We start from the raw sequence: 72,089 nt of genomic DNA, 5'->3' as shown, positions 1-72,089 counted from the left end.
AAAAAAGAACCCCGCCCCCGCTGGAGAAGAAGAAGGGCGGATAAACCCCGTTGCTAGAGAACTGGATATATATTTCTCCATGGCCGCCGTCTCTGGAATAGACAAAGAATATAACTTGCCCTTAGGCGGAGAAGTACCTGGCAATAACTCTATCGCACAGTCATAGGGACGATGAGGAGGAAGAGAATCAGCACGAGACTTACTGAACACCTCCTTCAGGTCGTGGTACTCCGCGGGCACGTTAGCCAAATCCACTGCTTCCCCCTGAAACACAGACTCAGAAACATTAACACCAGCAGACAAAAGACAAGACAAATGACATTCCTCGCTCCAGCTAACCACAGATCCAAGGCGCCAATTGATCCTGGGGTTGTGTTTCTGAAGCCAGGTGTGACCGAGAACGATGGGGGATTGAGGTGAGTCCGTGATGTAGAATGAGATCTCCTCAGTATGGTTGCCAGATGTGATGAGAGAAACAGGTAATGTGGTCTGTGTGATGACTGGTAATCTGTGTCCGTTGAGAGCAAAGGGTGCAATGGGGTGTTTGAGGGAGGTGAGAGGAATGTTAAGCTTACAAGCGAACTTGAAGTCCATGAAACTACCCTCTGCCCCAGAATCCAACAAAGCGTGATGATCGAGTGCGTGGGTGGACCACCGTAGACTCACCGGAAGGAGTGTCGATGTAGATGAGGTCTTCCTGGCAGAGATCCCACCCGATAGTAGCCTCAGTTTTACTATCGGGCTTGGTCTTTTACCGGACAACGCTGGATATGATGTTCTTGGCTGCCGCAGTATAAACATAGTCCCAGGGATCTCCGCCTGATCCTCTCCTCCCGGGAGAGCCGAGCTCGCCCCACCTGCATGGGTTCAAGATCTCCCGGTGGGCTGACCGCAACCTCTGAGCGCTGACACTGAGCCTCCGGTCTGTTCGCGAGAACTGCTCTCCCCCTCCGTCTGGCGGCTTGATCGAGTCGGTTGTCAACTCTGATGGTGAGATCAATCAGGCTATTGAGAGAAGTGGGGAGCTCGACGGCGCGGATCTCCTGTTGGATGCGGTCAGCCAGCCCATGCAGGAAGTGATCCCACTGCGCCTCTTCGTTCCACTTACACTCCGCCGCCAGGGTGCGGAACTCAATCGAGTAATCGGATACGGACCTGTCCTCTTGACGAAGGTCCGTGAGAAGTCTAGCCGCTTCCCTCCCGGCGACGGAGCGGTCGAAGACCCGTCTCATCTCCTCCGAAAGGGCGTGGAACGAGGCACAGCAGCTGTCTTGATTCTCCCACACCGCCGTCCCCCAGAGGGCAGCCCTTCCCGTCAGTAGTGACAAGACGAATGCCACCTTCATTTCCTCGGTGTAGAACGTGCGGGGCTGCATGGCGAAGTGCAGAGAACAATGAGACAGGAATGAACGACAAAACTCTGGCTCACCCGCATATTTCTCAGGGATGGGGAGGCGTGGTTCGGGCTGGGAAATACCCCCGGAGACGATCGGCGGTGTGGGTGGCGTGGGAGGCGCAGCGGGTGACTGTTGTTGTTGGTGTTGAGTCTGGAGAGCGAGCTTGGACACCTTCGTCACCATTGCTTGGAAGGCTCGACCCATCTCATCTATCGCTTTGTCTTGGCGATCCATACGACCCACGGCTCTCTGCAGAAATTCCTCCAGATGAGATGGGGAGCGATCGCCTGCTGCTTCCATGATGGTCAGATCCTTCTGTAACGATAGGTAAATGAGGAGGAAGCAATTGCAGGCAATAAGATGATGTTTATTAGAAAGAGAGTCCAGAATGTTGGCAATGGCAAGGAAGGTCTACGGTGGCGTGAGAGGAGCTGGATGGTGAAGTCGATGGTGCAGGTGAAGGAAGTCAATGGGTGAAACCAGGAACAGACCGGAACACTGACACGAGGACGACAACACGAATCCAATCCAGCACACGAACACGGAAGACGGTAATCCAACTAGGACACGGAGACATGAGAGAGGATCTGACAACAGAGAGAGAGCGAGGTGAGTATAAGTAGCTGAGGTGTGATGAAGATCAGCTGGAGCGAGACAATCAACACCCAGGTGATGACAATCAACTAAACGAGCACATGGGGACAACGTAAGTACAAAAACAATAACAAAACATGACACGGAGGAAACACTGGATTTCCTACCGTGACAGTTATGTCCATAATTTTATTTTCAGCCGGTTAGCCAGTGAGCTTGCTATGACGCCGGTGAAATAAAAAAGCCCACCAGTCCCTGATGACAACGACGAGGAAGAAGATTTATATTCTTCTTCGTTAGTTTTTATTGGCAGTTGGTAAACAAGCTGAGTGATGCGCGATGCATTACCGTCCACCACAACGCACAGTAATATAGCTTTTGTTACATTTTTTGTCGCTCCAGTGGGATGATTATAACCACTCTAAGTTTGTCTGTCTTGGGTAAGCTAGCGTGTCTCCAGCATAGTGATAAAACTTGTTGTGTTCTCTAGTGCAGCTCAACCAAGTCTCATACTATTTGTCGATATCTGTACCTACCCAAACCAGTCTAAATAGTTAGTTAGAATATAAACATTTATTACAGGTGTACTGTAGTGATTGAAGACAAGCCAAAAACACTGTTTGCAAAATGGATTCATAGTGTACTGCCTTTTAGAAATTTTGTAAATGTTGAACGCAAAAGTTACAGACTGCAGCTTTAAATCTTACTGTGAAGTCTCTGCACAGCCAACATTTTTTTGAAGTGTCGTGACGTTCAGCCAAGTATGGTGACCCATACTCAGAATTTGTGCTCTGCATTTAACACATCCGAAGTGCACACACACAGAGCAGTGAACACACACACACAGCGTGTCAGATACTTACCACAATCAACACCGGTGGACCACAATCAAGTAATCAATACGATATTATAAATACTGCTGACTTACCTCTATCCATTAATCTATTGGTTAATCAGCATCCCTCCTCCACCCCATCTCCTCATTTCAAGTTCACTTTATAACTAGACGGTAAAGGGGGGGGGGGGGGGGTGTTGTACTATAGGTTTTGGGCCATTCCCTAGCTCGGAGCCCTTCCCCAGACAGCACGCCAAATACGCATACCATACCTCCGCTAATTATATGTAAGCATGAACTCGTGAAATGCATAAAAAAAAAAAAAAAAAAAAAAAAAAAAAAAAAAAAACAAGTCACAGGCAATGGAATCAACACTTTAAAATTTTCAATTACAATTTTTAAAATGTAAAAAAGAGGTAAGAGGTGAGCACACCATTAAAGATGCCTTTTTACAATTTATTTTTAGGTTGCAGTATAGAAGAACACAGAATAAGACTGCCTACAGTGCACATTCCATACATCCTTTTATTATATTAATGTTTGTGCTTTACAGACAACTCATAGAACAGTAGAATTGCAAAAACCTGAGATGGGTTTACATGAGAGCTATAATGACAGTCTTCATGTAACGATTAGTCCACTGAAGGGGAGCATAATGAGAACCCAAGTACAGTTTATTTACAGAAGTGAAAACCAAAATCCAAACAATAAACTAATACTTGACGAGGAACAGACTTGACGTGGGGACCTGGGCCGTGGAGCAGTGACAGTGCAGTATGGAGCCATGGCGGAGCTGGCAGAGCATGGACCCATGGCGTTGAAGGCCTAAAGGGGGGGGGGGGTGGAACAGAATCATGGACAGACCACTTGGTTGTGACAGAACAGGCAGAGAGTTCATGTACGGTCTCCTTGGCCGTGCCAGGACAGGCAGAGAGAGTTTAAAGGTGGGTGCCACCAGCTCGGGAGGTTCTGTAGTGGACACCGCCACCTTTGGAGGCACTGCAGTGGCAACCCCAAAACAGAAACAAAACCCACATTACACAGACATTATTTGTTGCATTGCTGTACATCCTGTAGGCAGTGGTTGCAGTCACTTATGTCTCCAAAGCCGCCAGCAAATGCTTTGTCCTCAGAAGTCTCTACATGTCTGAACGGCTTTTTATAAAACTACGAATATTTGAAAACATACAAAAGTGTTCAGCATTTGACTGAAACCTGTCCAATCTTTATCTCTTGCAGGGTTGACCTATAAACCATTCTAAAAAAACTGCTAAGCAAAGTTGATGGAAACCTCGGCCCAACAGCAAACCAAATCAACATATACAGAGAAAACACACTGCAGTGCAGTCTGCAAGCGGCGAAGATTTAACCCAGAAGCAGTGAAGGGGCAGTGGATGAAGGTGGCCCGTCAAGAGAATACATGCGGCTGTTGATGAGAGCCATCCATCAGTCAAATATTTTCCAGGGCCATGAGAAAGATCGGAGTTTGGCTCTTGACACTCAAAGTCAGTACGCCTGCCAAAACAAATTACTTTTGCGTCAGGTTACGATGTTAGAGAAGTTCCTAATTTTGCATCATGAAAGCACTGCAAGTAAAGTGTTTGAAAGTGCACTTTAAGGGATAGTTCTCTAAAAAAAAAAAAAAAAAAAAATACTCATTTATTTAGCAGATGCTGGAACACCCTCAGGTTGTTTAAAATCAGTTTTTATATCGAGTTTCTACTTGTAAACTTTGGCTAAATATTAAAAAAACCCGACTACGCCACCTAGGTTACTGCTCCAACTAGGAAAGTAAAAAAAAACAAAAAAAAAACAAAAGGAGAGTTTAGCCAAAAAAAATTATATTTTTATATTTTTATATTAATATATTTGATCTAATCACTGCATAATAAATTATTTTCAGTGACTGGCAACTTGCTCCCCAATCCGTACCTGATAAGCATCTTAAGACATTTATTCCTTTTTTACACTTTTCTATCATTTTCTGAATATGAACTCCAAAGTTTAATTTATAATCCATCCACATACCCAGAAATCTCACTACTTTGACTTCTTCCAGCTGATTACCATACATTTTAATATTTAACATAGGATTATTTTTCTTATTTGAAAAACAAATTACTTGTGTTTTTACCACAGAAAATCGAAAACCCCAGCTATTTGCCCATTTCTCCACCTCCTTCACTGCTTTTTGCATTTTATTCTCTACAAATAGCCTATTACGCCCCCTTTTCCACAATGCCCCGTCGTCTGCATACAATGATCTTCCTATTCCAGTCTCAATATTACTAAATATATCATTAATCATTAAGTTGAAAAGAGTAGGGCTGCTCACACTTCCCTGGGGAGTTCCATTCTCAATTGAGAGAATCCTAGAATATGCAGACCCCACTCTAACTTGAATCGTTCTTCCAAACAAAAAACTTGAAATCCAGTTATACATCTTTCCCTCAATTCCCAAACTTTCCAATTTCATTAACAGCTCTTCTTTCCACAACATATCATAAGCCTTTTCAACATCGAAAAAGACTCCCACCAACATTTCTTTATTAACTTGAGTTTTTCAAATTTCCGCCTCCAAACTCAGAATTGAATCCATTGTATTTCGCCCTTTTCTAAATCCGCTTTGACAGCTGACAGCATACTTTTACTCTCCATTTCATACGTCAACCTATTCATAACCATCCGTTCCATAAGTTTGCATAAATTGGATGTCAATGCAATTGGTCTATAACTAACTGGCTGGGAATGATCTTTTCCAGGTTTAGCGATTGGCACTAGTACTCCATGTTTCCAACTCACAGGAATATTCCCTGAATCCCAAATTTTATTAAAAAGTCTTAAAATTATATTCAATGATCCATCTGACAATTGCTTAATCATCTCATAACAGATTTCATCCTTTCCTGGGGAAGTATGTTTAACCCCTACAAGTGCTCTCTTTAACTCATATAAAGTAAATGTTGAGTCTACCCTACTGCCTGACGGAATCTTCTTTTCATATATATGCTCATTCTCTTTCACTTTCTGTTCCCTATACTTCTTCATATTATCTGTAATATTATCATTACTATGCACCTTTACAAATGCTTCCACTAACATCTCTGCTTTATCACTATCTTTTATCGCTATTTTCCCATTTCCTACTAAAACTGGAATATTAATATTTCTCTGGATCCCTCCCATCTTCCTAATCATGTTCCAAACATCAGTTATTTCAATGTCTTCCCCTATTCTATTGCAATATTCTCTCCAGAACATTCTTTTTGCTATTCTTATTTCTCTCCTAACCATAGCCTGAGCTCTCTTAAAAATAATGTAATCAGTAAACAATACAGATTTTCTGGCTTTCTTCATTGCTTTATTTCTTTCCCTCACTGCCTTACTACATTTTTCATTCCACCACGGGACTGCTTTTCTACTACTTATAGTTTTCTTTTTTCCTATTAACTCCTCTGCCATATTTCTTAACACTTTAATTACTTTCATACTTAACTCTTCTATTTCTTCAATTTCTCCCATTTCGTTCATATTGTTATTACACAGTTCTTTAAAAAGCTCCCAATTAGCTCCCTTAAATTTCCATCTTGGCATTCTCTCCACCACAGTTTGTACAATATCCACACCAATTTGACACCATATTGAAAAATGATAATTTCCCATTGAACTTTGCTTGCTTACACTCCATTCACATTTTCTAGCTAGATCTTCTGAAACTAGAGTAATATCTAATGCTGAATTACGCCCGTTACTCACATCTATTCTTGTTATATTTCCATTATTAATACATACTAACTGTCCCCAATCTAGCATTTCTTCCACTATTAACCCATTATAATCTGTTTTAACACTCCCCCATAATGTATTATGTGCGTTAAAATCACCACACCATACTACCTTCTGATTAGTATTACCTCTTATTTTTCCCATTGCATTCTTACATAGCTTTTCACATGGATTATAAAAATTTATTATTTTTATACTTTGATTCCCTTCCCATACTTCCATCATCAACACCTCTTGATCCTCACTCACTTCTACATTCCTGTATCCCACCCCTTGTTTTATAAATGTTGCTACCCCACCTCCATTACAATTTTTCCCATCTTTCCTAATTAATTGATACCCTTGCAAAACAAAATTTAACTGAGGTTTAAGCCATGTCTCCTGTATACATATAATATCTGGTCTTTTATCAAGATCAGAGATTAATTTTTTAAATTCTTGTCCATTAGCAATTAAGCTTCTCGCATTCCACTGAAATATTAAAAGCACCATTATGAACCACCACATCCTGTTTGCGTATTTGTTAACTGCATCTTTAATTTTTCACTAATCATTTCCACAGAAATTCCCTCAATCTCTAGATATTTTTCAGCTGCTTTTATTATTATTCTGATTCTTTCAGTCCGGCTTTCTGTTTGCGCAGAACAATTCACCACTTCAGCTATAAAGGTTACAAATGCCACATTATTCTTAATCCCGAAGTTCTCTTTAGTTTTTCCCTGAGCCGTTTCCATCTTTTGTTGAGGAACTCCTTTACCTTTATTCCCTGATTCCAAAGTATTTCCTACTTTTTTCACCGCCTCCGAATATGACAATCCTTCCTTTATTCTTACATTTTGCACTTGAGCTGCATTTTTCCTCACCTCACATCCTCCATATCCTGCACTATGCTCCCCTCCACAATTACAACACTTGGGATCAACTCTTTGCACGCATTTGCCATATTCATGCTCTCCACTGCATCTCGCACACCTTTGTTTACCTCTGCATACAGCCGCTACATGTCCAAATTTTTGGCATTTGTAACATCTTAGTGGAGGGGGTACGTAAAGCTTAACCGAGAAACTCATAAATCCTAAAAAGACTTTACTTGGCAGCTTATCCTCATCAAACTGAATCATCACTGATAAACTATCTCCCCTTTCATTGTTTCTATTATATTTCAGTCTTTTCACGCCAATTACTGCGCCTCCCGTAAGACCTTTCTTAATCTTTTCCTCTGTTACATCAGTAGGGATCCCTGTAATTACTCCTTTAACCCATTTCTTTTCTTCTTGAACTGAACAATTCACACCCTGTCCCATGATCGTTTTAATTTCTAGAGCCTTTTTCTGTTGTCTACTGTCCTTACAATATATAATCAATCTACCATCCCTCAACTTCTTCACACTTTCAACCAGTCCTATTTTTTCCTTAATCACATTAGATAATTTCAGTGGATTAATGACACTGAAAGAGCCAGCGTCTAATTTCAACAATACCTTAAACTCTTCTGTCCTTCCCCTTGTCACATTCTCACTTTCAGTTTCCGATTCATTTCTTCTATTTTTTTTCCTTTTCCGATTTCCTACTGTACTCCATTCACTTTCTCCACCTTCCGCGCCAAAATTTTCATCCTCCATTTCCGGATCGCTACCGGATTCTACTCCACTTCCTACTATGCACACTCCAGTCACAGATCAGCTGTCTCCTTGCCGCCAATCAAAAAACCTGCAGTCGACCTACCCCAGTACCCCACAGGTGTACTCAATGTCAAGTGTAATTACGCATATGTTTCCGGTTACATTACTCAAATTTTTACAGTTCAAGACATGTTTAATGTTTGTCCACTTGTTTTTCATTTAAACTTTGTTCAAGGTCGTTGAGTACTGAAAGTATGAAATGTTTTTCATGACAAAAGGAATTGTGCAAAGCCCAGGTTTTGTTGTTGCCTTAACTAGTTTTAATCTAGACTAGAACAGTTAAGACTGCAAAAAAAAAAAAAAAAACAGAAGAAATTAGTCATTTGCACAGACATAATTGCAAACTCATGTTTCTTTATATTAGAAGCTAACATTAAAACAGTTTAAAGTACATAACTTTAGATACACTTACAACAGAGAAGACGTTGTTGTTCCCTTTAAAAAGCACTGTTACATCAAATAGATACATGTATGAGATGTGTATCTGTTCCAAAAAAAAAAAAAAGTTCATTATACATGTGTTTTGAGGAAAAGCTGCTACATTACTCAATGTTTTTGTTTGTTTAGGTTTTATTAAATTTTTTTCCTTGTTTTTCAATTCAATTTTGTTCAATGTATGTGACTAGTAAAATCATCAACTTAACGTTCAACAGACTGTTGCCATGTTACAGTTAAAATCACATTAAAATGTTACAAAAGAAAGTGTCCAACACTAATTTTACACTAATACTAATAATAACATTAACAATTTCTGCACAACACACCTGAAACTTTTCAAAGTTTCAAAGAAAGATTCGAGGCCATGTTGAGCCAGGAAGGAGTTCATGTAAATTTTCAGGCCTATACGGATTGTCTCCAAACACGCTGTTGATGGCTGTGCTGTCAGTTCCCATCCTTGAGAGCATTCCCTCTGTCCATATTTGTGTTGCCGTTTTATTATTTTCTGTACCCAACGCATGGTGATTCCATGCCTCTTTGAAGTGCTGAAGTCTACTTTGTATATGTGGAAGAAAAACGAATTGGAGTGAAAGTTTGTGAATGTCATTGCTGGGATCCAGAAGTTCAGAATCCTCAAGATTGTAGAACATGCTAAAGATTGGTTGCAACACATGTAATAATATGCCCCTCCACAAACGCTCAATTCTTTGGTTGAGGACCGATTCACCAGTGATGTGACCCCGGCACTGGAGTCCTAGTACAAGGTTCATGAAAAAGTCCACTTGTATGTTCTCACCTCCATGATCTGACCTTAACCTAGAGGGTAGGCCATATATATCCCTGTATAAACTGAGAAAGTACAGTGCTGGCACAGTTGTCTGTGTTGCAGTTTAGGAAAGTAATCAGTCGTGAATATCCATCAATGGCACCATGAATCACAAAACCCCATCTAAAAGGGAATAAAAAGACAATGCGAGTGTAACTAAATTGTTATAAAAAAATATACATTGTGAAGAAACTAAAACCAACAGGTTCCACTTTTTTAGGTTTGCTGCTACGCTAGATGTCCCAAAAGACACTAAATGTTTTATTGGAAACAGGTCACCTTTTACATCTGGGCTCACAAATAATAAAGTACAGCTTGTCCAATTTCTTATAGAACATGAAACAATTGGTGAATAAAAGCAGGTTTTAAAGATATCAGGATGTATATATAACTGGAATCATAAGTACTATAGGAGTAATACATATACTACAGGCAACCTAGCATAATTATACTTTATAATAAACTTTGTAATTTATAATGTATTTTATATTTAATATTGCCAAATTGGAAATTGTTTTAGTACAGTGCAGTTCTCAAAGTACACACTATTTTAAAGCAGCTTTAAAAAAAGTCTTAGATCTAAAATGCCTTAATGATTTACCTTAAAACAGTTTCAGGCAGGACTATATAGTGATTTATATACTGTAGTATCATGCAATACAACATACACAATGTCAGTTTAAAAAAAAAACACTTTTTTATTCATGACTACACCATTCATTAATTTTTTTAATCCATTACTTTAGATTGTAGTACATGATTATTTGTATGCTTAGAATAAAGGTTTAGCAGTAAACTAAACCTGATAAAACACAATCAAACCTACATATTTCAAGTCCTCGTGTTTAAAATGAACATTTACCACAACACTGAATAATGTAAGAAGTCAATTTTGTTGTGCTGAGTGACAATGTGGCCCACAATTACTGCCTTCACCTACTCTTGTATTTCCAGACTGGCCTATAACTGGTAGCTAGTAACTTCCAAAGTATTTTTCTTAAGATGGAAGTCAATGGCTACCAGTTATCAAAATTTTTCTAAATCACTTTTTTAAAATGTAAAACAGAAGAAAAAACTCTTCGAAGGCAAGTTATTGGTCGCTAAGCTTTTATTTTATGCGAAATATCCTTTTAATTGCATTGTGTAGGCATACAACTTGTACAGTAATCAATATCGAATATATAGGTTTTAACCAGTATTATAAATCTACCTGCAATGCATTCATTTTCTATTTAGTTAAGCTAAGTGAATACACTGGAGATATATTGTTGTATGCCTAAGCATATGTACATTTTAATGTCATTTTTCAGTCAGGATCTATATATACAGTATTGTTCAAAATAATAGCAGTACAATGTGACTAACCAGAATAATCAAGGTTTTTCGTATATTTTTTTATTGCTACGTGGCAAACAAGTTACCAGTAGGTTCAGTAGATTCTCAGAAAACAAATGAGACCCAGCATTCATGATATGCACGCTCTTAAGGCTGTGCAATTGGGCAATTAGTTGAATTAGTTGAAAGGGGTGTGTTCAAAAAAATAGCAGTGTGGCATTCAATCACTGAGGTCATCAATTTTGTGAAGAAACAGGTGTGAATCAGGTGGCCCCTATTTAAGGATGAAGCCAACACTTGTTGAACATGCATTTGAAAGCTGAGGAAAATGGGTCGTTCAAGACATTGTTCAGAAGAACAGCGTACTTTGATTAAAAAGTTGATTAGAGAGGGGAAAACCTATAAAGAGGTGCAAAAAATGATAGGCTGTTCAGCTAAAATGATCTCCAATGCCTTAAAATGGAGAGCAAAACCAGAGAGACATGGAAGAAAACGGAAGACAACCATCAAAATGGATAGAAGAATAACCAGAATGGCAAAGGCTCAGCCAATGATCACCTCCAGGATGATCAAAGACAGTCTGGAGTTACCTGTAAGTACTGTGACAGTTAGAAGACGTCTGTGTGAAGCTAATCTATTTTCAAGAATCCCCCGCAAAGTCCCTCTGTTAAAAAAAAGGCATGTGCAGAAGAGGTTACAATTTGCCAAAGAACACATCAACTGGCCTAAAGAGAAATGGAGGAACATTTTGTGGACTGATGAGAGTAAAATTGTTCTTTTTGGGTCCAAGGGCCACAGGCAGTTTGTGAGACGACCCCCAAACTCTGAATTCAAGCCACAGTACACAGTGAAGACAGTGAAGCATGGAGGTGCAAGCATCATGATATGGGCATGTTTCTCCTACTATGGTGTTGGGCCTATTTATCGCATACCAGGGATCATGGATCAGTTTGCATATGTTAAAATACTTGAAGAGGTCATGTTGCCCTATGCTGAAGAGGACATGCCCTTGAAATGGTTGTTTCAACAAGACAATGACCCAAAACACACTAGTAAACGGGCAAAGTCTTGGTTCCAAACCAACAAAATTAATGTTATGGAGTGGCCAGCCCAATCTCCAGACCTTAATCCAATTGAGAACTTGTGGGGTGATATCAAAAATGCTGTTTCTGAAGCAAAACCAAGAAATGTGAATGAATTGTGGAATGTTGTTAAAGAATCATGGAGTGGAATAACAGCTGAGAGGTGCCACAAGTTGGTTGACTCCATGCCACACAGATGTCAAGCAGTTTTAAAAAACTGTGGTCATACAACTAAATATTAGTTTAGTGATTCACAGGATTGCTAAATCCCAGAAAAAAAAAAATGTTTGTACAAAATAGTTTTGAGTTTGTACAGTCAAAGGTAGACACTGCTATTTTTTTGAACACACCCCTTTCAACTAATTGCCCAATTGCACAGCCTTAAGAGCGTGCATATCATGAATGCTGGGTCTTGTTTGTTTTCTGACAATCGACTGAACCTACTGGTAACTTGTTTGCCACGTAGCAATAAAAAATATACTAAAAACCTTGATTATTCTGGTTAGTCACATTGTACTGCTATTATTTTGAACAATACTGTATTAATGGTGACCATAAAGCCAAAAATTAAGCATAATAACCAAGGAAGAATAAACAAATAAACTAAAACGAAAACAGGCACTTTTGTAGATGCCTCCTGTGTAAGGTTACTGCAAAAAGATTTTTAAAAGCTTGAAACTCACCTGATCTACTTCGAGGGATGGAGAAAGCACCAGTTCTCTCACTCTGTAAATGTGATGACACTATTGCTCTAATATCATCGAGACTTGTGTTAAGCTGCTGAAATGTCTCAGGAGATAGGAAATGTGTAATTCGCTGTGCATTTCTTCAGCAATTATCAATCGCACAAAGTTCTCTCACCACAACTTCCCTGACGTTAAGCTCTTTCAATTTCTTGACATTTTTTTGCGTTTTTTTTTGTCGGGAACCGCAGCCACCGTGGCATGGGCGTAATTTTAGGTCTACCTTTGGGGGGGTTAAACTTGCAGTATATTTATCAATTTAATTATTTATTGAATAATTTTCTTGTGTAAAAGGAAACATGCCAATTACCGTTCCTGTATTATAAATACATTGTGATACTTTTACTGATTTAGGCTACAGTAAATGCAGCTGTTCACTTGACTATTTAAGCCATAACGACAAAGCAGTTAAATTAAGTGTTTAAGCACTAGCCAGCAGTGGAATCTTCCACTTGATTGATTTTTTTGTGTTTTTGGGCATCACCAAAAGTCAACATCCACTAACAAAATCTAAACCATAGCATGTAAATACAAAAGAAGGCCTATCTGTAAATAACATTTTAAGGTTATGTTACAACATATTATGCTGCAACTTGACACACATACCATTCAGATAAAAGCACCAAACACCTGTTTACATCTCGGTGTAAAAGAAATGAACTGTGCACACACTGACTTCTTAGTTAAGAGGTCCAGTTCGTCCTGATGGATGTGACACACTGCAACATGGTTCAGCCTCTGCTGTGTAATAGTTTTACGTAACCAGGTCTTTAATCATCTAAGAGCACTAAAGATCCTCTCTGCCTCAGAGGACAAGACTGGTACTACAAGGAGTAATCTGATCAGAGGTTCAACTTCAGTAAATTAGCCTCGCACCTCTACTGGCAAATCTTTGAGAATGTTTGTAGCCTCTCCACAGGAACTGTACATGCAATTATGTTTGAATGTAAGTAGCTGGATTAATTTCTGGGTTGTCATAAACCAATGGATCAATCTTTCCACAAAGCAAGGTATTCTCCAGCTTTTGTAGGGTAACAAGACCACCTTGCTGGAAACGTTAAGTTAACTGTGTGTGAATGGTGTGAAGTACCTTATAAAACTTAACTCTTTTAGGACTGAAACCACTTGATTCTCCACTATAGCGCTTGGGTGGTTGTCGAACTCTTGGCATTGTTATGGTTTCTAAGTCTAAAGAATTCACAACTGTAGATGTCCTCTCAAAAACTTTTAAATAGAGAAAATTAAAGTGTATTTTATTTAGGTATTTTAATGATATAGCTAAAATACGTTGCACGTACAGCTCAACTAACGCGATTGTTATAAAGATGTTTGAACCACAAAACACATCCACTTGCACATATTTGACAATAGGGATATCAGATATATCTTGCTATAGCTAACAAGGAAATAAAAGTAGATCATCAGTCATTCAGTGCTATTGTGGCTGCGGTGTGACAAGCAATGAATGAAACTTTTCAATGGGAACCTTAAAGTGACACTAAGATCAATAACGGTCGCCTTGAAATACTTTTAAACTTACGTGTGAAAAGGTTAAGTAAGGCTTACATTTAAATCTGTCTCTGTTTTGTTTTGATTAAAATATGATCCTGTCTTTCTTGCTGGCAAATTAAATTAATAAAGAAAATTCATTCTGAATATTTCATATTTATTTTAATGAATGATGTGATGATATTGGGGGGTTATAGTTGCTGGATCTGATTTTTGAGGGGGTCATGACCCCTGTAACCCCCGTGCAAAGTACGTGCATGTTGTTCATCGTGTTGTTCCCCAGTCAAAACAGACAAATTTTAAAACAAATTTTAATTTTGCAAACTAAATATATACCATTATACCTATATACTATTACATTTCAATAATGTTTATCTTTAATCTTCAGCATTTTGACATATTTCATGTTACCAATTAATATTAATATCTAAAATATAGACTATTTTTTATATTTAAAATCTTATTTTAAAATTATATAATATTTCAAGTAATACAGCACTTAAGTATTAAAAAAAAAAAAAAAAAAAAAGAGTAAACTTATTTAAAATCCATTGAATTGAGGCAGATTTTTTGTTCTATTTTGTGGAAAAAGTAATGAAAATCACCTGTAATACCATGCTGTAGCCAATAGATGGCTGGACAGCCATATATATTTAGTGCTATCTAATCCATAGTAACTGAGCACTGTTGCCAGACAACATATTCACAGCCCCAATTTTAACATTTCCAAAAAAAAAAAAAAGTTTCAGTCTAAAATGACTGAACAACAGCAGAGGGTTAAAAGGGCGCTGCTGTCCCAAGATGGTGAGCTCATTCCAGGGTTTGTTGTCTCGGCACGAAAGAGCTCTGGATTCCTTCTCTCAGCGACAGATCCCTAACACCTTCCTTCCTTACGAGATAAGTACTTCACTCAAGAGCTCATGCTGTAGAAGTGTCTTGTTATAATTGTGCAAATTTGTGATCCTGGGATATTTTGTGTAGTGTTCATTTTGAATAAACTTTCACTTTTGTTTGCTGAGTATTATTCCAATGTTTTCGGAGCATAGGGGTGACCTGCAATTTTATTTTGTGCCCTTATTTGTGATTTGGCTTTGGTTTTTTGTAGGGAGGTAGGAATTTTTTGTGTGTGTGTGTAATTTTTTGGTTTTCTATTGGTTGGGGTATGTATATCTTTTATTTTTTAAGCTTTAGATTTTTTTATTTTGGCCTTGGGTCATCCTGAAGTTATTGCTCCTTAATATTACTTCTGTTATTTTTCCCCATTCTTAACTTTGGATTTGAAATTGACTTGAAGTTAGTGTAGTTGGTAATCAGTTGGTGGGGGTTGGATTCCCATTCATATCTTACATTGCACGCCACGCTGTCAGCTCAGAATGGGCCGTGACAAGTACCTAGAGTTAAACCCAGCATCTTGTTCGTTTGTTGAGAGGTTTTCATTTGCTGTGCTACTTCACAAAAGGAAATGTAGGTTCCACCTGATGCTCAGTTCTCAAGTTCCTTGTAGAGAATCAATCATCAGGCTCATGATGGATACCTAAAGAAAGTCTCTCCTGAAGTTCTGCCAGGTGCAAGGGATGAAGCAAACTGTTATGAGAAGTTGGTTCTTCATTGACATGGGAGTCATCCTTTGGCAAGAATCCTTTTTTTGTGTGTCTTGTAGATCAGGAATCAGCTCAGAGGGATTTGTAACATTTAAATCTAAACATTTGTTTGTTATTTGAAAGTGCTGTTCATTTCCAGCCTAACTTTTTGAAACTAGCCATCAGAAAGCCAGTTTACATTGTAAGAATAATACACAAGTTCCTAATTGTAACCATTACCAATTTGGCCCATTTGCTAAAATATAATGTTGCAGCTCTAGTGATTTGATATGTTTAGCATTTTGTTTTTTTGTTGATGACTTATTACATGACTAAATAAACTTGTAGAATATATTGGCATATGTGAATAACAAACTCTTGAGATTTGTGCAAGGAAATAAAAAATTTCATATAAAATATGGTTGATCATGCTATCTTTGACCGTAATCCAGTCATTTATATCTGAGAAACCCCCTGAATTTATTACAAAATATAAGGTTTCTTCAGAAGGACGAGCGGTGCGCTCAACCGGACATCAGCCAATCACAGCCGTGCTGTGTCAGGATGGACTAATCACAGCCGGGAAGGTGTTTGTCATTTGAACGTTTACAGGTGGTTCACAGGTAAAGTGAAATTAATGTTTGAGCTCGTCTAGTGATCGGACTCCACTCTGAACTCTGAACCAAAGCGTACAACTTCTGTCTGATTATCGGTGACAGATAATCCAGTATGTCCTTCTCATAATATGAAGCTGTCATATAACCCTTTAAAAGATCACCTACCCATTCAACATTACATATCTGAGAGCTATCAATTTAACATTTATTAGATAAAAAAAAAAAAAACTTGCTAAATTTGATGCAGATCTGACACTGCTTTAGCCTACATGTACCTCATTAAAAATAAATACTTACATGCACAGTTTTAAGGCAGCTTTAATCCCTTTTTGTGACTTCATGACTTAACTGATGACATAACTACGGCATTGCATACTCAGTTTGATTTGGGTTTGAACAATATATAGTGCTTAAATAGAGCATAATACAGTGAGCACCGGCACATGTGTGCATTTGGACAGCTGACAGAACAGGAAGATTAGTTTTTACTGACATATGACCTGACAACATCTCATCTGACCACAGTTCACTGATTTTCTACTGAAGCTCCTGGTCATGATACTATTTTTCCCGCTCGTTTGACTCGCGCCTGGAGCTTAAGTGAAGTTGCAGCATGTGTCTGAAAAGTGTCCCATTTGATGTGCTTGTAAATGGACTGGTAAATGAACTCAATTCTTTAGCAGCTGTGAGTGAGGTGGCCAAAACTTTATATATATATATATATATATATATATATATATATATATATATATATATATATATATATATATATATATATATATTAGGGGTGTAACGATACGCGTATTCGTATTGAACCGTTCGGTACGACGCTTTCGGTTCGGTACGCGGTACGCATTATGTATACCGAACGGTTCGTTGGAGTAATTAATTATATTTGAAAAAAAAAAAAAAAAAGAGAGAGAAAGAAATATAATGATATGCGTTCAACAAGGTAGCCCAATAACCCAAACAACGTAACAGGCAACGCCCCTGACACTCCCGAAGAAGAAAAAAACACCATCTTATATGTTTATGTTAGGCTACTCAGCAGGCGCTCGCTCACTCAGTACGCGCTGAAGGCTCGTTGCAAAATAGCCAATGCGTTTAACAGACTAGAAATGAGAAGATCCTCCAATAACCAACAGGTCTGGTGTTTGGGTGCACTTTGGATTCCCTTTAAGCTATAATGGTGATGGCAAGAGAGTGGTGGATAAATAAACAACGGTATGTCGCATCTGCAACATGACAGGGTACACCAGCGGGATTACAAAAAAAAAAATACAAAAAAAAAAACAGCGGGAATATCTGGGATATATGCGTCAGTACTATCTGGGAAAAGACGAAAAAAAGGAGAAACATGCACGCAGCAAACTATCCCTGCAGCATTTAGAAACTATAGCTTACAGGGAATCCAACCCAAACACCAGACCTGTTGGTTATTTTAGGATCTTATATTTCTGGTCTGTTAAATGCATTAGACATTTTGCAACGAGCCTTCAGCGCGTGCTGAGTGAGCGAGCGCCTTAGGGGCCGTTCACATATCATGCCTAAAAACGCATGGAAAACGCTAAGCGCGTCTTTCTCCTGAGGCGTCTGTCTTTGCTAAGCAACAATGACGTGCTCTCTCCATGAGACGCGGAAATTTCAGCGAAGGATAAATGGATTTGCAGCTCTAAAAATCGCTTGCAGTAGCTCTGCTACTGAATTTATTTCAAAATTGCAATCCATATACAACTATGATCAGCTGATCCTTCATCTTGGCTGAGCTCTCAACGTTGTTACGGGAAAGGATGAAGCTGATTGGTTAGTTCTTGTCACATGACCCGCGGTGCGCTTGCGGCATTCTGAAAAGTTGAGATGTTTTTACATTTTGCTGTATCTAAAACGTATCGAACCGAACCGAACCGAACCGTGACATCAGTGTATCGTATCGAACCGAACCGTGAATTTTGTGAACCGTTACACCCCTAATATATATATATTATTAGCATTATTCTATATTATTATAATATTATTTTAACGCTAAAGCCTGAGACACACTGCACAATTTTGGAGTGTCCCAGACGAAAGATTGGCATCGTGAAACAATCTTGGGGATTTTTGTGATCGTGATTCGGTGGTCCTTTGTGTCGTACAGTGAGAGAGGTTCAATGATGGCCATTGTCAAAGTCTTGCAACCAAAGATAGTCTACAATAATATTCTGGCAGTGTCAGGGCCCGGTTGCATAAAACACCTAATTTGCCCTTAAGGCTCCCTAATTTTTATTCTTCTATAGAAACGTGCATCGTAGCCTACGAGTCGATAGATGTCATCATCATACAGTCTATGTGCATGTCATAAACAAGTTGATTAGATCCGTGTGGCAGTGTGACCAGCAATGATCTTATAGGATTGCTAAAATCGTGCAGTGTGTAGAAGACTTAAAACGGACAAATTAATTACATGCATTAACTCACTAATTTTGACACCACTAACTGTAACTAATAAAATAAGAGATTATATTGTTAAGATTGCCTCCTGTGAGACTTTACTTATAACTATAAACAGCCTCACACCAGAACAACCACAAGGGAGTCTTCTACGTCATTCCTGAAAGACTTCAACCTACTGCCAGGTGATTCTTACCCTACCTGAATAATCACAAGGTTAAAGGTGTAAGAGAAAAGGACACACTGAGGAACAATACATTTTGTGTATTCTTCAAAAGTAGGCTACTGTTTAGACAAAAGTGATATGAAAATTTGGTAAGTCACGTCTGCACCATTCATATCTGTGCACATCAAATCATAAAAACAGTGCAATAAACAAAAGCTATTGTCGGTATTCTCGTAAATTACACAACCCAGTAGTTATTGAGGTCAGAAAAGTAATAAAAATTTTATATTTTCATTGCAGAACAACACAAGAAATGCCATGAATATAATCCTGTGGGATTGTCTATCAGTAAGCAGAAGCAGAAGTAAACTGTTTTCTGTTCCAAGCTGATTATTTCCAGACTCAAGAAACTTGAGAACATGCTCCAGAAGGAAACAAGATGCATTAAGAGCATTAAGAAAACTTTTGAACACGTTGAAGATAGCCAAATTTGTCTTATTTTGTTGAAATATTTTTTTTTTCCATTTAGTTCTGCCCTTCGTAAGCAACAGAAGATACAACAGATGTATGTTTCCCTGTACACAAATTAAGTACAATTTACCTTGATCTTAAAATTCCAAAAGTTTTCACCCCCCAGCTCTTAATGCATCTTGTTTCCTTCTGGAGCATCAGTGAATGTTTGAATCTTTTTAAATAGTTGTGTTTGAGTCCCTCAAATGTCCTCAGTGTGATAAGATGCATCTCAAAATCATAAAGTCACTGCTTGAAAGGGTTCAAATATGCAAAGATGCTGGGAAACTGAAGAATCTGCAGTACCTTAAAGATTTCTCTGAAGAACGCTGCTCAGTTTAACTGTTCAGAACAAACAAGGGACTCATGCACAACCATCACAAAACAGAAAGACAGTCGAGGATCATCAGGTAACAGAACACAGTATTAAGAACCAAGGGTTCCCAAACTTTTGATGGGGTTATTTTAATAATGTCAGCATTTTTTTTGTCTTGTGGAATAAATGTTAAAATATTTTATGTACAATATCTTACTCAGGACAGTACTAAATAAAAAATAACATGCATTTAGTATGATCTCTCTTATTTTTTTAAAATTACTCATATTTTCACAGATTCTGCAAGGGGTGCCCAAACTTTCGATCCCCACTGTATATATTCTGCAAGTGTGAAAATAATTTGTATGACTGTCATTGTGTTTGTATTTCCTAAAACATTTTCTGTGGATAATACAATGTTACGTTTACTAGTTTGCCTTGAAAGCGTAATCTTATACTGCTGTGCTTCCTGCACTGTCACCAAGACAATAAGTCACATTCTTCAATAAATATTATGTATGCTTTGTTTATGTGTGCACTGCTCCCCTTTTAGTACATTTCTTACCTCACACTGACATGCACAACCAATTATTTGAGTTTGAGACATTTCTCACCCCAAGAGTTTTCGGTTGCCCTTTCAGAAATGCCTGAAGTCCTTGAGGAGGTGAAACCAAATGTTGTACATAAACAGGGAGAGGAGCATTTGTGACCGTCGTCCCAGGAGCTGTTTGTGTTACTGGTTGAAACTGGATGACGAGTTTTGAAGAGTTCATGGGTATGACGGTGCTGGACATTCTGGATTCTCAATCTCAAACTGACCTGTTCAAAATCATAGTAAATCAAAACATGTAAACGACATGATTAAGAAATATATTTTAATACTACACGCCAAACAGCTCATGTTTAAATTGATCTACATCATTTACATTAGGCATTTAGCAGATTCTCATTTCCAAAGACATCCACAAAAATGACCTACCTGCCATTATAGATTAGCCTGACTACGTCAGACTTCGTATTTCCGTTCGATTTCAGTTTGCACCGCACCAGCCGTCCAATGAATGAACAGAGGGCGGGCTGAGAGCCGGGACATAGACAGTAAGCACCGAATTTAAGATTGTAGCTTAGGTTAGGGAAATCGAAAGCAGTGGACAAGAAGACATGGGATGCTATTCGCTCTGTTGTGGAGAATGTTCCCGGCATTTGCCAGCTGTAGCCTGAACAAGAAGAATGTTTCACATTTCGAATGGAGGTGATGTTGTGGCCCTACTCCCGACCAAGTCTGATGTGAATGCCCCGTAATACTTTTAAAGGACCCGCAAATACTGTGTGTTTTATTTTGCATGAACTGATTTGTAACTAATAAAATAAGAGATTTTATTGTTACGATTGTCTCCTGTGAGACTTTACTAAAACTGTTTTTATGTTTTGTCATATACTGGATACATCAGGCTTTTTATGAGTATTTTTATTTTAGAAATTGATGTATCAAAAATGATACAGGCTGTATAGGGATAAGAGGACCTCAATTACGTTTCTGAAAGGTCATTCAATTCCATGATGATACCGTATGCTAAAGGCTTCAGTAATTAAAGTGATATGAAAATTTGGTAAGTTACGTTTGCACCATTCATATCTGTGCACATCAAATCATAAAAACAGTCCAATAAACAAAAGCTATTGTCAGTATTCTCGTAAATTACACAACCCAGTGGTTATTGAGGTCAGAAAAGTAATAAAAATGTTATATTTTTATTGTAGAAAACCACAAGGAATATAATCTTGCGGGATTGTCTATCAGTAAGAAGAAGTAAACTGTTTTCTGTTCCAAGCTGATTATTTCCAGACTCAAGAAACTTGCTTCTAAATGTATATGGAATAATAGAAAATCAAGATGCAAGATATCCCTTTTATCTTATGATAGAGGAGGACTTAATTGCCCTAATTTCCCATGGTATCATTTGGCAGCTCAATTAAAATGTATTATGTTTTTTTTTTTCTTCATCTTATCAAGACTCACCTACTTGGCAAGAATTAGAAAAAAAAAATCAATCAAATCAGATATATTCCTGGAAAAGTACTTATATGATTCTGATCACAAAGCATTAAAGAAAATGTGATGAATTCATTAGTCTTAAACGTGGTAAGAGTGTGGCATGAAACAGAGATATTTGATCATTTCATTCGCAAAACCTTTATCTCGTTATTGCCCTATATGGGGAAATACAACATTTATTCAGAGAAGAACAGATGTAGGCTTTAAATTATGGCCAGAAAATGGAATTAATAATATAAAGGATTTACATGTGGAAGATAGACTGATGTCCTTTCAAGAGGTGATTACCAAATGTGTTATGTGAGTGTATGTCAATCCAGTATTATTAAATTAATTAAAGCTGCTGTAGGGAACTTTTGACGCTCTAGCGGTTAATAAACAGAACTGCTTGCGTCTTGCAGAAGAACATCGTAGCCGGAACTACTTCTCGCGAACCGGATATCACAAACTGCTTTGATTTGAACTCTCTCACAACAGACACAGAAGAGAAGAAAATGCTGAATAAAGTCGTTGTTTTTTCTATTTTTGGACCAAAATGTATTTTCGATGCTTCAAAATATTCTAACTGACCCTCTGATGTCACATGGACTACTTTGATGATGTTTTTCTTACCTTTCTGGACATGGACAGTAGACCGTACACACAGCTTCAATGGAGGGACTGAGAGCTCTCGGACTAAATCTAAAATATCTTAAACTGTGTTCTGAAGATGAACAGAGGTCTCACGGGTTTGATACAACCCTTTAACCTCAGCTATCACTTCCATGCTGAAGACACTCAGATTTATATACATTCTCAACCTGGTAAGTTTGTGGATATCCTTCATCTTTCCAGATTTATTTCTGAGATTAAGATATGGATGGCTAAAACTTTTCTCTGTCTAAACGTTTCTCTGCTCTAAAACTGAAGATATGCTCCTTGGCTCTCCCCACCAACTGCAAAATGCTGCTTCAATAGATCTTTCAGTTGATGGTGCTGCCCTAGAGCTACACAGTAAACTAAAAAATCTTGGTGTTATCTTTGACGCCACTTTGTCATACGAGCTTTTCATCCAGAACACAGTTAACATGGCATTTTTCCATCTTAGAAATATTGCACGTATTCAGCCAATGTTGTCCTTGTCTGTAGCTGAAAAATTTATTAATTATTTTGTTTTCTCAAGAATTGACTATTGCAATGCTCTCCTGGTTGGAGTGTCCAAATCCTCTCTTAACAAATTGCAATACTTTTGCAGAATTCAGCGGCTAGAATTTTAACTGGGGCTAGGGCTGGTGACCGTATAACTCCTGTTTTGATATATATATCATATAGATTTATAATTTTTAATACTTACATATAAGGCTCTGCATGGACTCGCTCCACAGTATTTGGCAGATCTTTTAACATCTTACACGCCAACTCGCAATTTACGCTCTTCCCGGGGTCTTCACTCGACTTTTTGGGGACACAAATGTTTATGGCTTATCTATGTATTTATTTACTAGCATTAATAATCTTGCACCTAATAATACATTTAATTAAAGTATGCACACACACTCACACACTAACTCCTATCCTGTCCCACCCACTTCTTCAAAGTTGTCTAGGCTACGCCACTGAGAAAGACCCATTTCTGAACGCTGTGAACCAAAGCTGACTTCTGTCTTATTTATCGGTGAGTCCAGAATTTCCTTCTCATAATATGATGCTGTCATATAAGTAACAGTTTTACTAATGAATGGCTAATATTTATTATAAAATGTATTTTTTGTACATTTCAGTGAATTTGAATCCATGATTCACTTCGAAGTCAATTTAGTAGACCGTGAATGAAGTAATGGAGAGAGATTTCGCTCTTCACCTTTTTTTACCCGTTAGATTGTTTGGGTCGTTTGTTAATCTAATGTGTCTTTGTTATTTCTAACTTTACAGAAACAGCTAGTTTTGCTCCTTAATATTGCAAACTGGTGTTTCTTATCATATTAATAGCATGTATTATCTTAATGACACTTGTTGGCAGCACAAACAGTTTCCAGTTCTCTCTCTACAGCGGACAGAAGTCTTGCTCAATCTCGGGTTTTCCCCTGAACAATGTTCCTCACAGGAAAGTTTCGCCATGACACGCAAAAAATTCGTTGAAAAAGCCATTTGATGGTGAAACCACTAAATGCTTGGGAGTTGTTGTCGATATAGAGTTAGAGACGGTGAATGTGGTTAACAGTTGAGTAGCATCGCAAACACAATGACACTTGAAATAAATCACCATCGTGTTTTAAATCAGAGAGGCTTGATTTAAATAACTGTAGAAGTATTCACGTTCATGTCTTTCCCAAATATTCAGCTTGCAGATCTCAGTTTAAACGATTCAGTTTGTTTTATTCTATTCCATTTTGTTCTATTTAATCAGTTTAAATGCTTCAGTTTGTTTTTATATTATGTTATAGTAATATTATATTATAAATCTAATAAATATTTGACCCTTTAAAAGGGAATTTAAGAGCAATATCTTCATTTTTTATATTATATAAAATTATTTAATATTATTATATTATTATAAGCTCTTTCTGATTCTGAAAAAGAATTGAACTCTTCTGTGTCATATGATGCAATTTCAAGTTTTCCTGTTTTTTCTTTGGAGTGTTACAAGCTCTTGGTGAATGAAGAAGATCTGTGAAGTTGCAAAGACTAAAATCTCAAATCCAAATAGATATTTTTTATAAATTTGAGACTTGTCCACATCCCCCAGAAATGGCCGATCTAACACAACCTCACATCTTTACGTCAAGATGTGGGAATATTTACATAACTCTTCCCAAAAGTAAAAGCATGACACACCACATAAAATATATAATAAATTTAATATAATAAATTAACACTAATAAAATTAAGTAACAAACCAACACCTATATTTTTTTACCCACAAATGTTAATATTTTCATATTATGCCTATATTTTAATTTATATTTTAAAATTAATTTAATAAAACAACATGCATTTTTGTTATTCGTTAGCTGTCCTTTATTTTGAAAAAAAAATGTGTCTACCAACTACCAAAGTAGTTAAACGATTCGGTGTTTCCGGAAACCATAGTTCAAACGAACATTCGCAAACTGTGTTGCAAACTTGTGTCGTTAGAACGATAGTCTTCACCTGTGGTTAGAGGCATAGTTCGTCATTAGTTTGCTCTGTTGACGTCATTGATTGCGCCGCACCTGGGCTGTGTTCTATTAAGAGTTATCGACCCTATGCCCTATTACTTTAGAAGATTTCACCTTCCACTTTGAGTGATTTAAAAGACTTAATGTTGTGGTTTAAATTTATTACCTAATTCGCCTTTTTTTATTATTCTAAAAAAATTCAGTTTGAAACTATATAGCAGCCTGGTCCTCACAATTATTCTCCCTTATGTGCCCTCTGAAAGCATTAATCATACCGAGTGGAACGTAGCCATTGTTTAGTTTGTGGGAAGAAAAGGTGAGTTTTTCAAGTGAGTTCCAAGACATATTTCTCATATAACAATATTGGTAAAATAGTCTGTTAGAGGTTTTCACTTATATTAAATATTAACACTCAAATCACAGTATTTTTATAGTAAATTAATGTACCAAAATAAAGTAACAAAAATGTATAATGAAGTGATTTTGTTGTTTTTACAGAATTATAATATAGAATACTCTCTACAAATGTGTTAATGTACATAATAGAGAGAGAGAGAGAGAGAGAGAGACACCAGGACTAGACCACAGGAAACAGATGAATGTTCTGCACAATCTGACTTTGCTGCAGCCTGGAATTGAACTACTGGTTTCGTCTGGTCAGAGGAGAACTGGCCCCCAACTGAGCCTGGTTTCTCCCAAGGTTTTTTTCTCCATTCTGTCACCGATGGAATTTCGGTTCCTTGCCACAGTCGCTTTTGGCTTGCTTAGTTGGGGTCACTTCATCTACAGCGATATCATTGACTTGATTGCAAATTATTGCACAGACGCTATTTAAACTGAACAGAGATGACATCACTGAATTCAATGATGTACTGCCTTTAACTATCATTTTGCATTATTGGCACACTGGTTTTGTAATGAATGTTGTTCATTTGCTTCGACGCAATGTATTTTGTTTAAGGCGCAATATAAATAAAGGTGACTTGACTTAACACACACACACATACACACAGTATATACACTGTTTGTTAGAAGTCCAGGCAGGAGGGGGCCTGATGTTGGAGGCATGAACTTTGAAGGCAAAGGCCTGGTTGATTCACATGTATCTATCCAGTCAAGGATCTTTCCAACGCAATAGGCCACAGGATGGACAAAACTTTCTCTTCCTCTTTAGGGAGAGGAGGAACTGAACTGAAACCCCATCAGTCTTGTTCGCTTCCCTCTTACTTGATACAACCCTCCGTTTTTTCACACTTGCAAAGTCCCTCCACTTATTCCTGACTTCTGGGCTTTGTTCGTATCCATAGCGAGCATCATTTATTTTTTGAGTGATTTCTGCCAGATTTTCTTTTTGATGGCATTTGTAATGCTATTTTTCAGCTTTGAAAATAGCTGGACTTTATTATTTTCCACCTCCTCCAAAAGACCTGCAATTTCATGCTTTGAAAACAGGGTTTTTCATGTAATTTTCATTAACTCATGGCTGAATGGCAAGGAGACTTAAATGGGAAAAATTAAGCAAAAAAAGCAACAGTTGTCCACAACAGTACATCACAGCTTTTTACAAAACCCATCTTTTTTCGATTGTGGTTAAGTAGTCTATCAATATTAAATAAGAAATAATATTTATATGAAATTGTGAAATTATTGACATTGGGATCAGAAAAGAGGAAATTTTTAACTCTGTGTGTGTATATAATGTATTGCAGAACAAATGAATGATTTGTTATTACTCGACTCCTACGTAATGTAATTTCAAAAGCGTAATTTATGGAATTACATGTGGTTCAATAATAATGAACGAAACTTTATAAAACTGAACGTAACTTTTTCAGAAACTATCAAAAATATGCCATTACAAAAGAAGAAAAACACGATGAAAATGAAAAACTCCATTCATTCTTTGTTAATGTTTTTCAAAGTTTCGTTTTCGCTAATCGTGGATTCTGAATTCATTGCCACAGATTTTGCTTTTGCTTTACTGATATTAGTTTTGAGTTTTGACGCAAACTTCTCATGGGGGCGGGTTTAACAGTAATCTACTCTGATTGGATAGTGAGCTTTTGATGGACAGATGCTCTCTGACCGGGAAGTACAGACTTCACTCAATGGCGTGCATATTGGAAAGCTCTCGCTGTAATTAAATCTGGTCTATACTGCAAAAATTAGTTTTCACAGACAAAGTGAAAGACATTTCTTTTAAGCTCATACACAGGTTCTAGCTTGTAAAGAAGTTTATACACAGATTTAAATCTGACAATGATCTTACGTGCTCTTTTTGTTCCAGTTCTGAAGAAACTGTACACTTATTTTGGTCATGTCACTAAATTCAGAAACTTTGGGATGACATTGGTGTGTTTGTCAAGTGTAAGATATTTTTTTAACAAATTCACATTCACAAATTCCAATTCTCCAACTGTAAACCTGTGTCTCTGTTTTCCTAAAAGAAATGGAAAACTATTTGAACGTAATATCAGTATCTACTAATAAGAAAGCTATAAAGACTTCGAATTTGCTCTGCTTTTGATCTCCTTGTGTAATTTTGTTTAGATTTTGGCCCTCTTTTCTTTAGTTCTATTTTATTCTTTATTGTTTTTTTTATATGTGTGGTGGATATTACGTGATGTATGTTTTATACTTTTGTATGTTTTTGTTCTCTGCATTAATAAAAAAAGAAGAAGAAAAAAAGCTCTTGCGGTGATTTGTATGAAATACGTTGTGCCTTGTATTATTAAATATGTAAATAATATTTGACCTTCGATCATCTCAGTCTGTAAAGATGAGCTCTCAGGAGAGACATGGAGTGGCATCATCTTCCTCTTCCGCTTGTCCTTCAAGGCAGCTTGAAGCAAGCTTGTGTTACTGAAGTAACCAATAACATCGATACAAGTTTTTCATGTTACAGTGTGTTACAGTTTGTTGCAGGTTATTATTGTCATTCAGTAAAACAAGCTTATTTCAAGCTGCCTCGAAAGACAAGAGCTCATCATTACAGACTGAGACGATCAAAGGTCAAATCGACTGTGAGTTATTTCATTTAACCTATTTATAAACACTGACACATGCAAGTTGAGGGGCGTTCAGTCGCGGGCGTCGGGGTGCAGGCTAAGAGGTTAAAGGCAGTTCATAATTGAATTCAGTGATGTCATCTCTGTTCAGTTTAAATAGTGTCTGAGCATTTATTTGCAATCATGTCAATGATATCGCTGTAGATAAAGTGACCCTAACTAAGCAAGCCAGAGGAGATGGCGGCAAGGAACCGAAACTCCATCGGTGACAGAATGGAGAAAAAAACCTTGGGAGAAACCAGGCTCAGTTGGGAGGCCTGTGGGGATCTGTATCTGGGGCTCTAGGTGTCCTTGTCTCCGCTGTCTTTCAGGGACATAGAGGTCCTTTCTAGGTGCTGATCCACCATCATGTCTGGATATGTACTGGATCCAGGTGACTGCAGTGACCCTCTGATCTAGATACAGACTGGATCTGGTGCCTACGGTCACCTCATAATAAGAGAGAAACAGACTAATATTAGCGTAGATGCCATTCTTCTAATGATGTAGCAAGTACATCAGGTGTTATGGGAAGTGTTCCTTATTTCGGTTTACCTAATTAATGCAGCCTAAAAACCCTTTAACGGGTTTGGATATTAAGAGCATATTAGTATGTTTTGTGTAAGCCAGGTTAAAGAGATTGGTCTATAATCTAGATTTAAACTGCAAGAGTGTGTCTGCCTCCCGTACAATGTTAGGTAGGTTATTAAAGAGTTTAGGCACCAAATAGGAAAAGGATCTGCCGCCCGCAGTTGATTTTGATATTCTAGGTATTATCAAATTGCCTGAGTTTTGAGAACGTAGCGGACGTAGAGGATTGTAATGTAAAAGGAGCTCATTCAAATACTGAGGTGCTAAACCATTCAGGGCTTTATAAGTAATAAGCAATATTTTAAAATCTATACAATGTGTGATAGGGAGCCAGTGTAGTGTTGACAGGACTGGGGTAATATTGTCATACTTCCTAGTTCTAGTAAGACCTTTGTTTTTTCAGAATGTAGCAGTAAGAAATTACTCGTCATACAGTTTTTTATATCGACTATGCTTTTCATTAGTTTTTCAAATTGGTGCGTTTCACCGGGCCGCAAATAAATATAGAGCTGAGTATCATCAGCATAAGTGTGAAAGCTAACACCATGTTTCCTGATGATATCTCCCAAGGGTAACATATAAAGTGTGAAGAGTAGCGGCCCTAGTACTGAGCCTTGAGGTACTCCATACTGCACTTGTGATCGATATGATACATCTTCATTCACTGCTACGAACTGATGGCGGTCATATAAGTACAATTTAAACTATGCTAATGCACTTCCACTGATGCCAACAAAGTGTTCAAGTCTATGCAAAAGAATGTTGTGGTCAATTGTGTCAAACGCAGCACTAAGATCCAATAGAACTAATAGAGAGATATAACCACGATCAGATGATAAGAGCAGATCATTTGTAACTCTAAGGAGAGCAGTTTCAGTACTATGATACGGTCTAAATCCTGACTGGAAATCCTCACATATACCATTTTTCTCTAAGAAGGAATATAATTGTGAGGATACCACCTTTTCTAGTATCTTGGACAGAAAAGGGAGATTCGAGATTGGTCTATAATTAACAAGTTCTCTGGGGTCAAGTTGTGGCTTTTTTATGAGAGGCTTAATAACAGCCAGTTTGAAGGTTTTGGGGACATATCCTAATGACAATGAGGAATTAATAATAGTCAGAAGAGGACCTATGACTTCTGGAAGCACCTCTTTTAAGAGCTTAGATGATATAGGGTCTAACATACATGTTGTTGGTTTAGATGATTTAACAAGTTTATACAATTCTTCCTCTCCTATAGTAGAGAATGAGTGGAACTGTTCCTCAGGGGGTCTATAGTGCACTGTCTGATGTGATACTGTAGCTGACGGCTGAATGGTTGCAATTTTATCTCTAATAGTATCGATTTTAGAAGTAAAGTAGTTCATAAAGTCATTACTGTTGTGGTGTTGGGAAATGTCAACACTTGTTGAGGCTTTATTTTTCGTTAATTTAGCCACTGTATTGAATAAATACCTGGGGTTATGTTTGTTTTCTTCTAAAAGAGAAGAAAAGTAATCAGATCTAGCAGTTTTTAATGCTTTTCTATAGGATATGCTACTTTCCCGCCAAGCAATACGAAATACCTCTAGTTTGTTTTCCTCCAGCTGCGCTCCATTTTTCGGGCTGCTCTCTTTAGGGTGCGAGTATGCTCATTATACCATGGTGTCAAACTGTTTTCCTTAACCTTCCTTAAGCGTAAAGGAGCAACTGTATTTAAAGTGCTAGAAAAGAGAGAGTCCATAGTTTCTGTTACATCATCAAGTTGTTCTGAGGTTTTGGATATGCTAAGGAATTCGGATACATCAGGAAGATAACTTAAAAAGCAGTCTTTTGTGGTAGAAGTGATGGTTCTTCGATACTTGTAACAAGAAGTAGAATTTACAATTTTGGCTATATGAAGTTTACACAGAACTAAATAATGATCTGAGATATCATCAACACTATCAACATCAATTCCATGTGACAGTATTAAATCTAGAGTATGATTTCGACAATGAGTAGGTCCTGAAACATGTTGTCTAACACCAATAGAGTTCAGAATGTCTATAAATGCTGATCCCAATGCATCTTTTTCATTATCGACATGGATATTAAAATCACCAACTATTAAGACTTTATCTGCAGCCAGAACTAACTCGGATGTGAAATCACCAAACTCTTTAATAAAGTCTGTATGGTGCCCTGGTGGCCTGTATACAGTAGCCAGTACAAACATAACAGGGGATTTATCATTAACATTGGTTTCTCTGGATAATGTTATATGAAGCACCATTACTTCAAACGAGTTATACTTGAAGCCTGCCCTCTGAGAAATCCTGAAAACGTTGTTATAAATTGAAGCAACTCCTCCCCCTTTGCCTTTTAAACGCGGCTCATGTTTATAACAGTAATCTTGGGGGGTGGACTCATTTAAAATAATGTAATCATCAGGTTTTAGCCAAGTTTCTGTCAAACAGAGCACATCTATATTATGATCAGTTATCATATTATTTACAAAAAGTGTTTTCGTAGAAATGGATCTGATATTCAATAAGCCAATCTTTATCATTTGTTTATCCATATTGCATTTGTTTTTTATTTGTTGAACCACAATTAAATTGTTAACCTTAACTTGGTTTGGACGTTTTTAGTATTTTCTAGTTCGGGGAACAGACACAGTCTCTATAGTGTGATATCTAGGTGAAAGAGTCTCTATGTGCTGAGAATTAGCTGACCTCTGTGACGGGAGGCAGCTAGCAGACGGTTGGTTTAGCCAGTCTGTCTGCTTCCTGACCTGGGCCCCAGTTAGTCAAGTGTAAACACTAAGACTATGTGCCATATTTCTAGACAGAAGAGCAGCACCACCCCTGGAGGGATGAAGACCATCTCTTTTAAACAGGTCAGGTCTGCCCCAAAAGTTCGTCCAATTGTCTATGAAACCTATGTTATTCTGTGGGCACCACTTAGACATCCAGCCATTGAGTGATGACAATCTGCTATGCATCTCGTCACCACGGTAAGCAGGCAGGGGACCAGAGCATATTACAGTGTCTGACATCGTGCTTGCAAGTTCACACAGCTCTTTAAAGTTATTTTTAGTGATCTCCGACTGGCGAAGTCGAACATCATTAGCGCCGGCATGAATAACAATCTTACTGTATTTACGCTTAGCATTAGCCAGCACTTTTAAATTTGCCAAGATGTCAGGCGCTCTGGCTCCTGGTAAACATTTGGCTATGGTGGCTGGTGTTTCTATATTCACATTCCGTACAATAGAATCACCAATAACTAGAGCACTTTCATCAGGTTTCTCAGTGGGTGCATCACTGAGTGGGGAGAACCTGTTTAATGTTTTGATCGGAACAGAAGAGCTGTGTTTTGACCCACGACTACGCTGCCTCACCGTCACCCTGTTGCCCTGCTGCAGGGGCTCTGCTGGAACCGGACAATGTACAGGAGTCCCTGAGCTAGACGCATCCAAAGCCATATCTAGAGCCCTAACATTCTTACTGTCCTCAATTAAAGTTTGGATGCGTGTCTCTAATTCTGAAATCTTCTCTGTCAGCCTAACTATTTCCCTGCATTTATCACATGTCAATCCCTCATCAGCGACAGAGATAGATAAACTGTACATGTGGCAAGAGGTGCAAATAACAATTGTAGGAGAAGCCATTACTCACCGTGCTTGATGAAATATTCTTACTGCGGTTGTTTGATAAACTTGTGGAAAACTGCAGCGTGAGAGAGGAGAGGAGAGGAGAGGAGAGGAGAAAAGAAAACGCTAATAAGTCATAGCAAGTCATAGCAAGATCTGAAATAATAGCTAAATAGGAGTCTAATTCAGCCCTGCGCAACGGATACACTTCGTGCTGAATGTACATAGCTGCCTTAGCTGAGAAAGATTTATGGTACTCATAGAATAGAGTCCCACCACAAGTCATAGCAAGATCTGAAATGATAGCTAAATAGGAGTCTAATTCAGCCCTGCGCAGCGGATACACTTCGCAGATTACGTCTCTAACGACTCCAAAAGCTACATTGAACTCAGGCATAGTTAGACAATTTGACAGCCGTTGATCATTGTCTTTTAACAGTACAGAAATGTCTCCACAGTCTACAATGCATTTATCTTGGCCCTCTGAGCTTAGCAGGATTTTCACCAAATTAATATCATTACCTGCGAAGATCTGGGCGTGCAGCTGGGAAGAGATAGCAGCAGCTGGTGGAAAAAAGGGGGATCCGGTAGTGGGCGCTGGGCGGGCTGTGGCTAGAGACCTGCGTTGTAGAGGATCAACTTGTCCCATGGTAGATGTGAAGACAGCAGCATCCGCGGGAGTCGTGGCAGCGGGCATCGACGAAGAAGAGGAGGACTGGTTTTCCAAAGCCTGGATCCTGGCGTCTAAGCTCGTAAGGGAAGTTTTAATGCTTTGAAGAGCTGACAGCACAGGGTCTTCTGTAGACTGGAGCGGTGCGCTGTTGCTGGATCTCTCTGTCCTTTTCCTCGGAACCGGTGGATTAGTGGAACAGGAGCAGTGCCTGCGTTTGGCAGTGGCTTTCCTGGAACCTGATGGAGTTGAAGTTGAAGGGGTCGCAGGCTTTTCTGAGCTGGTTTCCAGGAAGAATTGGAAGAGTTCTTCGTGGTTGATTCCTAGAGGTGGCTGGATGTTATGACTGTACAGCATCATGATGATTTTTTTCAGCAGGCCATTCTGCTATAAGCGGAGGAGGTGATTTATTGGCCAGTCGCGAACTCTTGCGTACAGTTGGAGGATTATCCGTATCAAAATTTTCGCTGGCATTTTCTAGTAAAAGCTGATCCCATAATGGGGGGTGCTGGCTAACAGGTTAACAAATGCAAAAGGCTTGGCCCAACCCGAGGTTGACGCAGGAGTTGTGCTCGGTGACTGACCTCACCCTTCCAGGTGACAGAAGTCACCACGCAGTCCCTCGGAAAGGCGATCTCCACTCTGGTGGTCCAGTAGTGCCATCTCTGGTTCAACATGGTTGAGATGAGAGACGTTGACAAAGTGGCCAGGCTGGCCTGTGCGGCGACACTGTCGAGGGCTGTGCCCAGCAGTTCCATGCAGTACAACAGCAGACTGGGGCCATACAGTGCATCGTGCCCCAATGTTCAATTCAATTCAATTCAAGTTTATTTGTATAGCGCTTTTTACAAAATAAATCGTTACAAAGCAACTTTACAGAAAATTATTTTTCTACAATATTTAGTAGTAGCTAGTAGTTTGTGCACATTTGACAGGATTTTAGAAAAAATAAAAATAATAATAATAATACAAGACGTAGTCAGCTAGACGATGAACTATCAATATTATTAATTAAGTTATATGATTCAGTCACACATTTAGCAATAATTGTTAGTTCTGTTTGTTGATTCAAGGTAGCATCATCTGGGGTCCTCTGAGGGTCAGCATCATCTCTTCTCAGGTGTTCTGGATCCAGACTGGAGCTTGTTTAAATCCTAGTTACCACGGGATGTAAATCCCGTGGCGAAACATAGAAACAAAATACAGACATCATTAGCATAGCTGCTGATCCAACAAAGTAAAATTAGTTTAACCCAAGTTAATGAATAAAAATGCACCTTTGAACAGATGCAACTACACTCACAATTAAAAAGATACATTATTCGAATGCTTGGCGAAAGAGATGTGTTTTTAATCTAGATTTAAACAGAGTGTCACGGAGACGAACCCCGTGATTCCCTCTACTGGCCAGCAGAGGGCTCCATCTCCGGAATACTGACTCTCACACTCACCTTTACTGATTCGCACTACACTACCCATCATCCCCGCACCCCTACTCTGATCACCTACAGGTGCAGCTCATTGGCACGGATATATAAGCTGCACAAATCCATTAGCCAAACGCGAAGTCTTGTTTTGCTCCGGCTAACATTTCCAAGCGTTATTTCCCGTGTTTGATTTCCTGTTACCAGTACTGTTTTGTTTACCGTCTCTTGAACCTTTGCTGCCTGCCTCTTGACCTTGGATTGTTTATTGGACTCTGAATCTTGCCTGTTTCCCCTGAACTTCTGCTTGTGTTTGACGACGATTCTGGTTATCTCTACTGTTGTGTTTGCTGGTCCTGATCCCCGCCTGTACGACCTCGAGTCTTTCAATAAAGCCTGCTAAATGGATTCCCTGTCTGATGAGTTGTTACAGAAGACTTCGCCACAACCGAATCCAGCGGCTTACGATCATCTGTGTGCTACCATGGCAGCCCAGGCAAATCAGATCGCTGCTAATCAACATCAATTGAATCGTCTCACTTCCATCACGGAGGAACTGGTAAAGGCTGTTCAAAACCTCCACAGCCCTGCCGTGACGTCAACCCCACCTGCAGCGGTCACCGCTTCCCACATGGCAGGAACGCCAACTCACGTTAATCCTCGACTGGCTTACCCGGAGAAATTTGACGGGGACTCTACCAAGTGTAAGGGCTTCTTACTACAGTGCTCGCTGGTCGTTGAACAACAACCCACCCTTTACACCACTGATGCTGGTAGGATCGCCTTCATGTGTTCATTATTAACGGGAAGAGCTTTGGAATGGATAACGGCTGTATGGCGCGAGGATGGAACGGCGTTCACCACTTTCACTGACTTTCTGATACGTTTCCGTGAGGTGTTTGATCACCCCCGAGAGGGGAAAGGAGCGGGTGAGCGGTTGCTTGAATTATCGCAGGGAGGATTAACAGCAGCGGAATATGCCTTGAACTTTCGCACTTTGGCTGCTCAGACGTCATGGGTGAGTGACACGCTGAAGGTATTGTTTCGCAAGGGGCTTAATCACGAACTGCAAACCGAACTCGCTTGCCGTGATGAAGGGAGAACTCTGAGTGATCTTATTTCACTTACTATAACCATTGATAACCTGCAACGCTCTCGCCGTGTCAGTGCTCCACGCCTCTTCCCCGCTGCGGTAACGCGACCCGTAGAAACTACGGAGCCCATGCAGATAAACTCCTATCATCTGACTGAGGAGGAACGTCACCGCCGCAGGGTTAACCGACTCTGTCTCTACTGTGGCGCTCCGGGACATCTACGAATCACTTGTCCCAATCGCCGCTCTTCTTACACTCCGAACTCGGTGAGTTTACCTTCTAACTGTGTGTCAGTCCCTCTGATAATCAAGACCGACAAGGTTCAAATAGCCACCACTGCTTTACTTGATTCAGGAGCAGCTGGGAATTTTATCTCTGAGGAATTTGCCAGAGGGAATAACATCTCTTTAATTTCATGCACTAATTCTCTGTCTGTAGCCACAATAGATGGGCGCCCTTTGGGGTCTGGGTTGATCACTCACCGCACCCAAGATCTCCAAATGTTAACCGGCCTGCTACACCAAGAAACCATTCAGTTCTACGTGCTCCCTGTATCTAACACCCCTGTTATTTTGGGATTGCCCTGGCTCAGACTGCATGATCCTCAGGTGTCGTGGAGAGAAGGACAAATTCTTAGATGGAGCACCCAGTGTCAGAAATCATGCCTCTCGACCATCTCTCCCATGACGGTACAAGTTGTCACATTAGACCCGGAGACCACCAGCATTTCCAATCTGCCCAAGGAGTATCACGATCTCGTCACCGCCTTCAGCAAGGTACAGGCAAACACATTACCACCACATCGCAGCTATGATTGTGCCATTGATCTCATTCCAGGTTCATCACCACCCCGGGGTCGAATATTCCCGTTATCATTACCCGAGTCAGAAGCTATGGCCAAGTACATCAAGGAGGAGCTGGAGAAGGGGTTCATACGTCCATCCACCTCTCCTGCTTCAGCTGGCTTCTTCTTTGTCCGCAAGAGGGATGGAGGTCTGCGCCCTTGCATCGATTATTGTGGACTCAACGAAATAACAGTAAAGTTTCGCTATCCTCTACCACTGGTGCCCTCTGCTTTAGAACAGTTGCGTACTGCACAGTACTACACCAAATTGGATCTGCGCTGCGCATACAACCTCATCCGCATTAGGGAGGGGGACGAGTGGAAGACAGCTTTCTCAACCACCAATGGGCACTACGAATACCGGGTGATGCCGTTTGGACTGGTCAATAGTCCTTCGGTTTTCCAATCCTTTGTCAATGACATCTTCAGAGACATGTTAAATAGAACTGTTATCATATACATTGACGATATCCTAATCTATTCAGATACCCTGGAGGAACATGTCCAACATGTGAGAGCTGTGCTGCAAAGACTCATTGAACATCAACTCTATGCTAAGGCGGAGAAGTGTGAATTTCATACCACCTCCACCACCTTCCTGGGGTACGTCATCAGCCCAGAGGGGGTCGCCATGGATGAGAGCAAAGTCAATGCTGTTCTCAAGTGGTCAGTACCAAGGACACTAAAGGAGCTTCAACGCTTTCTGGGGTTTGCTAATTTCTATCGCCGTTTCATCAGGAACTTCAGCTCTGTGGTTAGTCCCCTCACGTCTCTGGTCAAGAAAGGAGCCCATCGGCTACACTGGGCTGAAGCTGCTTTTCAAGCTTTCCAGGAACTAAAGAGAAGGTTTGTGACCGCCCCCATACTCCATCATCCTGACCCATATCTCCAGTTTCTCGTCGAGGTGGATGCCTCCAACACTGGTATCGGGGCTATTCTCTCCCAACGCCAGGGTTCTACCGGTAAACTCCACCCATGTGCCTTTTACTCCCGCAAACTCAATGCTGCTGAACGTAACTACGACGTGGGAGACCGTGAACTTCTCGCTATGAAAGCGGCCTTCGAAGAGTGGAGACACTGGCTGGAGGGGGCAAACCTTCCTTTCACCGTACTAACCGATCATAAAAACCTTGAGTATTTGCGCTCAGCCAAGCGCCTCAATCCACGGCAGGCCAGATGGTCACTGTTCTTCTCCCGATTCGACTTCTCAGTTACCTACCGTCCAGGCTCCAAGAACACCAAGGCAGATGCGCTATCCCGTATTCACGAAGACGAACAGATTCCATCCGAACCAGAGTCCATACTCCCTTTCAAAGTAGTTATTGCACCAGTACAATGGGACATCATGACGCTTATCCAACAACACAACTCTCAACACGCACCTCCAGCAACTTGTCCTCCTGATAAAGTTTACGTACCACCTACCTTACGTGATCAAATTCTCAACCACACGCACTGCTTGCCCGCATCTGGTCATCCAGGTATCACGGCTACCATTCACCTGCTTCAGAACCGGTTCTGGTGGGAATCATTACCCAGGGACACTATAACTTTCATCCAACAATGCCAAACCTGTAATGCACACAAGACTCCCCGCCAATTGCCAGCCGGATTGCTTCAACCACTCCCCATCCCACAACGACCCTGGTCCCATCTGGCAATAGACTTCATCACCGATCTACCTGTCTCTCAGGGTAACACTGTTGTTCTGACTGTAATTGATCGTTTCTCCAAAGCCTGTCGCCTTATTCCTCTACCTAAATTGCCTACTGCTCTACAGACTGCCGAACTACTCTGTAACTGGGTCTTCCGTCTCTACGGACTACCGGAGGATATCGTCTCCGATAGAGGTCCCCAATTTACCTCTCGTCTCTGGAAAGCCTTCTTCCAAGCCCTCAATATAAACGTTAGCTTGACCTCTGGTTACCATCCTCAATCCAACGGCCAGGTCGAAAGACTCAATCAGGAAATCACCCGGTTCCTGAGATCATACTGTAGCTCCAACCAAGAAGATTGGGCACGGTTCCTCCTTTGGGCTGAGTACGCACAGAACTCCCTGGTCAAACCAGCTACTGGTATAACTCCCTTTAAGTGCATCCTAGGCTATCAACCACCCATGTTTCCCTGGTCCGGGGAACCCACCGACGTACCCGCTGTCACGGACTGGTTGCAACGCAGTGAGGAGACTTGGAATCAAGCTCACGTACACCTTCAACGAGCCATCCGCCATCAAAAAGAACATGCTGACCACCGTCGTCGTCCTGGGCCTGTATACCAACCCGGACAATGGGTGTGGCTCTCTACCCGAGATCTCCGTCTCCGACTACCCTGCAAGAAACTAAGTCCAAGGTACGTGGGCCCCTTCAAGATAACACATCAGATCACTCCTGTTTCATTCCGTCTTGCATTACCTGACACCTATCGCATCTCTCCCACCTTTCATGTATCTCTGCTCAAGCCCGCTGTGGCCCCTGGAGAGGAGGGAGAGGGGAGGTCCCGTGAGCAGAGTCCCCAGCCCGTCCAGATCGAGACTGAGGAAACTTACCAAGTGCGAGAACTTCTTAACTCCAGGCGTCGAGGACGCATCCTGCAGTATCTGGTCGACTGGGAGGGGTACGGTCCGGAGGAACAATCTTGGGTCAACGCTGACAACATACTAGACCCCAACCTCATCACGGAGTTCCATCGGTTACATCCGGAGAAACCGGCCCCACGACCACGCGGTAGACCTCGACGTCGGCTACCATCTCGCGCCAGGAGTCGCTCGCAGGGAGGGGGCTCTGTCACGGAGACGAACCCCGTGATTCCCTCTACTGGCCAGCAGAGGGCTCCATCTCCGGAATACTGACTCTCACACTCACCTATACTGATTCGCACTACACTACCCATCATCCCCGCACCCCTACTCTGATCACCTACAGGTGCAGCTCATTGGCACGGATATATAAGCTGCACAAATCCATTAGCCAAACGCGAAGTCTTGTTTTGCTCCGGCTAACATTTCCAAGCGTTATTTCCCGTGTTTGATTTCCTGTTACCAGTACTGTTTTGTTTACCGTCTCTTGAACCTTTGCTGCCTGCCTCTTGACCTTGGATTGTTTATTGGACTCTGAATCTTGCCTGTTTCCCCTGAACTTCTGCTTGTGTTTGACGACGATTCTGGTTATCTCTACTGTTGTGTTTGCTGGTCCTGATCCCCGCCTGTACGACCTCGAGTCTTTCAATAAAGCCTGCTAAATGGATTCCCTGTCTGATGAGTTGTTACACAGAGAGAGTGTGTCTGAACCCCGAACATTATCAGGAAGGCTATTCCAGAGTTTGGGAGCCAAATGTGAGAAAGCTCTACCTCCTTTAGTGGACTTTGCTATCCTAGGAACGACCAAAAGTTCAGCGTTTTGTGACCTTAGGGTGCGTGATGGGTTGTAACGTGGTAGAAGGCTAGTTAGGTACGCTGGAGCTAAACCATTTAGGGCCTTATAGGTAAGTAATGATAATTTGTAACTGATACGGAACTTAATAGGTAGCCAGTGCAGAGACTGTAAAATTGGGGTAATATGATCATATTTTCTTGACCTGGTAAGGACTCTAGCTGCTGCATTTTGGACTACCTGTAGCTTGTTTATTGACGAAGCAGGACAACCACCTAGAAGTGCATTACAATAGTCCAGTCTAGAGGTCATGAATGCATGAACTAGCTTTTCTGCATCAGAAACAGATAACATGCTTCGTAGCTTGGCAATGTTTCTAAGATGGAAGAATGCAGTTTTTGTAACATTGGAAATATGATTTTCAAAAGACAAATTGCTGTCTAATATAACACCCAGATTTCTGACTGTAGAGGAAGTAACAGTACATCCGTCTAGTTGCAGATTGTAATCTACAAGATTCTGTGTAGTGTTTTTTGGTCCAATAATTAGTATCTCTGTCTTATCCGAATTTAATTGGAGAAAATTGTGTGTCATCCAATCTTTTACATTTTTAACACACTCTGTTAGCTTAGATAATTGGGAAGTTTCATCTGGTCTCGTTGAGATATATAGCTGAGTATCATCAGCATAACAGTGGAAGCTAATTCCGTATTTTCTAATAATATTACCAAGGGGCAACATATATATTGAAAATAGAAGGGGACCTAGGACGGATCCTTGTGGCACTCCATATTTTACTGATGATAAATGAGATGACTCCCCATTTAAGTAAACAAAATGGTAGCGATCGGACAGGTAGGATCTAAACCATCTTAGAGCCTGCCCTTGAATACCTGTATAGTTTTGTAATCGATCTATGAGTATGTCATGATCTATGGTGTCGAAAGCAGCACTAAGATCAAGTAAGACTAGAAATGAGATGCAGCCTTGGTCTGACGCAAGGAGCAGGTCATTTGTAATTTTAACAAGTGCAGTTTCTGTGCTATGGTGGGGCCTAAAACCTACAATGTGATCCTCTGGCTGCCACCATTCCGTCGTGGGCTGTGCCTCATCCTGCACCTTGCCATGGGCACCCTCCTGCGTCCTCCACATCAGCTCCGCCCCACGCTTAGAGTTCTTCAAGGCCGGCACGTCGAGCCCTGCACAGGAGAGTGGCGCCAGCGAAAGGGGGCATGATGGGTGAGAATGAGGAGGCATTGCATCGCTCCCATGTTCCCAACCATGAACCATTCACTGTTGCCGGGACACATTCTCAGCTCCTCAGTGTAAAACCTGAATGATTGGATGCACCTGTCGCCTATTTATACCTGTAGGCACCGGTAGTGGCTCAGCTATGTAAAATCCAATAGCCAATCTTCTTTGGCATTTTCTTTTAAACTCAGAGATGATTGGCCTCCCAAGTGAGACCCCATATGTCATTCGACACAACGTCTCCATTACCTCCATCAGGAAACGAGGGTTACGTACGCAACCGATATGATATATATATACAAACACACACACACACACACACACACACACTCCCACACATATGTATATATGTAACTGATTAATCAGTTTTTTTCTGAAATAAATCAAGATTAATCTCACCTAACATTGAAGTTTTTTAAATATTATATTGCAATAATTTCACATGCAATATTCAAATTAATGTACAAACAACATAAAGACAGTATATTTTTTATATTTGTTTAATGGCATCTTTTTTATGACTAAAGGCAAGTATCACTGATACAGCTGATGTCTATATGAAATTTACCATTGACTTCAGTCATCAAAAATTACAGTATAAATGAGAGTTATCAGTAAAAATAGTAATAGTCATAGTATGCATGGCAGAATGCAAGTACAACACTTCTGATTTTTCATTACAAAAAAAGATTATGTGGACAAACTAGAGGGCTACATGAGAAAAGAATGAAATGTTTAAATAAGGTTTAAATTAGAAGAGTTGTAGCAATGCCACATAAGGGGTGATTTAGGTATATGATTGTTGATTACCACTAATGTATTGTTGGATCGTTTCATCTATAATCACCCCGTTTTCTGTATTGTGACCTCTGTAAACATAAAAAAGTAAACATATTTACTCCACAAACCTGGAAAACAGCGATAACAGCATTTACCAGTTGTCTGCAGCGTTGTGTTCTTTTTCTTTGATGATCTGTTACACTGCAAGTCCCTTAGCCCAACTTTTTGCTTGTTTACATTTCATCTCCGTTATCATGAAACCAAAAAAACACAGCTCTGATCATGGCATCCGTGATTCACCGGTTAATGTTTGTAAATGCAGCGAATAAAGACATTGTTATTTACTGCTTAATAGTTCCTGCTGCCGTTGTGAATGCAACCAGGAAAACAGATTGATTCTCCAGGAACCATCCTGCTGGCTAGTTCCTACATGATGCGAAAACCTCTAAAGTTAATGTTTGTGAATGTCTGAGTCAAAGTCCAGATCTTAATCTAATTGAAATGTTGTAAAAAGGAGCTGAAGCAAGCCGTTTATAGGAGAAAACCCAGCAACATCACAGCGCTGAAGTGGTTTTGTACTGAGAAATGGGATAAAACTATTACAAGTCATTGTGCAGGACTGATCAGCAGTTACAAGAAACATTACCTGCAGTTATTGATTCATGGGTCATATTTATACAGTAATATAGAAAAAGTCAAATGGTATTTATGAATCTATCTTATAAGTGTCTTTGGAAAGAGCATCTGCTTAATTCCTTACAGTAAATGATGTAGATTAAATTAACCATGAGTTGTTGAGCTTCTTCATAATCATATACGTTATATGTTTTGTTTTACTATGATTCCGTACAGGTTAAATTGAGATAGGGAAACCAGGATGTCCAACACTGTCATACCCGTGAACTCTTCAACGCTCATCATTCAGCTGCAACCAGCAACACAAACAGCACCGGTGACGATGGACCCAAATGCTCCTGAGCCTAGTTATGCACAACAGATGACGGGAGCTTCACCTCTTCAAGGACTTCAGGCATTTCTGAAAGGACAACCGAAAGCCCTTGGGGTGAGAAATGTCCCATAAACTCAAATATATGATCCTGGGGGCACATTACAGAAAGGTCCTAATTTTAAAATCGTATCTTATCTGTTTGGTAACCATGGTAAATTCAGCTAGGACCACATTTAGAACAAAAGCAATTACAAAACAGCATTTCCTAAGTGTATTATCTTAACTTTTAAAAATCCTGTCTTAACTTTAGGACAACCCCACAGCTGTCCTAACTTCAAAATTATTTGAAAGCTAATGGAAAAACTGCTTACAAATGTGATGTCTACCAATGGTATTACATTCATTAATAATAAAAAATGAAGAACAGAGATGTTTAATGGTAGAAGGACTCTTGCAGGACCCTGAAGATTTGTTACATGACAAAACAATCGAAACGTCAGTGCAAGTTCTACTAGGAAGACTTAATGCCATGTCACATTACAATTAGATCTAGCCAATCGGCACTTAACACGAAGAATATAAAAGCCCTGTACTCACACTTCATTGTGTTTGCAGATACTGCCGCAAAGTTTTTGCTCAGAAAGTCACTTGACTTATTGCCTGACTTTCCCTGGGTTACTTGTATATAGTTAAGTTCGTCTTCTGCAAACTATTGCGAGTTTGACATTCCTCTCAAGATGCACATTAGATAGTTAGCTCTGGTGTCGCAGTGAATGTTTTTGGTAGTGTTGGATGATACAAGGCTTCTGAGTTTTCTCGGCAGAGCAGGAAACATTGGCGGAGTTCCAAGTGCTTTCCAGTTTTGCCACGTGGCAACGCCGGTGCTTTCCGAGCTGTCACGTCGGCACTGCTTGGGTCTATATCAACAAAATATTTCATTTGTACACTCTCGGAAACAAGGCTGACGGTCTCCTTCGGCATCTCGCCTTCATCACTTCATCAGCATTATTTTTGTTGTATGCTCTTGGGCATAGATTTTATTCTGTGCAAGGTTATTTACTCAAATGTTTAAGATGAAGCACTTGGTGTTGCGTGATTGTTTATCTAGCAGACTAGGACTGCAGGATCAAGATGTTAATCAAACTAATACATTCAATGTTTGGAACAACTCATTTGCAATGAGGCATTTTGAAGCTTGTTAATAATAATAATTATGATAATCCGTTACATTTATATAGCGCTTTTCTAGACACTCAAAGCGGTTACATAGTCATCCACCACCAGTGTGCAGCATCCACCTGGATGATGCGACGGCAGCCATAGTGTGCCAGAACGCCCACCACACACCACACACCAGCTTACTGATGGAGAGGAGACAGAGTGATGAAGCCAATCAGCAGATATGGGGATTGTTAGGAGGCCATGATGGTCAGAAGCCAATGGGCGAATTTAGCCAGGATGCAGAGGTCACACCTCTACTCTTTTCGAAAGACATCCTGGGATTTTTAATGACCACAGAGAGTCAGGACCTCGGTTTAACGTCTCATCCGAAGGCGTTGACAGTATAGTGTCCCCATCACTACACTGGGGCGCTAGGACCCACACAGACCACAGGGTGAGCACCCCCTGCTGGCCTCCATAACACCTCTTCCAACAGCAACCTAGTTTTCTCAGGAGGTCTCCCATCCAGATACTGACCAGTCTTAGCCCTGCTTAGCTTCAGTGGGCAACCGGTCTTGGGCTCCAGGGTGATATGCTATGTAAAAATGCTATGTCTAGCACACCGTATTTAGTATTTTTGTCTTAATCATATTATTTTGTCTTTTTTTATTCAGTAATTTTCAATTGCATCTATCTACAATAATTGCTGAATGCCTTGTACTGGAATGGGGTAAGTATTACAACTTGAATCTTCTGTTGCAAAGACCATTTCTGCAAAGAAGTCCTTGCTGCATATTTCTGCACCAGCGTCCTCCGAATAAAAGCATGAACGTAAACAGATTGTTTACATCAAGACTAGCCATGTGCTCTAGTAAAGTCAATTTTGATTTCACCGGGACTTTAAGTTATAATCGAGACTTGTTTGGTCTTACCTGGCTGTTGCTGCCTTCACATTTCACGGACTGTTGAGGCACTTGCATAACTCTGCTATGGTGGTCATCAGCTAATTTGTCCATTACTGTTTATGAAGTTTGGCCTATTGTGGCCTTCACATGTCACAGCCTACCTCGGACTTCGCTTGAAATTGTGTATATCTTTTTATGGTCATGCTGATCTGGCTCATTTTCTATTTTTTTTTTTGGGGGGGGGGGGGGGGGGGGGATAGGTTTCCTCTGCGGGTTCTGGCAGTTAGATGGAGTTTTATCAAGTGTGCGCAGGAGTCTAGACTTAAGAATTGTATCTGGGTATATGCTCTTATGCCGCTGCTAGAACCCTAATTCTAGCTCTATCAATTAACCTAAACTAATCACCTTTCTTACTCAATGCGGTGGTTCAGAATTCCTGTAATCTCCCATCAGGCTGCTATGTACATGATCGTTCTTATTGGATGTCCATCAAGATCAGACACGTAATGCTCAAGGTACAGTATAATACTCTTAGGAAACTACTGGTGGTGACTACTTATCACATGCTCCCCACGTCCAGTTTATCATGGTTTTTCACATACAATGGCCAATCGTGGTCATCTACACACAAGGCTTTCACATCACAGTTTATAGAAATGTAGAAATCGACATAATGTAATGCGTGTGTTTTAGTTAAATTAAGCAAATACTGCTGGTGGTGGCGTCACACCTATTCATTACATCTACTCTTTCACCACCTCTCGCAGGATTCCGTCACGGTCTTAGCAGCTATACTCTCTACGGCCTCTTGTAGCCGTTCTCTCACGGCCTATCGGGGTCTTTGTCTCTGCAACTGGTTCAGCTCCATGTAGTCACGTTTAGAAGCTGTGGTCTGTCACCGCTTCTATACACCAGCCACTAATGATGTTGAACTCGAGTACAATCATCAGATATCAAGCTATTGGGAAGATGTTCATCCTCCGCATTTGAATCCCACATTAGACCTGAATCACTAAACACCTCAAGGAATATCAAGCTGTCCTTAAGGTTATCTATATGCAATTAATGGTGTTAGTACTAGGGATGCACTGAATCCAGATTTTTGGGGTTCGGCCAAATACCGAATCCACTGTTTAAGATTCGGCCGAATCCGACATTATGCAAGGATGAAACATGATTTTGATGACTTCATTAAGTTTTGTTTTATAGAAAACTCTTTTAAAAGATTTTCGTTTTGTATAAATTGTATCTTAATTTTGATCAATGTTTTATCAATCAGTTGGCCATATTTAATAAATAAGAAGCAAATATATAGCCTAGCAGACAATGTAATAAGGCGTCGGCAGGATCACTTGCATTGCATATGAACTAAACTCAGCGTGTGCCTGTCGTGGGAAGTCGTGGCCTAATGGTTAGAGGGTAGGACTCCCAATCGAAGGGTTGTGAGTTCTAGTCCCGGGCCGGACGGAATTGTGGGTGGGGGGAGTGCATGTACAGTTCTCTCTCCACCTTCAATAGGTGCCCTTGAGCAAGGCATTGCTCCCCGGGCGCCGCAGCATAAATGGCTGCCCACTGCTCCGGGTGTGTGCTCACAGTGTGTGTGTGTGTTCACTGCTCTGTGTGTGTGCATTTCGGATGGGTTAAATGCAGAGCACAAATTCTGAGTATGGATCACCATACTTGGCTGAATGTCACTTCACTTTCACTTTCATGCCTTACAGATTTGAGAAATATAGGCTATATATTACAGAAAGCTTGAAATGTCTTTTAAACGAAAATATTCAAACCAAAATAAACGGGCTACTCTTTGATGATGTAATCCATATGAAATGCTTTTTTTCTCTGGCGTTCATGGTGAGTCTGCATCGTCAACTTCATCTTTGCAGCGACACAGAAAACACCAGTTTATTACTAAACAATTAAATAACAGAAGTGGAAAGAGTACAAAAATATTCTACTCAAGTAAAAGTACCATTACATGAATGAAATTTTACTTAAGTACAAGTAAAAGTACCAGTCTAAAAATCTACTCAAGTAAAAGTAAAAAGTAGCTTGTTTAAAATTTACTCAGAGTAAAAATTACTTAGTTACATTTTACAGTGATGGGGAGGCAAAAATGGGGTGTCAGACTCAGTTCCTGGAGGGCCACAGTCCTGCACAGTTTAGATATTACCCTAAATAAACAAACCTGATCCAGCTAATTTAATCATTTAGGCTTATTTGAAAACTACATGATATGTGTGCTGGAGCAGGGTTAGAACTAAACTCTGCAGGGTTACGGCCCTCCAGGAACTGAGTTTGACACCCCTGGGATAGGCCTATTAATCTCAAACTAGTTGTTTTTAATTAAAGAAATCAGTTATTTAGAATAATAAGACATTTGGGCTGTTACCAGGCAAATCAGTATCAACAAACTCATCTTTTCAATGCAAACGAAATGCAGAAGCTTCATCTGAAGTGGCATTTAGATGTATTTACACACTGTTTAGTGCAGGACAAGAATGCATTTAACCTGCAGTTACAAATGCATGAATAATTTTTGATGTACAAGACATAAAATGTTGAATACTCATTTGAAATGAGAAGAAATAAATTATTTAAAAAAAAAAATCAAAAGATACTTTAATTGTGAACTTAAAATGGCCAGTATGTGTCAGCAAGTCACTGTTAATAAGTGAGACATTGCGATTGAACCCGAATCATTTAAAAGGTTGATTAATTCAGGAACTAAACAGTCATGTTGCTCAGAGATGCAAAACTGTGCTTTGGTGGCTATGTTTGGAATTATTTTTTGTTGTAAAAATAGAGCAAAAACAGGCAATATGGTATCTAAAACGCAAGTCTTTTAATTAACTTGTTTACTGACCTGTTGTAAAATATGTATATATATAATCATGATGATTTTTGGAGGAAAAGACGGCATTCTTTGTGTGATTTTGATTTACTATATGAAAATTATATATGTAAGAAATGTCAGGGTTGGCAAGGGAGGAACTCAAGTGCAGACAGGGATCACAACACACAGGATTTATTTAGTACAAAAAGGGAAAAACAAAACTCACGAGGGGGAAAACAACGACTAGGGCAGAAACTAAACGACTTAACAGGACAGGATTGACATGACAAACAAACTCATAACACTAACTACAAACAAACACTCACGGTAATACAAAAGGGTGGGTGGATCAGGAGTCTTAGGAGGACGGGACGAAGGCTGACGACGAGGGGTCCGGGCAGGTCTGGGTGGTGAGAGGTGGGGAGGGGTCTCGGGACAACTGACAGAGGACATGACAGGAGCAGACACAGGACACGGGGCAACACTTACGGGACGCCGGGCAACACTTACGGGACGCGGGGAGACGACATCTACGGGACGCGGGGGGACAACAGGACACGAGGAGACAACATCTACTGGACACGGGGGGACAACAGGAGACGGGGAGACAACAGCTGGACACTCGACGATATCAACGGGACACGGAGGGACAACATCAACGGGACACGGGGGGACAACATCTACTGGACACGGAGAGACAACATCTACTGGGCACGGGGAGACAACATCTACTGGGCACGGGGAGACAACATCTACTGGGCACGGGGGAATAACAGGACACGGGGAGACAACGGCTGGACACTCGGGATTTCTGGGGACAGGGTCTGGGGACAAGACAGGACTGGCGGGGACTTCTAGGATCTGGACAAGACGAGACAAATAATCAGACAAGGCTTTAACAGCTATCATAACCGGCATCTCCTTACAAGATGAGACAGACTGTAGTAGAGTTTCTGCTGCAGAGTCGGCCGCGGCTCTCTCCTCCGCCCTCACGACTGCAGACTTGAAAACAGTTCTCTTATTTGCCGGTTTGGGTTCAAGGGTCACCGCTGCTGGCTCGGGCACGCCAGTGCTCACCGCTGCTGGCTCGGGCACGCCAGCGCTCACCGCTGCTGGCTCGGGCACGCCAGCGCTCACCGCTGCTGGCTCGGGCACGCTCACCACTGCTGGCTCGGGCACGCTCACCGCTGCTGGCTCGGGCACGCTCACCGCTGCAGGAGGAGACAGAGTCGCAGAACCGGGAGACCCCTTCTTCCTCCTCTTCCTCCTAGGCCGCGGTGCAGAGGTCACAGCAGGGACAGAGACGGGTTGGGGAAGTTCGGTCTCAGGCAGGGCGGACTCTGACGCCGACGATTCCGAGGCTGACTCCCACGAAAACCGTCTCCCTCGCTTGTTGGGGAGACTGAAGGTAGTGGGAGGTGCCTCAGGATTCTGGGAGGGACTTGCCTGAACCCCCAGGGTTGCCACGGCCAGGACACGACCCTCTGGAATCGTTGGCAGCTGGGTAGGTGGAGGGGACCTCTGTGGCTCCTCCTGGGAGAGGTTCTCCCACAGCCGGGCATAATTTTGGAGGATCCACTCCCCCTCGGGCGAGTATGGGAGGGTGACCCCCTTCCTGTCGGTGGGGGATGACATCCAGCACTGCCTCCGGAACTCCGCCTGTCGCTGAAGCTCGGAGGCCCTCCTGCCTGCTGAGTTCCTTGGTGGTCGGTTCATTCTGTCAAGGTTGGCAAGGGAGGAACTCAAGTGCAGACAGGGATCACAACACACAGGATTTATTTAGTACAAAAAGGGAAAAATAAAACCCACGAGGGGGAAAACAACGACTAGGGCAGAAACTAAACGACTTAACAGGACAGGATTGACATGACAAACAAACTCTTAACACTAACTACAAACAAACACTCACGGTAATACAAACACTTCTTCAGGAACAATCACAAATGTGGAACAATCTCAAAGGAACAATCACATATGAGGTACAATCACAATGAACCGACGCAAGACAGAGCACACTAGGAGATCTAAATAGGGGAACAATTAAGACACGACAGGTGGCACAGATAGCAATCACGACACGACTAGGATAACAAGGGGGGCGGGGCAAGGGAACGAGACAACACAAGCACATGGCCCAAAGGCAAGGCCATGTACTTGTACACAAAACACGGGTCTGTCATGATCCTGCCTCAAGACTAGGGTGAAAATCAAGGACACGAGGGCAGAATCATGACAAGAAACACCTTCACACAATCAACGGCCGCGTGACGTAGACCAGCATAGCGCAAGCCTTGGGTTCGGTTCGGTGGCTTTCTCACTATGACCCATTTGGGCATCTCCATCTGTGGCTTAGCTAGGCCTTCTCTCTGCGGCCTTCGTGGCTTTTCTTTAAGGCCCGCCGGGACCCATCCCACTGTGACATGTTTCGCAGAGACATTTAGCCAACGGTCCATGGGCGTGATGTCTGAAGCATATCGGACATAAAAATGGCAACACTTAAGGAGGGTTTAAGTTGTCATCGGATTGGTTAAATTCTACAGGAGTTCTGCGAGACATGTCACGTTCCTTAATGTTCTGCTGGAAACAAAGATTACCTTTATAACGTATTCATAATGTATATATAATCCTTCATTGCTCTGTTCATAATGTACATACAATATCTACATTGCATTCATATTTATACTCTGTATATACTCTGCTCACTACTGTATATAGCAACTCCACTGTACATTCTGTATATCATAGCTTTACTTACTCTGCACTTTTATGTATATAAAACACTATATTCTTGCACTTCTGGTTAGATGCTAACTGCATTTCATTAGCTCTGTACTTGTACTCTGCATAATGACAATAAAGTTGAATCTAATCTAATCTAATATTTCAGTTAGGACAGGAACTGCAACCAGCATTATAGAGACCAACAAATCGTCACAGAGCATTACCGGTTATAGTGCAAATTACTAATGCCTTATGTTTTTTTGCAAAAGGCAATTTTCAAAGTGAAGTAGCTTCCATTATTTTATTTACCTCATCAGCAGCTAGCGCAGTGTTGGTTGCTTGGCAACAGACCAGTGACTGGATTGTCGAGCTTGATAATGCAATTTAAGTTTTCCTAATTAGAGATAAGATACAGTTTTGTTAGATAGGCTAAGAATCCCAAATCAAATTACAGATTTTTCTTTCACGCAAAAATCATTAGGATATTAAGTAAAGATCATGTTCCATGAAGATATTTTAGTAAATTTCCTACCATAAATATATCAAAACTTCATTTTCTCAATATTTAGATTTTTTTGCATCTCAGATTCCAGATGTTGTCCTATTCTAACAAACCATACATAAATGTAAAGATTATTTATTCAGCTTTCAGGTGATGTATAAATCTCAGTTTCAAAAAATGTAAAACTGGTTTTGTGGTACAGGGTCACATATATAAATATTTTTCATTTGTACATGTCATTGTGAGGTAAGCAAATAAATACATGAATAAATTCTAAACAAGGAGCGGTGCACACATTTAAGGAATAGTTCAAAAATTGTTTTGTTTATCTGCTTACCCCCAGGGCATCCAAGATGTAGGTGACTTTGTTTCTACAGTTGAACACAAACTAAGATTTTTAACTCAAACTGTTGCAGGCTGTCAGTCCTATAATGTAAGTGGTCATAAAACATACACAAACAAAACCAAATTAAACCCTTCGGCTCGTGATACATTGCACGTGAGGCATCATCTTCTTCTTGCTTTATGGTGGATTGCAGACTTATAAGTGCATCCCCACCACCTATCTCTCAAATGGCCCATTGACACTCTGTCTACAGTCTGAATTAGGAGTGTCAATGGTCCATTTGAGATATAGGTGGTAGTAATGCACTTATAAGTCTGCGGTTAAGCAAAAAGAAGTATATAAAATATATAAAACTATATAAATACTGTTCAGTTTCTTGCACAGAATGATCGTTTTTGTCTTTACACATCAATGTATCGTCACGAGCCAAAGGGTTTCATTTGGTTTTATGTACGTTTTATGACTCCCAAAACTGTGATTCCCATCCACTTACATCATTGGACTGACAGACTGTAACAGTAAAGATAAATATCAAATGGATCAGTCATGGAGAAGATTAAGGAGTTGCAAACTATCAAAAAATATAAAGAAATGCAATCAATTCATACGATGATAATTCCACACTTGCTAAATATATTTTTGGGGATATTTTTCAAGTACAATCATAAGTCCATAACTACGGCAGCCATATTGTATATTTAATATTTTCCCGCTTTATGAAAGACTCTCATGCTACTCACACTTCTTTTTGTGCCCCACAGACGGTCCAGATAATGATCGGTGTGATGACTTTCCTGTTTGGCATTGTGTCTACACTTTATGTTGAATCCATCTTTGTCTATACTGGTGTTACTTACTGGGGAGCTCTCATTGTAAGAAACCACTATACAATTAAGTTTTCTGTCTTTTAAAAAACAAGCTACATATTTCAACTCAAGCCTCAATTTTGTTCTTTCTCTCTCTTCTCAGTACATTATCTCAGGTTCACTCTGCATTGCTGCAGAAAACAAAATTAAGTCTCCCTCCAGTTTGTGTTTGGTATGTACACAAAACTTATTATTTTTGGGGTCTAAGCTCCAGCTGGAAGTACAGAAATAGTGTCCTGTTGTGTTTGTACTGATTTTCTAGACTGGTTTATACTGATTTCTTCTCATATTTCTTCTGCTCTAAAATATATGGGCATCAATGACCATAATTCATAAATTTATATTTACGTCCTGAACGCAACATCCACATTTAATGACCCCAAACTTGTCAGGAAGGTCTCAAACATGTCTCTATTCAGACACACAACACTAGGTGGCGCAATAATAATAATGATACAATCTGCATTTTTGAGTAATTTTCAGAAACATTTTTTTCCATTTAATCCTTAAATGTATGTCACGATGCTGCTGCTACTGTGACAGAGTGAGGAGCGAGGAGATGTAGGAGAATCGGTGAAGTCAGTCTTTATTTACACCCAACCAAAGCAAAGCACAAATATCAGAGGGGATAGACGAACAATTCCAGATGCTAGACACAGAAAAACATAGGGCTTAAGAACTTAGAACTCTGGAGGCCCCTCAGGACAGGCTTAGATGGCAACCCTTTTTTTCCACAAATTGATCTTCATGTCCTGAACGCAACACCCAAACTTAATGAAACTATATATATACACACTGGGTATTTTGAGAATTCATGCCAAATTGCATTAAGGTTGCACCTGTAGGATTGGTAAAATTGAAAATGAATATGAATCCTCATATGAAAATAATAATATGAAAACATGCCCTCTACCAGACAATCAAATTTCAGCAACTAATAAATGCAAGTACAGAGTCTACTTTCTAAGTTTTCATGAAATGCCAAAAAACAATTTTATTGTTAGACTTTTTGAAAAGTAAGTAGATTTTGTAAATAATTGTGATTAACTTTACTGCTCAACCTCACTGTTTGATACAGGTGGTCAGCTGATTGCCTACAATATAAGCAGGTGTTTTATCATTCAGTGTAATGTTTTTTTCATTCAGTGTAATGCAAGTTCTCTGTTACACCCCAGTGTCATCCATTACACTGAATAACAGTTTCACTGTAGAAATAATTGGGAGGCACTCTGAAGCCTGTTCACACCAAGAACAACAACTATAAAGATAACTACAGCAGTAACTATGCTAGCCTTCACACCAATAAACTATATCAATGTTTGTTCTAAGAATAGTTGTGCTGTGGAATTTGCTATTCATTTATATTTATAATTATTTTTTAAACCATATCATTATAGTTAATGTACTTGGTGTGAACGTGCTTTAAGCAAGGAAAAGAGAAAAGTATAGCTTGCCAGTATTTCTGGAGAGATTCCCCTCACTACAGTATGTGATGAGTTCAAAAGAGATCACTCCAAATACTCATCCTGATAATGCCATTTATGTTGGCAAACATATCTTATGTTTAGAATAAAATTGAACTATTAATAAATATGGCTGCAAGCAGCAATTTTTGGGTGACAAAGTGACAAGTGCTAAGAATCAGAATTCAGAACAGTAAAATACAATTTTTATTATATTTATTTATTATTAACATCTGCTTCTGCAGTCATTTACTCCGGAATATTATTAAAAATAATTTAATGACAAACTAATATTAAAAACATTTTAGTTGTAGGAGCAATGGCACTATTATCTCTATTTTTGGCAAACCGTCATTCAAAGTAACAAACTATGGTCATCCAGCATTCAGCATAACAGATATATTTATGTAAAAATGAAACAATATACTTGTTCTGACCTGTACTGATTAAATTACTAAAAAGAATAGGTGATCATACTAAATTTTATTACATTTTAAATGACATTTACTTCCCTACAAAAACTTCTTGCTGCCAAATAGGTAAAACCTAGTGGTTTGAAGGACGTTAGCAAAGTATAAAGATTTAAAAAATGAGGCATGAAGTATAATGCTTAAATATAGTATTTTATAATGTATAATGATTAAAGTTTAAAATATGCCAAACAAGAGTTTTTGGTTCGTTATTGTTATACTGAATGACATTTTAGTGGATGTCTTCTGTAAATTATACCAAAAAATGCATGATAGTCATTGTTTTTTGTTCAGCAAAATATGAAGTTGTATGTGGAGAGAAACTAAATTTAAAGCTGTATTACACTTTTATGTTTTTAGTGCTTGAAACACATTTCATCTTTGATCTATGTATATTAAAATATTAACACAATGTTTTAAAGCTCTTGCTAATTTATTAATCTGTTTTGTGTTTTTTTTCTGCCTATAGGTGAAAGCTTCACTGGGAATGAACATTTTCAGTACGATAACCGCAGGCATTTCAATTATTATTCTTTCAGTATATTTTGTTATACAGCCATACCCTAACTGCAATTACTGTAATTCAACGGTAATGTATAAGGTATGTCATCAACTTTATATTCACCATTAACATCAAATTGTACAGTACACAAGTCTTAAAAAGCACTCTTCTGTTTAATGTTTTTATCTGGCATTTCAGAAGTAGTTTATTGATCATTTACAATATAAGGAGTCATTGACATTATACGTTAATTGTTAATGTATTCAGTAAAAGGAACAGACAAACTCATTGAGAGAACTAACCTATAACTTCCCGCTCGGTTATTGCCATCTTTATAATCTTCTGATCTCAGAGATCCATCTGTATCAAGCTATAGATAAATGTTAACATGTGAATTCTTGCTAAATATGCAGTTATATTATGGGCTGTTGGCATGAATTGTACTTGTGATGGAGCAGTGGTGGAGCGCTCTTGATCCAGTCAAAATCACAGCACTCCACTCTGCACTCTGCTCACATACAGTAGGTAGACATCCAAAACGCCCCTTTTACCGCCGCCCCGCCCCGCCGTCTGTAAAGTACATTTGCAGATATTGACTGCTGAGTGGCGCTTTAACCACAAGTTATCAAACAAGCGCATCAAAGCACATTTTCGCAAATAGACGTCAGTTTTGCCTCGCTGATGTGTAACATTTGATGGCTTCACTCAGGGAAAATTAAAAACACTGGTTAAAATATTTAATATTTAATATGTAATATTCATAAATTAAAGTTAGGTATTCATGAAGTTATGTACATTTCTTAGAACAAATTTAAGCAACATAATTGGCAAGCCTGTTCCTGAGCCTGTGCTTATATTTTCACTAAGCTACATGGTATTTAACCATATTTTAGATTTGACACATTAAACATGTGCGCAGTATTATTTATTTTATATGAATTATGTGTTATATTATTCAAAAGAAATTGTGGTTTACTTTGCATCGGAGCATTAAAAGTGGTAGGGGGGTAGGCTACATGGATTAATATGCAAAATGTCAGTATTTTCATATATTATGCCTATATTTTAATTTATATTTTAAAATTCCTTTAATAAAACATCATGCATTTTTGTTATTTGTTACCTGTCCTTTATTTTGACGGATAACTTGACATTTGTTTGTACACTGATTGTCTGTCTGAACTTAATGACATCACACTACAGTGTCAAATCATCTGAAAGCAAGGTCAGTACATTTCGTCATTAAACAGATCGAGCAACAGTTCACTGATGGGGATCGTGTCCAGTGTATCCATCACTGGGTTCTGTCGTCTTTTGTTGTTGGATCACACCACTTGGGTCCGGAGTAGACTTGGCGTGCCTTTATTTATGGGTTATGTTACAGTCCTGTGTCAGGGACCAGGCAGACACGGTCCCAGCCAATCCACAACGCTCACATTCCCCTCAGGATTAATCACCAGCACCTGATCACCCTCACCATGGCACTATAAAGCACTCACCTCAGCACCAGTCCACCGTCAAGCATCCAACAGGAATCAACCTAAGGATCTTGTCTCCAGCTCACCTCGACTTCAGAAGATCCCCAGAATTAACGTATACTTACCTTTTGAGAAGTTAACGTGTGTCTTTGTTCACCTGTCTCCAGGACGCCTGTGACAAATCAGCTACCAGAATTCTTTACGAGCTTCAATATCTCCTGTGTCCTCTTAAGACTCTCGGGGAAGTGGCCTTGCCTCTAAAGCAAAAGAGACAAGTATTAGTGTCCCAGAATTGTGTGGCTTTGACGTCTCGACAATTGAGGAACTCACCTGTATTTCACCGAAATGAACTCCACAGAACCCACACCTGAAATTCACCTCTCACGAACTCTTGTTTAAATAAAACACTGTGTTTAATTATATTACCTCTGTCTCCAGTGTACATCCTGACAGAAAGCTTGACCAACACCGACATGAATTCAGCACAGCCTGAGGACGGCACTTCCGCAAACACCGCTCCAACACTGGTGTACCTCGCGAACACAATCTCTCGACCAGCGCCCTTCTCTGGCCAGGAAGAGGACTGCAATGGATTTCTGTTACAATGCTCTCTCGCACTGGAGCAACATGCACATCAGTACCCCACTGTAAGATCAAAGATATCATTCATTATCCAGCAGTTATCCGGGGCTGCTTTGAGATGGGCGGAAGCACTGTGGTTTCAGGACACAGCGGTCACCTCATCGTTTCAGAGTTTCATCAGTCACTTCAAAGAAGTGTTTGGGCGTCCGGGTGGAGACTCTTCGGTCAGTGAGCAGTTGTTGCATCTATGTCAAGGGAAGATATCTGTGTCTGAATAATCGTCATACCTGCATCCTTGTGGCCATAGATAGATTCTTTGAAAACAGCGGAACTTCTGTTTAATCATATTTCATAATTTTGGCATTCCAGAAGACATTGTTTTGGACAGGGGGCCTCAGTTCATCTCGAGGGTTTGGAGATCCTCCCTTGCTCTTCTCAACGTCACAGTAAGTCTCACTTCCGGCTACCACCCACAGGCAAACGGAATGCAAGATCCAGGACATCAGCCACTTCCTCAGGACCTTTTGCCACCGCAACCAAAATCTTTGGAACAGGTACTTAGTGTGGGCCTAATATGCCCAAAATTCCCTCCGACAAACATCTACCAACCTAACTCTGTTCCAATGTATTCTCGGTTATCAACCTCCCCTTTTCCCATGGTCGGGGGAACCGTCTGATGTTCTCGCAGTGAACACCTGGTTCTGAAAAAGCGAGAGAGTCTGGAACCAGACGCACCACCACCTTCAACAGGCTGTAAACCGCCATCACCATCAGCAAACACCTACCTACCAGCCTGGCCAACTGGTATGGCTATCCACATGGGACATCCGATTACGACAGCCCTGTAGAAATTTAAGCCTGAGGTACATAGGACCATCCCTGATAGAACGACAGATCAACCCAGTCACCTACTGACTCCAACATCGTCATCGATGACGTCGACACAAAAAATACGTCGATGCAAAATATGCACATCGATTCATCGACCTGTTTTTAATTCTCTAAAAAACGTTTGCAAAACGTTTACCTTATGTGCGTTGAATATACGTGATGGCCGGATCAGCATTCTGTCCAACGTAATATAACCATTCCAGGGTTTTTTCTGCATTGATCTTTTTTTTTGGCGGCTGTCAAAGCCTTATTTGATCGGTGAGTGATGTAGAATAGAATGACTGCTGGGCCTGACAGGGCGCGTACGAGAGAGAGCCCCAACAAACTCAACAGTCTTCAAACAACACGAGCACTTCTTGCTCTCTCTCTCCCTTGTGCATATTAATCAAAATCATTAAACACGATAGAAAAAGGGTGAAACACCAAAGTTTCACGTGCGTTCGCACACTCACAGTCTTCAAACTACACGAGCGCTGTCTTGCGCTCTCTCTCTCTCTCTCTCTCTCTCTCCCTTTTCTGTTTCTTATGGGGTGAGTTTTTATTAACATCAAAGTTTGTCGTTTTGTGTTCATTCTAAGAACACATACTCATTATCTCATGTTTAGTCCATGTTTAGACCTTACGATAGTTACTTGCATTTACGCGTTACGTTAAGTGTTTCCCGCGTGAGGTAATTTTTGTTGTACGTTGCCATGGTGTTCACGCGTGCACAAAACTACTACGTTACCTCAGCATTTCACAAATGCACTGTGAAATGTCTGGTTACATGAGCTTAAGCTCTTTTCAATAAAATCCATGCAAAAGTTAATATCAGCTCATTTTAGAATACAGTATAGGATGTACCGAATATTCTTCAGTTTTATGCAAAACAGAAATATGACGAATAGAATATCAGACCTCTGTCATATGACCAAAAATAAATGCAAAAAAAGCTTTTTGCATGGTTGTCTTTGACACATGAAAACTGTAACAATGCATTTTACAAGGTAACACAATGTAACCTTGCTCTCACTCGAAATGTGTCCCCACATTAAGTTGGTTGCTATGCAACCATGTAGCTTTACAGGGGGAGCTTTACAGGGGGTATGGCTTATCTAAATGAGATGTAAATGAGCCCTATTGTCACTCCCAGCAGTGAGAACAGGTGAGAACTGTACAATCTTTAGAGGCTATTTTCAGTTTTTTTAGCTTTTTTGAGTAACTACCTTCAAATGGCCACAACTTCTCCAAATATTATCAGATTTCCATGTGTAACACATCGTTGGAAAGCTTGGAGACTACAGTTTCAGAATCTGCGAATAACTCAAAATGCCCCAGAACCGACTTGTGTCCCTACTTTCCGTGATTGGTCACAATTGGATCTCTCAGATCAGAAGGTTATAATGACGGCAATAACCGAGTGGGAAGTACCAGGGTAGTTCTCAAGGAGTTTGTCTGTTCCTTTTACTGAATATTTTCAGGTTAAAGCATTATTTAAACAGATTCAGCACATTCATATGCAGTCGCTTTCCCAATAATGAATAATGTATTTTGAAATACACTGAAATACTTTATCCAAGGAGGAATGCAGAACAGTGTTTCTGGTATCAGTCAGCGAGCAGTAGAGTGATTATTAAATGCTCTGAGCGTGGAGGGAAATTGTTGTTAACCCCTTTCTAGGCACCTCCTTTTTTGGCATGTAGACAGAAATGACATACCCAAAATAAAAAGGTTTCTCTTCATGATTCTTTCTGACTAGATACATAATCAACCTTTGTTCCCAAAGCTGACACTTTAAAGTTTACTGTTCAGGAATCAGAATCACTCAGACTGTTATGATAATAGAGATATATAAGCTCAAACATAAAAACAAAAATATAAATATTAAAAACATATTTTTTAAATGTATTTAAAAATGTGTTGATGTAAGATATGAGTTTAGAAATAGAGTGTAGCTAAAGCCACAATTCTTTCAAAACTTCATTAGAAATTTCATAATCGAATCTGTAAAACTGTGAGTTTTATGAAATATTTTCTAAGGCCATGTCATGTGTGGTTTTTAGAGAAGGCTAATCAGATTGATTTATGGCCCTTGTCATCTCTGTAAGATCACACATGTAAACTCTTCTGTGTATTTTGTGTGTTGGCTTTGCAAAACTCCCTGATTCGTTGAATTGTTCTCACCAAACGAGTCTTTCACACCTCCGCCAGGTATGACACATTATCCGCATTATTCTTTTATCATTATTCTTTTGTTTTTATTCCACCTTTATTAGCATTGATTGTGGTTTTTCAGGCTTTACAAAGCAACAAAGCAGCGATCTCACTTCAGTCTCTCTTTGCATTTAGCCCTTATTTATCAAAAGTCTTACTATAAAAATACAACAAAACATTTTCTTACGACCTTAAGTGAATTATTGAGACAAAAATGCATTATGAAGAAGAAAAGCACCTGCTATTAGTAGCATTAGAGCTACGTTAGCATCAAGCTACATCAGACAATTTATGAAATTATTAGTACACTTTTATACAAAACTCACTTTAAACCCCGATCGAGTCTTTATAATAACTTCCTTTAGCGATCAGGGGTGGAATTTGGTCGTTTACTATTGTAAAAATATGTTATTTGTAGCCTTTTTCATAGCTGCACAAGTTAGCATTTCTGATGTACATTTTTTTTTATATTTTATAAAATGCCCCAGATCTCAAGAAAATCTCATACCAAGCTTTTCTATCGTAATCGCGGGTTTATTATTCGGATATTTCGTGTATACAGAGGTGTTTCAGTGTTGTTGTGAGCAGATATGAACCAGGAACTGTTCACGAACCATGTGACACGATCTTGTAGCGACAAATACATAAAAAATATGTGAAAATACCCATCTTGGAAAATATGTCCGAAAAAACTGTTGGTTATGTCTTAAATGAAAGTAAACAGTTGAGAAAAAAAATCGTATGTGTATTGGATGTATTCATTGTCTCATAAAGTGGCCGCGCCTAATTTAGCTACTATCTGCTGAAATGTCAATCCAATGAAAGAAAAATGAAAAAATGAAAAAGAAATATAGATTTTTTTTTTTTTACTAGTACGTGCAGGACACTATTAATTAATGTATGTAAGTGAGTATTATACATTTTGGTTTGACTGTATATTTAATTTTTTACAGTGCTATTTTACATTTAATTATTTGGTTTCTGTACCTGGACACTTTCAAACTTGAAAAAACTTAACACTGTGTAAATAGCACAAACAAATAAACAGAACGAACATACAAATTAATCACATTCAGACAGGGCCCACTGGTACATCCTGCACTGGTGCCTCGCTAACCCCAGCTACGACCCTGGTGATGCTGGATGTGCAGCATTTATTCTTAACTGTTTTATCTTCATTACAAATCTTGGTTTTATTTTGGATAATTCCATGTAAAAAAAAATTACATTGTAATGCATATGCAAAATGTGAATTAATATTCATATTCAAGTGTTTGTGCAAAATTTATTAATGCGCATTAATGACAGGGAGGCGCCCTCTCATCACTTAAATTTTTTCTTGATAATGAATTTACTTAAAATTGTGGTGTCTCACGTACATTAAAAATATATCTACAGAAAGCTTGAAATGTCTTTTAAATGAAAACGAAAGCATTGTGTAATCTGTGAATGTTCCATTTTTTTAAATGGAGAAAGCCAGCACTGTGAATTTCATCTTGCAGCCGACAAGAAAACATTTGTTTATTAATAAATAATTAAAATGCCTCAGTTTTCACAATTATTAGGCTACTTCTGTATGTGCTTTGTGGCAAACTTAATGCATATACTTGAATGCGGAATATTTTAAGACTTGATTATGTAAATTTAACATAAACGTCTGATTAGTTGAATAATGACTAGAACTAGAGGAATCTTACATGGGGGCAGACCACAACGAGTCCTAAACCTGCTAAGCAACTTTGAAACCCTCATAAAACACTGTCCATATGAAAGAGCAAGAGATTCACACCTTCATCTCCACCCCCACAAGCTATACAGAACTAACCCAAAAAACCCAACCCCCTCCAGCTGAACTGAATTCGATCTGTTTTTTAGGAACAATGTGTTTTTATGTTATTGAGTTGAAACATGCCTGCACTCAGCAGCACTACTCTTTTTATTCATTACTTTCTCGCAGCCCATATTATTATTTTCACAAGACCATAATGATAATAACAAAATATCTATTGATAATGAATCATTATTTTAAGAAGTTCATTGTTATTTGTGATCGTGGGTGTTTGAAGAAGGCTTTAAGACCAAGAGGAATCCTCTGTCATCTGCTCCGCCTCACAGCGCGCGGGACTCTGCTAACAGACGCAGCTTCACCATCTGCAGTTTGACTTTACTAAATCAGATTGAGGCGAATACAACTTCTTGATCATTATATTGAAGTACAAATCCAAACACCAGAAACGTTATGCATTTTATGGATAATGAAACGTTATGAAAAGTATACATTTTATTTATTCACATGCCATATGGTTGAAATAATATTTTAGTTCACAACTTTATTGGCTAAGGTTTCATAGACCTTCAGTTGTTCTGCTCTAAAATCCAATGCCATTTGTAAATTTCACAGTTTTTCCCCTTCTAAATCAATAACCTTTAAAGTCACAATTCTATAATGGTCAAATTTATTCAGGCCAATGGCATTTTTAATGACAGTATTTTATTATTATTATTTTTTTTATCCCTTATTTCCTTATTTTAAACACTTATTTTCTATAAGAATAAACCGTGCAGTAGATAAGACACATGCCTTTGGTGCGAGAGACCTTACTTAAAAAAAGAAAAAAAAAAAAAAAAATATATATATATATATATATATATATATATATATATATATATGTTCCAAATGCAGAGCGAAATGAGAACGGTCCAGCATTTAACAATAATTATTATACAAAAATTATTATTACAATAATTATTAACAAAAATTATTTTGGATTTATCTAACACTTTACTATATATATATATATGTGTGTGTGTGTGTGTGTGTGTGTGTGTGTGTGTGTGTGTGTGTGTGTGTATGTGTATGTATATTTACTGTTTAATAACAATTGCATGCATATAATCCTTTGTGTAAAGGTCTTTTAATTTCTGATGAGTAGACTGTAGCCTAAGACTATCCTACGTTTTGAAATTAATTCCCTGTAAAAAAAAGATGTTACAATGTTATATCATAATGTTATTGTTCTTTTACTTCCTCCTTTTATCTCATTTCACAATTACATTCATTTCGCAATCCATCCCTTTGCACCACCTGGCAGTAGTTTTGCGTATGATATTAACATGTGACTGAATTACAGTTAGCGCGGCGGTAACCCCCATTTAGGTTGTCCACCTACTGTATTCCAGTTTGACATATAGGGGCCAGATTTACTAACACCTTGTGCCAGTGCAAACCCTCATTTGGCATTAATAAACTTCTGTCAGCATTTATTAAAGACCCAGTGAAATACTAACAATACAAAAGACAGTTATTTCTGCGGCTAACATTACTGCATGCATTTGTAAAAGTTTCCGTTTCAGGCACAACATTATTAAAATTAATCATACAACATAATTAACTAAGGTTTGTGCTGTCATGCTAATTTTTCCTTTAGTAAATCTGGCCCTAAAAATTTTATATTACTATAAAAGCTTCACAGATGGTAGATTCTGGACTGCTGAACTCTGATTGTACAAGTGTGAGTAGAAAAGATTATGGATTGTGTTAATGTTGATTTTTCTCTCAGACTCTCTTCAGGGGAATCGGAGGTGTATTAATATTATTTGCCGTGCTCGAGTTTATCATCTCCATCTGTCTGTCAGCATTTGCCTGTAAAGCCAATGCCTTCAGTTCTACTTCTCTGGTGAGTACTGAGCCAAACCAGGACTTTCCGAACGTTCTGTGTTTGTGTGTGCATGTTAACTGAACTGATATGTAAATAAAATGGAAATAGTTACTTTTAAGGCTGTTGACACTGGGGTTCACACTTTGCAAGAACCAACAAACACTATGTTACAATACAAATATTTATTATAGTTCTTTAATCTCAAATGTTGAAACCCTTGAGTTCTTATCCTGTTAATGTGCACCTGGACGCGGGCACACTGAACTGTCCTTGCTTGCACGTGTCAATGTTTACGAATAGATTAAATGTAACGGGACAAAATGTTAATCTCCTGTCCACAGAAAAGTTTTAATCTCCTGTACACAGAAATGTTTGAAATTATGTAAATGTAAATGAAGTGAACACATCGTGTTCCCACAGATTAAACCTGCAGCGCTTGCAGGGATGATGTTCATGGGAAGTAGTGTTGCTCTAAAAACATACTGCATAAAACTTGAATGGTTTTACATGCATACATTTAACTTATTATTAATACAAATTCAAAATGAAATAAAATAGTCTGTAATGTTGTTGCATATGGTATATAACACAATAAATATTTGTTGTTCATATTGATGATTAACTACTCTCTCAGTCTCACATTTCAGCCATGTTTGTAGATTTTAACACTTTTTATGCATGTTTGTAGTTCCAATGAAATCGTTGTCCAACACACGTGTTGTGGGCAATTTTAGCTGTTAAGAGTGTGCACAGATCTGCAGTTTGAATTTTAACCGTATAGTAAGTTGAACCAACATCACAAAAATGACTTACATGCCTAATCTGAAGCAGTGATTAGCGACCGTGGCTGGAGAGTATGTATCTACTTCATCAGATTTCCGAGCTTTTCTCAATATTATTCATGAGAATGAACTCTTATGATCCAATCACTGTGCTGTGACATGTTACAACGTAGAATTCAAATCACATGAAAGAGCTTCCAAGCTGTCCTTTCAGCTCTGTAAACCTGACCGTAACAATATTTCATATGTATAAAGACTACTGATTTAACTAAAACCAGTTGGGGCTGTCAATGGGGGACCTGAGTTCCAAACAAAGACATGAAGATGCAGCTTAAAGTTCTTTGATGCTTTTTATTTACTCACTAACAATTCCATTAATGTTCAATAAAAGTTGAGCATGTTAAGTGCAGACGAGTACATTGGTATTTCTGTGTGTGGTCATAAACAAGCATATAATAACAAATTTAGAATAAACACAATTCATTAAACTCAATTCCCATGACAGATTTATTCACACAAACATAAAAAATGAAGGCAGATCGGTGGGCTTGCTCTGGTTGAATATCTAAATAGGTGATGTTCTCGGCCCCAGACAAAACTTGGATTGGTTGGTTATTCAAAGTTCATCCCATTGTTGCTCGGGAGTGCCTTATTTCATATAAACAGGATAAGATAGCATCTTTTTAAGCAGAATTGATACTTAAAATCTGTCTGCTACCACCGTTACTTTGTTACAAGAGTATTCAACTGATACAGGGACAATAATTTTAAACCGGGGTAAATACACCATTTGTTTTGTTAATATTACTGTTTTTATATAAACAGGTAAATCGTTTCTTAAAGTTATTCTGTATTACTTATGGTGTTTGGAATGGAGAACGATGATATGTTGTGATGTTCTAACAGTACCCTAAAAAAGTGCTTCAAAGAAAAGGGGAAATGTTGTGTCTTAAGAGTGCCCCTGGAAAGACAATAATGGACGAAACTCGTCTCATCATGGAAGTTGAGAAATATCAAGTTCTTTATGCTCTAGTGTATAAGAAACTGAAAAAAGCACAAATGTCAGGGCATGACAAAACTTCTCCAGGCCCCAAAAATACCTTTAGACTTCAGAGGGTTAAGCGCTGAATTTTGAATCGATTTCTTGTAAACTCAGAGATGTGGATTTGGACGGCAATTAAAGTACCACGCAACCTCAGTGTTTGTCAAAAAACAGTAGGTAATCTGGCTGGGGATCTTTAGGGGGGTGGTGAAAGAAAAAAAAACATTCACATTCTGGATTCGGATGGCAATTAAATCACCGACTACCCCCTGTAAATGGTGAAAATCACTAACATCCCCCGAGAAACAATTACCATCTGGATAATGCTTTGGATGTGACATTTCATCTCAGATGTAATAAGCAATGTACAAAGGATTTAGTTTGTTGTCCTCATCCTGGTTGTCCATCTGTCTACCTCCAGGAGGGGCGTATTGTCATACTCCTTCACAGTTTGGGCTGTTTGTGTTCCTGCTCTAGTTAGTTCGGTTTCATGTTTACTGATTTGATTTCATCATTATGTTTAGGTGTGTGTCTCATTATCCCCACGACTTCAGTTCAGTTCTTTGTGTTTGATTGTCCAGACTCATCAGGATTATTTCTACCTGTGTTTCGGATTAAAGTCTTTTGGAACATTTATCTTCTTCCTCCTGCATTTGTATTCAGCTACTGAAACTGTAATACTGAAATTGTCTGCTGGTGTTATTACATTGATGGAATCTCACAGTAAGAAGGAATTAAACCCTATATTTATTTATTTTTTAAACCATAGATGCAGCTTGCGCGGGGTTTATCACCACAGTCCTCTAATTTCACGCGTTTACATGAACATAACAGCTCAGAGGTAAGAAAAACTTGATCCCAGCTTATCTGGACTTTGAGTAAAATGTTAGTCAAAAGTATTTATATATATATATATATATATATATATATATATATAATATATATAAACAATTTTTTTAAACCACATTCCCACTGGGATACTGTACAAATTGTGAATAAAAACAGAATGCAATGATGTGGAAGATTCAAATTTCAATATTTTATTCAGAATACAACAGATATCAAATATCAAATGTTTAAACTGAGAAAATGTATAATTTTAAGGAAAAAAAACCAAGATGATTTTATATTTAATGGCATCAATACATCTCAAAAAAGTTGGGACAAGGCCATGTTTACCACTGTGTGGCATCCCCTCTATTTTTATAACAGTCTGCAAACGTCTGGGGACTGAGGAGACAAGTTGTTCAAGTTTAGGAACAGGAATGTTGTCCCATTCTTGTCTAATACAGGCTTCTAGTTGCTCAACTGTCTTAGGTCTTCTTTGTCACATCTTCCTCTTTATGATGCACCAAATGTTTTCTATGGGTGAAAGATCTGGACTGCAGGCTGGTCATTTCAGACCCGGATCCTTCTTCTACACAGCCATGATGTTGTAATTGATGCAGTATTTGGTCTGGCATTTTCATGTTGGAAAATGCAAAGTCTTCCCTGAAAGAGACGACGTCTGGATGGGAACACATGTTGTTCTACCTTTCAGCATTGATGGTGCCTTTCCAGATGTGTAAGCTGCCCATGCCACACACACTCATGCAACCCCATACCATCAGAGATGCAGGCTTCTGAACTGAGCGCTGATAACAACTTGGGTTGTCCTTGTCCTCTTTAGTCCGGATCACATGACGTATTCGAGTTTTAGCCAGCAACGGCGAATGGCACGTGGATTGTGTTCACCGACAATGTTTTCTGGAGTATTCCTGAGCCCATGTTGTGATTTCCATTACAGTAGCATTCCTGTATTTGATGCAGTGCTGTCTAAGGCCCGAAGATCACGGGCATCCAGTATGGTTTTCCAGCCTTGACCCAACATTGGGGGAATTGGTGATCCTCTGCCCATCTTGACTTCTGAGAGACACTGCCACTCTCAAAGGCTCTTTTTATACCCAACCATGTTGCTAATTGACCTAATAAGTTGCAAATTGGTCCTCCAGCTGTTCCTTATATGTACATTTAACTTTTCCGGCCTCTTATTGCTACTTGTCCCAACTTTTTTTGGAATGTGTAGCTCTCATGAAATCCAAAATGAGCCAATATTTGGCATGACATTTCAAAGTGTCTCACTTTCAACATTTGATATGTTATCTATATTCTGTTGTGAATAAAATTTTATGAAATTTGTAAATTATTCCATTCCTTTTTCACTCACAAATTGTACACTGTCCCGACTTTTTTGGAATCGTGTTTATATATATAATATATGTTGTTGTTTTTTTGCAGACACCTGTAGCTAGCAGCTCTTCCATTCATCACCAGTCTGCAGACACTCCTCCACAATACAGTGAATCCAAATAAAAATGAATACATGGGCTGTTACCTTATGAAACAAAATATATGTGGGAATGTATTAGAAAATATAATGCGATATATTCATTAATATATCTATATATTGCTATTGTAATCTTATATTTTTTCTACATACTGCAATATATACTGCATCATAATTTTACATGTAATAGCTTTATTAAAACACTCGATTTCAATTAAAAAAATTAATGCTTAGGTTCACATATAGCTGAACGCAAACTTTTCTCTCACTTTAATGTTTGCATAGTTACACATTCAGTATAAGAAAATATCTGTGATGTATAAAAGGAAACTGTACTGAAAAATTAAAAGTTTTGGACTTTTAGATGATCAGATTCAAATTCATGGCATCATTATGTGTGTGCACATACACAGAGTATTATTTTATCACATATATATCTAGATATTCCAAAGAATGTTATTGAGGACATACATTACAATGTATTAAGTAATCAACAATACATTATTCAGTGTATTTTAATATACATTAAACAATTTTATATATTGATTGTTAATATATAAGACAATATGTTTTCTTTGTGTATGGGTTGTGGTTCTGCTATTGTGTGTGTGATGCTTTCATGAAACACATCTGTTTTCCCAACATCCATTATATCTACAGTAATTTTAAAGGTTTTATTTTTATTTATTTTTTTAAGAAAATGACAGCTAAGAAAGAAACCATTTGATCAGATAATTATTGCTGTATTTTGTAATTCACACACATTATGAGTATTTTATTACAGCTAATTTTTATCTAGATACATTATTATCTAAATTACAGTTACATCTGAAAAGTATTTTAGTTTACAAAAGGAATTACTTTGAATTGTAACCATCCTAAGCTTAAATTGAGAAAAAATGTATCCTACATAACGACAACGATAATGATGCTACTGTTATTGCTGCAGTGGGCAAACTGGCCTGGCCATTGGTTAAATTGCCAGAGCAAGTGAAAAGGATCACACAGCACATGTCCTAGGACTCAGGATTCAGTATGAGCTGGATAAAGAGAAGAGACATGAAAAACACAGAGGTCAACATTCCTTATTTAGTTCTAGTGAGGGAATTATTTTACTAAAATATTTTATTTACTATGCATATATGGTCAATTTAGTCTGAAGCTTTCCGACTCGGTGTCAATAAAAGTTTCCTGCGAAAATGCAAGGTGTTCCCTGAAAGAGGCGAAGTCTGGATAGGAGTATTTGTTGTTCTAAAACTTGGATATACCTTTCAGCATTGATGGTGCTCATCTTTCCAGATGTGTAAACTGCCCATGCCACACACACACATGAAACCCCTTACCATCAGAGATGCAGGCTTCTGAACTGAGCGCTCATAACAACTTGGGTTGTCCCAGTTTTCCAAAATAACTTCACATTTTGATTCGTCTGACCACAGAACAGTTTTCCACTTTGCCACAGTCCATTTTAAATGAGCTTTGGCCCAGAGAAAACGGCTGTGCTTCTGGATCATGTTTACATATGGCTTCTTTTTTGACCTATAGAGTTTTAGCTGGCAACGGTGAATGGCACGGTGGATTGTGTTCATCGACAATGTTTTCTGGAAATATTCCTGAGCCCATGTTGGGATTTCCATTACAGTAGCATTCCTGTGTGTGATACAGTGCTGTCTAAGGGCTGAAGATCACAGGCATCCAGTATGGTTTTCTGGTGTTCTGAAATATTTGGTTTCTGTGATTTTCGGTTACGCTGGGAGGAGCATACATGAATATTCATGATTTTCATGTTAAAGAAACTCTGAAAATATTAGTGCATTTTCACCAGATCACAAAAACTGTTCAACAAGGTAAGTTAATTAGGTTTCAGCTTTGAATGAAGATAAGCAAACGTAGAATATAATTGTTCATTTGTGCACAAAATGTTATTAATTGTTTGCTGTTTTAAATGTTTACTCAACGATTACAGCTTGATTTGTCAGAGGCAGCCCATCATTACAATACACTACAAGAAAATGGGCCAGCAGCTGTTAAATATTTTCTTATATTCCTCTGTTTTGCTATTAAAAGTATGTCATTTGATCATTATATATTTTTACGATATACTAGGCATATGGTGGCACAGACTTGCTACAAACTCACTGTGTTGTAAGACTGTAAACTGGGAAATAAAGAACAATATAAACACTCTTATGAAGTAACATTTAATTTTTTTTTCTCCTTAAAAAAGGTGTCACATGGAAGTGCATAGCAGCCTACAGTTCATGTGGAGAAGCTGTTTGTTTGCAATTAATATATCTGTTACAAATCAGCAGAATTACTTCTGCCTGTTATTTCTTTTCCTAGTTTGCAGAAGCTCTTCTAATGGGGGAGAATACATTTTCTCAAGCTATATGAGGCCACTATTGCACACATACATGGGTAAACGTTCTCTGAATTAACTTTTTTTTAAATTTTTTTTTACTATATTGTGCATATTATCTACTAAATGTATAATTTTGGGGGCAAATAAATAAATACATAGATTAAGAATGTTTATATTACAGTTCATGTGTGCATAAGAAAAACATTGAGCTTTTGCTTTGTTATTAAAAACATTTTTTGAATGATCAAGTGAACGATTAAGAATGACACAGAATAATCATCATACATTTTATTATGGCACAACATATACATTTTGGCAAAGTTATTAAATGACACATTTTAAGGACTCTTATTTATGACAAATAAGAATATTATAAAACTGCTTCATTGTAGGCTCATTTGCAGCATAGCCCACCTCAGGTAAATCATTACGACAATTACTAACCATGACACAATCTATAAATTATTTTGCATATTAACAATAGTAATAAAAACAACAATAAACTAAGCATAATGTAATTCTACACTAAATCGTTTGTTTGTTTCAACGCACTTATATTTTCAGAGATGCTTAAACGCAAAACAGGAAGCACATGAATATTCATATATGCTCCACCTAGCGACACTGACAATCTCAGAAACCAAATATTTCCGAACACCGGCCTTGACCCTTACGCACAGAGATTGTTTCAGATTCTCTGAATCTTTGGGTTTATGATATTATAATGGATATTATGCACTGTAGATGATGATAACTTCAAACTCTTTGCAATTTTTCTCTGAGAAACTCCTTTCTGATATTGCTCCATTATTTTTCGCCACAGGATTGGGTAAATTGTTGATCCTCTGCCAATCTTGACTTCTGAGAGACACTGAGAGGCTGTTTTTATACCCAATCATGTTGCCAATTGACCTAATAAGTTGCAAATTAGTCCTCCAGCTGTTCAATGAAAATATGTGCTGATGTGTTGATGGCCAGTTATAGAGACTATACTTTTTTTGGTGGATCATCTCATTTTGTTTGTGACACTGTACGCTACAAAACCATGGCATTTTTTACTACCAAGACGCAGTTTCTGAGCGTGAGTTATTCCATAACGGACACAAACAATTCCCATGCAGGACCCCCCCCTGCCATTCCCTACTGTTGAGAAGGAATGACCAATCAGATCACAGGTTACTGTGTACTTCAGTAACTTTCAGTTCCGGTTGAGCCTACTTCACAAGATGCATATAGGGTTCTCCAGAATACGGACTGAGTTTAACTTTGCTTGGTTGAAGATGATATGTGTCTAAGTTGTGTGTTAATGACAACATGTATGTTCATTTATGGTTGTCCTTTACTTAGTGCGTAGTAAGATGCATAATTAATAAGATATTGTGAGTTTGTTTTGGAACGACACCAAACCCAGTGTGACGACGCAAAACCCAGCATCTTGCCGAACCCATTCTTCATTCTTCTTATTTACTATACTTGGATTCAGTGTTAAAAATGTGCATAACTGATTGATATTTCAATTGTGTATACCTGCAGATTTAATGTTGTATATTTCCGTTCTGTAATTATTCTTGATTATAAGTTCTAGTTAATAAATGGTGTGATGACGCAGCAAGTAATTCCACTTATGAGCCATCTAGTGGTAAAATGTGGTATTACTGTAGATAATTCATATTCACAATGGGCAGTTAGTAGTATAAATGCCAGGTATTATGTTGAAGTTGACGTTTCTAATTGTTGTTTATTATAAATTGTTTCAGAATGCACACATACCTACAGTTACCTCACATATCACTACTGTTTATGATTATGCCAAGTAATGCCCTGTGGTCTTGCTGTGCTGTTAATTATGCTGACCATGCTGAACCTTAAATAAAGACTGTTAATTCTAATTCCTGCCTCCTGTTTCTTGACTGACACCAGTGCGAATGCAACTACCCTAAACCACTGCAATACAGTCCCAAATTCCTGTGTTGTGATTCGACACCAGCTTAGAGCAGGCTGACCTCCTGCTAACGTGATTGGACTAGAACACATGTGCTGAAGATGTACTTATAATCACAGGAGTGTTTTTACTGACGAGATGCACATGAACATCGCATTCGTTTTTTTTGCACAGCCCTAACATCTAGTTAACAAAGCTAAACAGTGTTGCCCTTTGTGTAATAAGTTACAGAAACTGTTAAACGCACCAACTTAAATAATAAAATACACCGGTTGTGGTCCATAAACAACACCTTCTCCAGACAAAGAGGAAACTGCTCAATCTTTCAAGAATAATCTTTGTGCGAATCCGGCATTAAACTGATTGAGAAAGTTGTCCTCAGCA

General features: G+C 39.1%; 1 protein-coding gene across 1 annotated transcript; it reads left to right on the top strand.

Annotated features, from left to right (window-relative positions):
• Positions 1-23,456: 23,456 nt before the first annotated feature.
• LOC113067097 (membrane-spanning 4-domains subfamily A member 4A-like) lies at positions 23,457-67,764 on the top strand. The gene is made up of 8 exons (XM_026239356.1): positions 23,457-23,556; positions 42,580-42,790; positions 51,909-52,019; positions 52,117-52,185; positions 54,416-54,547; positions 63,153-63,269; positions 65,845-65,916; positions 67,353-67,764. The coding sequence occupies exons 2-8, from the start codon at positions 42,605-42,607 to the stop codon at positions 67,425-67,427; spliced, it is 762 nt and encodes a 253-aa protein (XP_026095141.1). The 5' UTR covers positions 23,457-23,556; positions 42,580-42,604; the 3' UTR covers positions 67,428-67,764.
• The last annotated feature ends 4,325 nt before the right edge of the window (positions 67,765-72,089 follow it).

This window comes from Carassius auratus, chromosome 4 (genome assembly GCF_003368295.1).
Source record: "Carassius auratus strain Wakin chromosome 4, ASM336829v1, whole genome shotgun sequence".
In the NCBI taxonomy this organism is placed as follows: domain Eukaryota; kingdom Metazoa; phylum Chordata; class Actinopteri; order Cypriniformes; family Cyprinidae; genus Carassius; species Carassius auratus.
This window is presented reverse-complemented; position numbering and strand designations above follow the sequence as displayed.

Bases quoted from the DNA above. Each gene is read 5' to 3' on its own strand.
- LOC113067097 (XM_026239356.1), top strand. From the start codon at position 42,605: ATGTCCAACACTGTCATACCCGTGAACTCTTCAACGCTCATCATTCAG. The intron at 52,020-52,116 runs GTAAGAAACCAC...CTCTCTTCTCAG, and splicing joins CTTACTGGGGAGCTCTCATT to TACATTATCTCAGGTTCACT. The intron at 52,186-54,415 runs GTATGTACACAA...TTCTGCCTATAG, and splicing joins CTCCCTCCAGTTTGTGTTTG to GTGAAAGCTTCACTGGGAAT.